The sequence below is a fragment of the Sciurus carolinensis genome, chromosome 7, assembly GCF_902686445.1.
Source record: "Sciurus carolinensis chromosome 7, mSciCar1.2, whole genome shotgun sequence".
Taxonomy (NCBI): domain Eukaryota; kingdom Metazoa; phylum Chordata; class Mammalia; order Rodentia; family Sciuridae; genus Sciurus; species Sciurus carolinensis.
The window spans coordinates 80,513,767-80,585,855 of NC_062219.1; the positions used below are offsets into that span (position 1 = coordinate 80,513,767).

The 72,089-nt window shown below is 34.4% G+C and overlaps 1 pseudogene; it reads left to right on the forward strand.

Annotated features, from left to right (window-relative positions):
* The first annotated feature begins 31,905 nt into the window (after window positions 1–31,905).
* LOC124989255 (TRAF family member-associated NF-kappa-B activator-like) lies at window positions 31,906–40,116 on the forward strand (annotated as a pseudogene).
* The last annotated feature ends 31,973 nt before the right edge of the window (window positions 40,117–72,089 follow it).

The window sequence follows — 72,089 nt, forward strand, 5'->3', positions numbered from 1 at the left end:
GGGCTTCTAATACCTTAGAAGATCTCTGACAGAGAGCACTCCATCCAACTGGAAATCACTCTCCAACAGCACCTTGTACTTATGGGCACATAGAAGGTGCCCAACAAAATATTTGTGTGTGTGTTTATTTATTAATCCTATCTGAAGGTGTTTATTCATCCTATCCAAGGCAGTAGCATATGCTACTCTGCTACGACATCATAATGGTATGCCATACACCTCATTGATAAAATGTGAATGCTTATGCTTCAAACTACCCTTATATCCTTTGAGTCATACAGGCTCAACATGGATTAAAATACCATCATTTTAGTCCTGATAAAGTTTTTACTTCTCTCTATTGTCATCTACTTTAGATCCTTAAGCTGCTCAATACAGAACTTGCATACCAAACATATACAAGTCATGCTCTTAGTTCTTATCTTAAAACTTCCCTTCTGTGTTATCTGCACTTGCAAGAGCCTCTTAAAATTATTAAGAATAATTAAAACCATGATTTGAAATTACAGCTTAAACTAATTTGAAAAGTGATACCAAATGTTAGCATACCATAAGGCTGAGCATAGGAAGACTGTGGAAGGAGGACACTTCACAAAGTTGCAATAAAAATTCCTCAAGATGTTAGGAGATTTTTGTACAATTAAGTCAATAATCTCCAAAAGAATTTTGCCCTTCATCCCCATATGGCATGAGTGGGAAAACATTTGCTTCTCTGAAAAAACTAAAAATATATCCTTTCATTTTCTCATAAAAACAAAATAAAAGAAAACTCAAAATCTCTCAATATTAATTGCTTTCTAAAATTATTATATTTTTACTTGGGTTGAATGAATACTGGGCTCGTTTCTTAAATCTACCTATGTTATCATATAAAAAGAATCCCAGAAGGAATTATGGCATCAACCAGGTTGCCTTGCAATTCATTTCTCAATTATTTAGCATTTAAACAACAGTTACTCTTATTGTGCTCAAATGTAGCATGTCAAAATACCAGCAAGTCAAACTGCTTTTCCGTGAACTTCTGTTGATGTAAGATTCTCCTGAATTTTACTTTTTTGCATATAGAAAAGCCTTGAGGGAGGAAAATAGTCACATTTTCAAAATTGTTTTTCTCACTTAACACTCTGGGAGTAGCAACAAGTCACTAACACTTTCACAAAATGCTACCTGGTGTTCTTTAAAATACGTAGAAGCCATGGACATTCATTTTGGTTAACCATTATAGTTATTCTTTGCATTTTTGTGTATTTTTCCAAAGGGGGAGAAACATGGCCCTATATAAACCCAATGCCAAGAAAAATGTAAGCTACTGCTCATTAAAATGCCCATTCTCTGCCAAAACTAAATTCTGCCTCAGAATTGTGAGGGTAACGCCCATCAAAATGCCTTTGATGCCACAGTAAATTGTTTCAATCATCTTCCTGCTATTTAAAGTATGGAAAAAATACAGACAATCCTCTGGAATGCATTCATTACCTTGAAAGTGCTTGACATGTTGGTCATGCTGAAATGAGTATGATTGTAGCTTTTGTGGTATAAAACACTTATACCTCATTATAGTCTCAAGACAACTTACATTGTAATCCCATTTTCACTTACAATTACTCTCAAAATTCTCCATTGTAAAACTTCCACCCTATAGAAATAGACTTAAATTTACTCCTTATATTAAAAACAATACTTCTTACCCCACCAAAAAAAAAAAAACCCTCAGAGATCAGTCATAGGGTTTGGATATTCCAGACTACTATGATCATTATGATAATTTCAGTTATCATAATCACATCTACAGTCCACAAAAGAGAAAATAAAATGAATTATGAGTTAGTCATTGTTAATAGTTAAGTAGCAACTTGCTTGGTAGAATGAAATTTTAAAGTAACATATAAAGGAAAGATATTTTATTTGCATATGACTAACCCATGCCTTCCTTACACTACATATTTTGCAACAAATAATGAAGTCGATTTTTGTTTGTACTGGGGATTAAACCCAAGGCTACTCTACCACTGAGTTACATCCCTAGCCCTTTTAATTTTTAAATTAAGACAGATTCTCCTAAATTGCCCAGGCTGACCTCAAACTTGCAATCCTCCATTCTCAGCCTCTCAAATAGCTAGAATTACAAACATATACCACTGTGCTTAAGTTGATGTTCTTGCTACAATAAATGTGGTTTCTTAGCAAAGAATAATGTACTTAGAGAATATTAGTAACTCAGAAAACTTAAAAATGATATTTTATAAAATTGTTTAAATGCCATATTTAAATCAATGTTATTCAAAACTGATTGAATGACAACTATGTAATGAATTACGTAAATTTTACTAGTTTCTGTGCTGTAATTATTCTGTCCTCTTCCTCTAGGTAATGAATTTTCCTATATAAGATAACACCTAAATTTCTCATTGTGCTGAAGTGCCCTGCTGTACCTCCCCTGCTCTTGCCTTTGCCCTATTAGCTCCCATCCACTACCCTTCCTCTGCTTTGCACATCCCGACTGCCTGTGAGCACAAACTCTGCTCAAGAATTACCATCTTTTATTAAGGTTTTCCTGGCACTGTATACACCCTTAGGAGGACTCATTATTTCTTCATTTGGGCCATTTAGGTTCATACATATAACATATAAATTTCACATATAAATCTATATTCCATTCATTAGCAAAACTCCTCAATACTACTTCTAAAATGCATCTTAAATTCACTCACCATTCTCTATCTCCTTTACCATCACTCATCTCAGTGCATGCCAACACAATTTCTTGTCTTACAGAGTACAATAATCTCCTAACTTATCTCTCTTCTATCTTGGCTCCTTTCCAACTCATACTTCATTCAGCCCTCAGGATGATATCTTGAAAATATCATCAGACTACATTGGAAATCTATTTTAAGTCCTTTCATATGTTCTTATTGCTTTAACATGAAAATGCAATGTCCCTCAGCCTGCAGGGTTCCATGTGATCTGACTCTACCAGCCTCTCTGCCCTTATCAGATCCTCCTCCTGCCCCTATTGCTCATCATTCTCCAACAACACTGTGATCATTCAGTTCTTCCAACAGTCTCCATCTTCATCAGAGCTTTTCCCCTGCTGGTCCCTGTAATCTCTCTAGCTCCTACATGGCAATCTTCAGGTGTCTGTCAAATGTCCCCACCACAATCACCCTTATCACTCTAAAGTGGCCTCACCCCCAACTACTCTCCATCACACCATCATATTTTTCTACATACACCAAATACTGTGTGTTGATGGTTTACTTGCTCATTCCTTATTTTCTTTCTTAGAGCCTGAGGATTCATGAGATTCTCATGGATGCTGCTCTATCCTCCCATCTGAACTCACTCTCTGATCCATAGTGGATGCTTATTAATTACTCACTATAGGCTAGGGTTTTGCCCTGTTATACAATTCATCATTGAGATTAAGGATCATGACTTATTTAGCTTTGTACTATAGAATCTAGAAAATCTCAGCATAATATAAATTGTCATAAATGACTATGAATGAAATAAATGAAAGAATTTATTTTTAAATGTAGTTAGTACACAAAATGTACAAACCCAGCCCCACAATAGTGGATGATCCATAAAAGGTATGTAATAAATGTGTATTGAATAAATAGAGTATGCATGGAGATAACTTGTTCATCATGCTGTACTTACACTTTTAAAACATTTAAAACAGAGCAGGACTCAAAAATTCAATAACCAAAAAAAAAAAGGAAAAGTATCAAGACTTCAGTTTTTGTTTTGTGCTACCAGTTACAATTTTTCATTCAAAGTTCAATGTCTTTCAGGTGTTCATGTTTACTCTTCTTCCCAATTATAACAAAATCAGAAAACATCTGGAACTTTATTTGAGTACAGTGCATGATCTCTGAAAATATTACTGGTCAAAAAGTTTGGCCTTGAAACAGTTTTTAAAGTAAAACAGATTAATTTGGCAAGCACTGTTGCTGAAAAGTGCATGTTCTTTAATCACCAAAACTTCCAAATCGTTTCATTGTCATTCATAACAATGAAAAGAATCTCTTTGAACCAAGTCGTTGATAACAAACTCAGTCTGAAAGTGAAGTTTGGGGCTTGGAAAGATGTAAGAGAAAGAAGAAGCATTCTGGAATTTCCACTTCTTGGTCTGTTGATCCCAAAGTCTGTTCTTCCCCTCATACTCTTTACCTCCTGATATTTTTCTGCATATCTTCCCCTTTTCCTTCTTAAAGTCAGTTTTTCCTTGTGGGTTTCTTCCCTTAAGATCTATGTTGTCACTCCCAAATCTTCATTGCTACATCCCAGTCTTGTGATCACTCTGCTCTCCCCAGGCCTTTTTCTGACAGGAGATTTCCAACTCCAAGTATGACAGTTAAAAAGCTGCAGAATCTACAATATTCCTCCAAAAAATGACCCAAAATGGAAAAACCCTTCCCATCAAAGTCTGATCTGCCATCACAGATCGAGTCTGGATATTGGCATGGTTGGCTGATCTCCATGGTTATCTTCCTGTGGCCTCAGTAGTCAGCTTTGGCTTGGAATGGCATATTGAAAGCCAGTTTGGGGCTGAGGTGCACAGATATAACACAAACACCGAGGTTTATCTAGATCTTTTGATCTGTCATTGATCATGTTATATAAAACTAACATCAGCTGACTATGAAAATTCTTTAGGCAAAACTGCCTAAATCAAGAGTAATATCAATATTATCTTGGCTTCATAACTGTAAACATTGACCATGATAAATATTAATGGAAGAAAATGCAAAGTTTTAGTTTTATTAGTTCAATACTAAAAGAGTAGGGTAATTTATCAAATTACATATTTGGACATTAAATACAAAAAGATAATAAATTGATGATTGATTAATTACTGATTTCTCCAATTAGCTCTATTACTGTCTGAAGATCATAAAAGTTGATGGAGTACAAATGCAAAATGAGCTGATGATCAAAGAGGATATCTAAGTGATAGATCCCTCATTTGTAAAAATTTTCCAAAAGAAGTAAAATAAGCACAGAAGTCATTTTTTGTGTGTTTTTTGTTTTTACTTTTATTTTTAAGTGTGTCCTCATCAATCGTCCCAGGTTCACAAGGATATACATATTCAAATATTTGACAGTCTATGGCAATGGGTATACATTCTAATCAATATGATCAAATAAAGAAAAGCAATTCTTGATTTACCATGATTGACATCCCACAACTTCCCAGGGAAGAAAAATTATTAATCACAGCAGTCTTCAATCAAGAAATTCTTATTAATTATACCACAATTTATTTTCAAAAAAAGAAAGATGAATGGATGTCCACTACCCTTATAACAGTATTAGAAAGGCAAGGCATGATTCTACCTCCTCATTTTTTGTCCTTACAAAATCTACATGAAAACGCTGGCTAAGAAAGGCACAATGGTGGCATAGTTCTGTATTCCCAGCTACTTGGAAGACTGAGGGAGGAGAATTATTTGAGCCCAGTAGTTCAAGACCAACTTTACCTAGGCAGCATAATAAGACCTCATCTCAAACAAAATAAAAAACACTGGGACCAAAATTTTAAGGTGTAAAATTATAAATGCATAAAGTCAGATTCATCTATAATTTACTTTATGGTAGGAAAGATCTGCTACAGCATAGTTTTGACATCCTCTTTGTCCTTGTGTGATGAAATCTTTTTGAGGCAGAAAAAACACTCCTGGGATTTTACAAATATTTCCACAATACTTCATAACAGCCCTAGATTCTAGATGCCAAGGCTAATCCTGGTCATCAATCCATAAACAATTTCCCATCAACAAATTAATGTCTAAGGCAATTAGTACCAAGAATAATATTGAAGTCTAGTTTTTATATAATCTCTAGGGAAAACAGGAATGGATACATAAAAATAGCTCATTGCCAAAGTGCTGGCAAAACAAAGAGAGTTTTAAAAAGAGCAAATTTTATTCTCAATATGAACCATAGAGCTTGCTAAGGAAATTTCAACTTCCAATTTTTTTAAAAAGGAAATTACTCCACATTTTATTTTCAAATATGTACTACTGCTTAGCACTTGGCAAAGAGATTGATAAATAAAATATGTATCAGAATTTCAGGAGGGGACACATCTACACATAACTTGGCAAAATGTGTTATCAGCTGAAAAAAAATCACCTTAATAAAATACATATAATGTGCTGGGAAACCAAATTTAAGTGTGTGTCATTGACCTTTATTTGTATGACATAATTATCACAATTAAAATAAGTACATCATGAAAAGTGCTTAATAGTTTGATGTTACCCAAAGGACTGACAAATTAAATACTGTTTGTTTGCTTATTTAAATAAGAGAGATCTGTTACCAGATTAATAATTATTTTAAAAATTAGGTTTATTTTTATCTGTGTTCATTTACTTCTTTCTGTTTGGTTGTGGTGTTCTGTGCTTTTAAGGAAGTATTTGTGGCTCCATCCTCCAATGGTCTAAACACTATTTTGACACTGAGACCCTCTAAAATCCACCAAGAAGATAATACAGTAACACTATCAAGTATAGTACTCATACTATCCATTTATAAGCTATTTTGCAAGTTATTAGATGACTGAAGGATGAACTTTAATTTTTTAGATATAATAAAATGGAGAAGTAATTAAGAATTATACTTTATCAATTTTTGCTCCTATAATAATTTATTTCAAAATCTTTTAAGTAATTTATGGATAGAAGGTAAGTGCCATGAACTCAGAGATCACTGTCTTGTTTTTTTCACTGATATATTCAAAACCCTGAGAAAAGTGCCCAACACTATTCAAAATTCTTATCTCAGATATTCTCCTTTTCAATATTTACCAAATCCTGTGAAGAAGTAGGGAAAGTATCACATTCTTTTAATGAATAAAAAAACATTCAGGTAAAATGCTTTGTTGCAAATCACTCGATCATTAAATAAAACTGTTTAAACAAAGCAGCAAGGCTTAAACCTAAAGCCCCAATCAAAGATTGGGTCAGAGGAGGAGAAATGGCCTAAAAGAAGATCAAATGTTTCCATTGTCCTTCAGTTCCTGGGAAGGCCAACATGAATCACTGCTCCAGGTGGGACTGGTCATAGGTGTGAAAGTAGATTCCAGACTTAATGGACACAGATCTGTATTTGCCTCCATGTGCCCCATCTCTACCACCCCTGTCTCACTTCTTTTCCTCTCCTAACAAGATTACATTTCACATGTGTGAGTAGCTCATTTCTGCTGTAACAGCAAAATTTAAGCTCAGTGCAAGAATAGCAGACTATATTTCAGTTATGAACCTGGAATCTGCCAACTGGTTGGCTTCATATGCTGCCAGAGAAAGGAGATTGAAGCCATGTGTCAAGTCATCTCCTCCAGGAGCAGTACAAGCCTTGCTGTTAACAGGAAGACTGGCTCAGAAACACCAAATCAGCACTATCATGTGCAAATATAAAACAACACAACAGTAGATGGTGAGCAATGCACTGAGCAATTTAAGACTCACCTACTCAGGCAAGCATTTGTTTAAAATGAGGTATCAGCATTCCCTAGCAGGCTTCAGAAAGATAACATCACAGGGACATTCACTAAAATTAACAAAAGAAATTTGAGCAATTCCAGTTGTGTCATCACTTGAAGATTTCATTTTTTCAGAAAAGAGTGACCCAAAATGCACCCCTTTTGATGAATTATCTCTTGTCTTCTGACATCTTCTCAGTCACTTGACATCATGACAGAACACAGACCACACACAAAGTTTGCTCTTCCTAGCACCACCCCAGAAAGGCCCAAAGAAATAACTTCAGCATTGTCACAAAGAATTGAACTCAAAATACTTCACCCAAAATAGATGCCTGTTCCTAGTTGTAGAATACTTTTTGGGTGGATATGAGGTTGTGGTTCTCCATAACCTCAAGAAAATTTCTATTTTAAGAATTGTTATAGCTTGTTTTAAGTGCATTTTCATTTGATTTGGTACTGGACTTATGGGAAATCTACTTAGTCTATGTCAATCATATCAAATGGTCAAATTTGCTGTAGATACCTTGCATCAATTACATCAATTCATCTTAGGTCAGCTTAATTTTGAAAGTTATTTTTAAAATGGTCAAAATATGACCTAAATAATTTTTGCAAAGCATATTCACCTTTAAGTTTAAAGTCTGTTTCTACTTCTTTTTTTACAAAAATCATCAAATATTATTTAAAGAACAATTTTTCATGCAAACAACATCTGTTCAGCAACTTAGAGACACTTTAAAAGCATATTCTTAAAAGTTGGAGGTAATTTTTAGTCAAAATTAAATAAATTCAAACTTAGAACAACTCTCTAAATGCAAAAATTTTAGGTGGACTCTAGGCTTAAAGAATTAATCAATTCCAGTTAGTGTACTTTTAATTTTTAAGTGAATAAGCAAGTAGTTTCTATAGGATTCTTTCTCCTCCATCAAATTTAAACTTATGCAATATAATTCTATAATTTAAATGCTTGTTTATTAAATACCATGATTTTGAATTACAAAGGTAATATATAATATTTGAATTTAAAAATAAAAATAGGTGAAAGGGAATGAAAATCACAAGTAAATTTGCTACACAGATAATCTTTATTAACATTTTGCTTTAAATCCTTTCAATTTTTCTATAAATATTTATGCATGTATTATTTTTAGGAAAACTGCAAAAATGCTATGAGCATATTTTATAATATTTTTAGCTGAATAAGTCATTGTGAATAGTCACTAACTATAATGTTAATGTGTAGATAATATTCAATCATATGGAACTATATATTTAATCTATTATAAATAAACATTAGTATGTTTCCAGTATTTATTCTTAATAATACTGCTATGAAGATCTTCATACAAATACTTTTGTATATTTTCTGATCACTTGCAAGTTAGTTGTTTAAATAAAATTTACTGGATTGGTGAATGTAATTATTAATAATTTAATAATTATACTTAATTAATTTTAGCAGAATGTTCTCTATACATATTTTATATATATGTGAAATTATTCCTCTTTCCAAGTCCTTAGTTATATTAAGTAGTAATATGTCATTTTATTGTTATTTTGTTGTTGTTGTAATGTTTTGTTGGTGAGAAAAAGGAATAAAAAATGAATAGTTGTATGGAATGCTATTCTTTTCATGAGTTACCACAGTTGCTCTTCTAATTATGTATATCAATTGAATGATCCTTTCTCTCCAGACCAGCTAGAATCTAATCTAACAATATTTCCTCTTATTGGTGGAACAATTCTTAATGAGTCCCCAAGGAGTGTTTTTAATTTTTTTTAAATAAAATTCCTGGTTGTTGAAAATGCAGAGACACCCTATTTCAAACCCCTGTTTATTTCAGCTGATACGATAAAAGGATGGAGAACTAATGAGTGGAGGTTGAGAAGGAAAGAATGGATCAAACTAAGTTTTGCCACTTGTCTTTCAAGTGTTAAAAAAAAAAAAAAGGGAAGAGACGGCATGTTTTGGTCAGATTTTTTGCTACTGTTACTAAAAGACTAACAAGAATAATTTAGAGGAGGAAAAGTTTACTTGAGTACTCGTGGTTTCAGAGGTCTCAGTTCAGACAGCCAGATCCATTCCTTGGGGTTCAAGGTGAGGCTGAATATCATGGTGGAAGACTGTGGTGGAGGGAAGCAGCTCACATAATGGGATGAGGAAGCAGAGCAAGAGATAGAAAGAAAGAGAGAAAGACAGACAGAGAGAGAGAGAGAGAGAGAGAATCCACTAGTCAGATACAAAATATATACCCCAAAGCCATGCACCCAGGGAACCACCTCCTCCAGCCACACCCTACCCACGTTCAGTTACCACTCAGTAAATCCCATCAGGGGATTAATTCACTGATTGGGTTAAGACTTTTATAAACCAGTCATTCTACCTCTAAACTGTCTTTCATTGTCTCACACATGAGTTTTTAGGGGACACCTAGTATCCAAAAGATAACAGAGTGATTCTTTTTAAAAGTAGCTCCTTTAAAAACTTCAATGATTTCTTACAAAGCAAAATCTTAGAAGTAAGAATAGTATTGAATGAGCTACCCATTAATTATCTCCAACTTGATGTTCTGCTGCTGTTTCAAACTTGTTCTGACTCCCAATTTTCTGTCTTTCTTGATGGTTTAGCCATTTTCTTAAATAATAAGAACTGAAATTTATTTTGAATCATCCCTGAGACCTGTCTCAATTCTATAGCAAGGTACTTCTTACCTTTTTCTTCTTTTCTGTTCCTTTGCACCTCTTTAGTTCAGGAGCTCCCTGTCTTTCAGTTTGACTATGGGCATTTGAACTATACTTGAGGCACTACAAGGAACAAAATGAATTGAACATGATCCAGAGATGGGTCCAGTGACCAGGACATTGAGACTTTTCTCTGCTTTTCAACCTGATGTGATTGGTCAGGTTTTAATAGTGTTGCTGCATTAAACAAATAAAGATAAAAGATAGTAGTCAAATTTGAATTTCACATAGGTAATAAATAATCCTTGGCCAAAGTATGTGTTAAACATTCCATAGGATATACTTAGAAGAAAAATTATCCATTGCTTATTTAAATTCAGATTAAACTGATCTGTCAGCCTTAGGTGTGTGTAGCAGGTAGTAAAGTAGTTGGTAGCACCTAAGTTAAGGATTCAAGGTGTCATGTCTGTGTCTCCTCTATCATATCTAACACAGGGCCAACTTTCACAAGCCAGATTAATTAATTAATTAATTAACTTTAATTAATTAATTTTAATTAATTTAATTTTAATGGATTCTCTCTCTTTCTCTCTCTCTCTGCTTTCGGATTAATTAATTTTCACTGCAAACTAGATTTTAGAGGCCATAATCTATTGGAACTTTCAATTCTAGGCAGTTTACTCCTAGATAAATGTTGATAAATGTATGAAACCAGGCACCAAAACCTGTAAATAATCTAGATAATTCCATCTAGTTAAGTGGAATGGGAAGGAATCAGACTTTATTAGTAAACCAGAATAGACTTACCTCAAAGACAGAATTTTGGTAAACAGAAAATGAATTTCATAATATGAAATTTCTTGAAAGAACAGCATACAAAACTATCTATATAATGTTATATGTATCACTCATGTATAAAGAGAGAATAGATATATTGATATATATATACTTATAAACACAAATATACCCAGTAAAAGACTAGAAAAAAATTGCAAAATGTTAACTCTGTCTATTTCTAGGTGGTGGGATCCATGTCAGAATTTTTTTAGACATTTAGAATTTTTCAGTATTTCTCCAAACTCTCAAATTTCTAATATTGCTCAGTATCAATATGGAACTTTATTCAAACATATAGCATAACGTTTCAAAAATCCTATTTTCCCCCAAATTCTCAAACAACCAACATATTTCCCAGTCTTTCTTTTCAAACCATACTCAAAAATACCCTCAAATTTGACTGTATTTGTCAAAATACTTTCAGTTTCAAGTCTTAGATAACCAACTCAGAATAAATTACACTTAGGAAAAAAGGAAAATAAAAATATATTGGTTTATATAACTGAAAAGACCAAAGATGATTTTGAATTCAGGCATAACTATATTGTCAGATTGAATTTTTGTCACATCCTAGAGGGTGAATTTTGTGAACCAAAACAATTAGTCATCGGGAGCTTTGTTATATTAATATTCCATTGTAAAAAGTTACCATCTGAAACACTTCTTCCTCAAGATTTTAGTTCAATTTATAAATCATATTGTTCTATTTACCAGTTGAGCTTATTTTAATAGTCATTCATAACTAAGATTTTGCAATGTAATTGTGTGTACACATACGCACATAAACAAAGTCATATATCCTTATATATTTAAAACTGTAGTTACAAGTGCAATATACAAATGTGATACACTTTTGAAGTATACCAAATGACTGAAGAAGCCTTCCTATGTACTTCAGTAATTCTCATAAAGCTAAGCTTATGAATATGATGAGCTTTGGGATTTGCTACAAGTTCTAATATCATTTTAAATGCTGTAAGAGCTCAACTAAAAATCACAAGCTTCAACAAATCATTCAACTTATTACTCAGTTACTCGTTTATTACTCTAATAGGATAAAATCTCCCATAAGTTTTTAAATAGCTAAAATGTCAAACTCTGCAAATTATATTTCATCACAAAAATTACTAATACTGTAGGTTTGCTTATTTTATCACTATAATTAATTTTCAGAACTAGAAGGTTAGTTCTTCTCAGAAATAAATCCATGCAGCTCCTAGGAGTTAACAACTTTCTTATCTGTCTGGTCTGAGGTTGCTTGAGGACAAGAGCTTTTCTCTTGCATATGAACTCTGAAATTGAAAACATGTAGGGTAGAAGTCATGACCCAAAAGGCTAAGCTAAATTTATTTTTATGAGGAGCGTGTTATGGGGCTTGCTTGTAAGTCCGCATTCCACATCTTTGGGTTAAATCTTATTCTTATCATCTTCTAACTTTCACCTTATCCCAGAAAATTAAAATTTTTCAGACAAAACCACGATTTTTCTGTTACTAATGTATATATATATATAAATAGATGTAGATATGAATATGAAAATATATATATATATATAGTGTGTGTGTGTGTGTGTGTGTGTGTGTGTTCACACACATTTGTATATTTCAAACTCCTTAAATGTTTCTTTGGTCCCGTGTATTCTTTGACCCTCTAATGGTACTTATGTGTCATCTCCTGATATTCTAAGGTTGAACATATTATTGCCCATGCACAGCTCCAGGCCTCACTGTTCCCACAGAATATGTGAACTGAACCTTCTGAAATTGGAAATCTAGAAGGGACCTCTTTAAAATCAGCAAAAGTATTGCGTGGAGTCTTGATATTCTTTTAATTTCATGAAACTCTATATTACTTCATACTTTCTCCTGCTAGGTTATAACTCTTAACAATACTAAAAACACTTTTGACTAAACTCTCTTATGTGTCTTAAGCCTCAGTTATAGTTTCTAAGGTCATTCCAATGGTAACCCCATTGGAATAAATGGGGTAAAAGAAAAGTTCAGGGGAAGTCTGTTTTCAGACACAACTTGACCTGTATGGTCAGGCCTCATTCCATCTCTGTTCTTACTCCCTCCCCCTTTCCTTCACCTTCTCTTCTCATTTCCCTCTTCCACTCCCTTTCCAACCTAGCTTTATTCTAAGGCAGTCAGGTCAGTAACAGCAGGGAAGGTAGACACCAGGAGCTCTTGGCTAAAGGTGAACTCATTGGAGTTCAATTCAGAGTTGTCATCCCACTCATGAAACTGCTGTGGGGTTTTGGGAAAAATATTTAATCTGTGCCTTAGGTTCCTTAACTGTTAATGAGAACAATGACAGCTTTTCCAATATGTGTTTTTTGGTGAGAACTAACAAGGTTTACATAAAGTTTTTAGCACAATGGCTGATGACACATATTTCCACAACGGAAGGAAATTGGGGGAGTTAGGAATATAGTTCCACCATAGGACAAGTAATCTTAACCTCTCCCCACTTCCCCTCTTACCTTCTAGATTGCTTCCTCTCTTTTTCTTTCTCATGGAGTCTTTGTCTTCCTCTCCTTTTTTTTTTTTTTTTTTTTTTTTTGCTTTTTCATTATCTGTTTTTCTAGTTCACAACAGCCTCTGTGAAACTTCCTAGGCAGTTCGGAGTTCAGAACATGCCAACTTTTATATTCAGAAAATACCAAAGATATACAAATATCTTCTTAGACTTTATAATTCTCTCTATAAGCAGAAATTGGATTGAAAACCAACTAGAGAATAACAAGTATTAGCAAAATGTGTAGTACAATTTCTTGATTTCATTTACATTTAGGAGACTCTCTTTAAATCTTGGGCTTTGCTGGTTTACATTATTCTTGGGTAACTTTAACCTCGTTTCATACAAAATCATTATTTTCTTTAAGGTGCTACAGTAATTCTCTTTTCCAATAGACTACAGAAAAGCTAATTCACGTCAGCTACCATGAGTTTTACTCATCTTTACTTGATATATACCAGCCTGTGATTATCACCTACAAAAAAGTGCAGTAAAAATATAAGTAATATCATTACAAATTCAAAAATGGTCTAGAAACAATAGGACCACTCATTTTAACTCACTGACTAAAATAAAAGAGTTCTTGGAATACAATAGAATGGTGGGGAAATGTACTAAGATGAAATGTGTTAGAATAAAGTATTGCCACTTAGAAAATATCAAGAAAGTATGGAAGTGTATCCAGAAATCAAAATTAGAACAAATATTAGGGTAAAAAATTTATACTCACTATAAAAGAGAATGTCCTAATGCATATTTGCAGATAGATCAGGACATCTTATTGTTCAGCAGTTCATGATATAAACATTCTTTCATTCTCTTTCTACCCAGGTCCCCACCCCACATCTTTCAAACAGCCTAAAGCTAAAAATCACTTATCTTAGATATGACAACATAGTCTAAAAACTTTTTCTATCCAAGATCATCTTTCCTATTGAAAATAGTAGAAATGAGATTAGTCAAATAAAAATACATTTGCATAGCATTTCATAGATTACAAAATTATTTTACAAATGTCATTTTAGTTGATCTTCACTATACACCTTTGAAGTATTCAAAGGAGTTATCCTTATTCTCATTTTTAGACAAGAAATTTGAAATTCAGAGAGAATGTGTTTGCCCAAGAGTATGCAAAGAAAGTTAAAACTAAAAGTGATAATTAAAAAACAAGTTGGTACTAGACACCTAATGTGAGAGTTTCCTAATAATCATGGAGTGAGAATAAATGTTTTCCTGTAAAAATATAGATAAAATTAATTGACAGAAGCACAGGAAAAAGCTTACAAGAAAATAGTATATGTTGCATAGCTCTGAAAATGACTGCCTTTTTACCTTTTAAATGCCCTTTGCTGCTTTCTTATCTATTCATAAAACTTAACTATTGTGTAACTTATAAAAACTGGTAGTTATACACTAGATATCAACCAAAGAAGTGAGGAATGAAATATTAATAGTATTAAAATGTTTTTGAATATTCAATAATAAATGAAGACAAATGAAACCCTACGAATACCTCCATTAAACTAAAGGATATTTTGCTATAGTAATAGCAATGAGCACATAAATAGCTACAGTTGAATTTTAGGGAATTCCGGTGTATAATTTGAGGGCATGGTTTGACTCAGATTGCTGGGTTGCCCTACCACAGGCGTGACCAGACCATAGGAACTGAGAAACACATTTATCAAAACTGAAGTATTCAATGACTCCTTTTACTATGTACACTGTGTACTTATGATCATAAGGTTATGATTGAATGTTCAGTCTCCAGGTTTTGAACATAAATGAAGGTCTTCACTTATGTGCCAGATGATATTTTTCAGGTAAGATGTGAGATTTCCCCAAGGCAAGTAGATTGAGATTATAGAGAAACCCAAGTAAACATCAGATGACTAGTGATAGCAATTCCAAGTGATTTTGGCAGAAAGTCACTTGTAATGAAACTAAAGGGAAGTTTCAAAGTTATTAAGTAGCACACCAGAGATGTGTGGGTCATAACAGAAGTAATCTTCACTTATTATTTACTGTATTTCTTCTCATTTGAAATGTCAAATTCGACTAGAGTCAGTGTGCTGATTCACTTCCTTGCTTTAAAATTAGGTGCTATGGGGGAAGAAAATGTCCTTGCAACATCAGCACTAACTTAATCATTGTCCCCATATCTTTCCCATGTATCATTGAGCATACTTGAATTTTGCATTTTCATGAAGACTTCATTAAATCTATCTTCCCCTCCACCTCCAGATTCAAGGAGGACAGAGACTGTGTCTGTGTGTCATATCATCCCAGACCTAGCAGAGGTGTTGGGAGGGTGGATGGCCAGAAGGACATAAGCTGTTACTCGAGATAGGTCTTCAGTACACTAAGTGCAATCCAGCACATCTGAGATGGTCCATCTACCCTTGCAGAAGGGTAACCACCTCCACAGAGGGAAAAACATGTGGAGGCAACGTCACTGTGCTTTAGCTCTCCTGGTTAAAATTCTGTTCTCTTTGCTTTATTTTTGTTTTAAATATTTTACACTGACAAATAATGTGTGTTCCTAAACGTCTATAATTATTTGTGGGAAAGGTGAGGTTGAGGATACTGGAAACTACCAGAGTGCTCATGGAAGAAGAGTAATTTAGGACTCCATGGGAATAAAGAAATGAATGGGTCAACAGAGTCCTGCGGCTAGAGGAAGAACAGGGTGGAGTTTTGTGAAAGAACTGAAGCACTGTGTGGGGAATAAAAGGAAGCCCAGTATAAACTACCTAAAACTACAGAGGTGGCCTCTGGTCTGTACTCCTCTCTCACAAAACACACAGCACACTGGAGGAAATCTAGCTTCCATATGTTTCAGTCCTCCAGAAAGCTGCACAAGGGCATGTTGTATTCTTTATAGAGAGACAGCCTGCAATCTTAATTCAGCTTATTTCTTGACAATTTTGAAAACCTCAATGTTTCAGACAATGAGTACTCATTCTATGGTGGACTGTTCTACTTATTCTTAATTCACAATGTTTTCAAAAATGTCAAGTTCATGCACAAGAGTTGACAAGGATAGTTGCTCATGTTTATTTTCACAGCTTCCCCAATCCTGTTCCCTTCTTATCCTTCCCTGACTTCACACTTGGAGAAACCTCCAGCTGCCTCAGAACCACAACAGGCTCAGAGATCTGGACTTGCACAAGTTCATGCAGACATTCCTATGTCAGGGCTCAGGGCCTGTTTCCTTTACCCTATACCATATTTCAATTTCTTTCTAGTTTCTGCATTTTCCATTTCTTCAGTTAAACACATGAATTATATTTAAAGAAAACAATAAAAACAAAAATGTAATAGTATTATTATATTAAGACTCTACCTAAAATGCAAGTCTCTGACCAGATTCAGTACCCTTCCTTACCAGCCCTCTCCCACCTAGGCATCCCCTCCAGCTGTACCTCAAAAGCCCTCCTTATCTTGACATGCTAATGCAGCCCTCCTTCTCTTGCTGGGCCCTTGAATAACAACACTCCAAGAAGTCAAAAATTTGAGAATAACTTTTGATTCCCCAAGACTTAGCTACTCATAGTCTGCCATTGACCAGAAGACTTTTCAATAAGATAAATAGTTAAGTAACATAAATTTTGTGTTGCATATGTTATATAAAGTAAAAAATGCACAAGAACCATGAGATTTCACTCAACTGTGACTCACAACCTGGAGAAAAGAGCTGCTCATAGTCCATGAAGAGTGTCACAATGAGTTTTAAGTGGATACCTCTTGCACTTGAGTCCGCCACAACAGCAACAGGAAGTAGATACAGAATTATTATAGTAGTACAGTATGTAGTTATGATCTAATACTACATCTTCACATTTCTTCACTTTGGGGCCATGTGGGGTTCTTATGATATAGTCTTTATGAGTGTAAAAAGGCTACTCAATATTTTTTCAAAGGCACTGCATGATCTCATTTGGTTTAATATTTTCATCATTTTACTTTAATCTTTGGAAATTTTCTGAGAAATTCCAAAGTACATTACACTTGAATAATTTACAAGTCTAGGCATCAGTAATTACCAAATTTATCTAAAAGAGATTAAACAGCAACAACAAAAAAAAATACACTGTGAAATTGAACTGTATTCCTACACAATTTAGAAATTTAAATTTTAAAATCATGATCAAAAGTCACTTAATGCTATTATTAACTTTAGTATGGAAGCTGTATAAATGAGATTATTTCAATGGAAAAAAGTCATATCAGTCACATATGGTTTTATCTCCTTATCTAGTTCATGAATTATTTGAAAAATAAAATGTATTCTAGCCATGTTAGACTACTAATAATTTTAAAAAGTGAATGCTATGAATCTGAATAAGTTGTTACTTACATCTGCAAAATATAAAAGAAAAGCATAACTTTACAAAAAAAATAACTAAAGGTAGACATCTAATATGTTTTCTTTCCCTGATTCTATTTTATTTTATATTCCAGAGGTTTATGATCAGATTTGGAGTATAAAATCTCGTCTAGCATTAATTGCCTCGTGCTAACATATAATTCAAATTTTTTTTAAACTCCAAAATTATAAAATTATAGCTGAATATAGCTATAAAATTATAGCTGAATCAGAAGCACAACATTTAGTGGGAATCCTGGACATGGTAAGAATGGGGAAAGAGGAAGACCCAAAGGGACACGCAACTCACAGCAAGCTACTCAGCAAACAATACAACTGTCTGCCAAATTGCTGGACTCATTTCATCAGATCCAGGCCTTGTGTCAATCAGTGAGGTACTTGGTAAAAATTCAAAATGAAGATAACTTTATCATAAAAATCACTGTTATCAAAGGACCACCCCAAAATCTCTTGAGGGCTGAATTAGCAAATTTCTCTTGGTTATCCAACCCCTAACACGGGGTGTATGGGGGCACATTAACAAGGAGAAAGACTGAGATTGTCATTTAGAAAATGCAAGATATTAGCAGAACTAAACATCTTCCCATTGTTCATTCCTATTGATCTGTCTGAATTGAGAACATGTGTCTGAATGGAGAAAATTCTGAGTGATAAGAAGGGCAGAAGAATATAGTATACTCTCAAATCAAAAGAGCTGAAATAAGGTGTTTTTTAATTCAAAATTATTTTCTGGAAATTTCTACACTAAAAAGAACCTTGCATCACTCTTACAAAATACCGGCAGCATATTCTTATACCAGAGCCCCTGGAAAAGCAGGGCCTGTCGAGAGTCCAACATTGAAATAATTTGTTCATGAATGTTTAGTTTTGAGTTTTCTATTTTTACCAAAATAATATATATATATATTTTTTGGTTCCAGAGATTGATATCAGGGGCACTCAACCACTGAGTCACATCCCCAGCCCTATTTTGTATTTGATTTAGAGACAGGGTCTCACTTAGTTCCTTAGTGCCTCACTGTTGCTGAGGCTGACTTTGAGCTCATGATCCTCCTGCCTCAGCCTCCCAAGCTGCTAGGATTATAGGCCTGTACCACCATACCCAGTCAAAAATAAAAATCTTAACCATATTTCCATAATACAGAATCTGTCAGGTATGCTATATTCTATTTATTATGAAAGAGAATTTGTCAGACACTTCCAAAACGTGTTATTTACCAGATTATATTGCCTTTCATATTTAATGAAACCAAATCACCTAAGACAGAAACCTGGAAGTCATAGTTCTCTTGCCTGTAATTCATCATCTTTTTCACAAAAGTGATAATGCCCTGCCTACTTACTTCCTAAGATCTCTAAAAGCCCTTCTCCGTTCTCCATCAGGAAGGCACCAGAATCACTTTTGGACCATTGCAGAACCTCCTGAGCCTGCATCCTGCCTCCATTCTTACTCTATCTCTTTACCATCTACATTCTCACCCAGTACAATAGCTCTAGAACTTGAATGTGAATACCTTGTTCCTTCAGGTACATTGTTCAGGAGCTGGCTCTGTCTGGCTCAGTTTTCATTCTTGTATTCACCCACTGTATGCACTGCACTCATAATCTGCTAAGATTTCTACCTCACTTTGAGTGCACTCTGTTTTCTCACGCGTTGCTGTTCTTTCTGTGTGTAACGCCTTCTCTCCATTGCTCACCTTTACCTTCCAACTCACCATAGCCTTCAAAACTCTTCCTTGGAAGCTAGACCAAAATAAGGAGAAGGGAGGGAGGAGGGAAGGAAGGAAGGAAGGAAGGAAGGAAGGAAGGAAGGAAGGAAGGAAGGAAGGAAGGAAGGAAGGAAAAGAGAGAAAGTGATGAGGAGGAATTCCATGAAAAATATAAGAGAGATCAGCAGAAAGGAAGAAGAGGATTGAGGGGGAGAGGGAGGAACTGGAAAAGGGAAAAAGTGAAATGAATCTGACCAAACTCTTCTTTGTACATATATGAATATATCACAGTGAATCTCACCTTTATGTATACCCACAAGTCACTCATTAAAAGAAAAAAAATGTAAATAAATAGAAGAAAGATAAGTAGAGGGAAGGGAATTGGGGAGGAAAGAGGAGAAGGGGAATGGAAGTACTGGGGACTGAATTAGAGCATCTTATATTCCATGCTAGTATAATTATGTCAAAATGAACCCTAATATTATGTGTAACTAAAATGAACTAATAAAAAGTGGGAAAAACCCCTCTTCCTCAGAAAAATCCTCCTCTATAGAACTTTGTATGTATTCCTTCTTCTTCTGAACTCATTTCCTTCAAGTTTTCCCCAACCTCTCTGTGTTTCACTGCAGCGTTTGAAGCACTATCCACTGAGAGCAGTGTGAAGGCACAATCTTACTCACCCGGAAATTCCCACAGCCTGTCGCACATGACACACACAGACACACAGTAGATGTTTGCAAAATTGAACTGAATAAACTTAACCGAATATTTTATCAAGATAATTCTTAAGTTGACACCTGCTAAGAAAAGCAAAGTGAAAATGAAGCAGAACAGTAATAAAGCCATTAAACTACAAGCAATTGAAATCTCAGCTTCAGAGTATTTTGAATCCCATGAACTAACTAATCTGAACCATATACAACGACCACCCAGACATGGGTTTATACAGTACAATTATAGCGAATAAGGTGAATCATAGTAAATAAGGAAATAAGGTCCTTTTAATGTAAACATGTCTAATTTGTTGGCTATACTTCTGAAATTACCATTGTTCCTAGGAACATATGAACTGAATCTTAGACCCAAATTTATGCAGTAACAACGAAGTGCCTAAAAGCCTAGGCTGTTTCCTTCAGCTTGTGACAGTGAAGAAGGGAGGAGGCAAAAAAAAAAAAAAAAAATCCTGGAAAAAGCCTCAGATTTCAAGCCCAGGTGCATTATTCCACAGGAAAGTTGGGGGCTAGTCCCTAGTGCCAGCTAATCCTTTTATCCAAGGTTTCCTGAAGTCTTTAAAACTATCCATTCATCCACTAAGGGCTTTCTGACCATTCCTTTAAAACGCTGCCAAGGGAATGCTTTCCAGAACTGCTCCATGATAAATGGTGACAGAAGAATGGACTTCCTTTTTTGCGAATTTGTTGCTCAGAGTCTTGAATGTATTTTTAGTACTTTCCCCTTATAGACTGGGTAACATTGTAAAGTTTTAAACTTCCACATATCTTAACCATTTTGCTCCCTGTGGATCTCTTCTGATTCCCTTTTTCACATGGTAATTAAATCACTGGGGCCTTGCTTTTTTCTTATGTATCAGAAGACAAAACACATCAAAAGTGCCCTTCAGCAATGTATGAGTGTACCATTTCCTCCATATCCTCACTAAATTTATTGTTGCTTATATTCTTGTTGATTATCATTCTGACTGGAGTGAGATGGAATCTTAATGTAGTTTTGATTGCAAATTGGTGCAACCACTATGGAAATCAGTATGGAGATTCCTAAAAAAACTTGGAATGCAACCACCATTTGACCCAGTCACCCACTCCTAGGTTTATACCCAAAGGACTTGAAATCAGTATACTATAGTGACACAGTCACATCAATATGTATAGCAGCTCAATTCACAATAGCTAAGCTATGGAAGCAACCTAGGTGCCTTTCAACAGAAGAATGGATAAAGAAACTATGGTATATATACACAATGGAATATTACTCAGCCTTAAAGATGAGTGAAATTATGGCATTTGCCAGTAATTGATGAATTGGAGAATATTATGCTAAACAAAATAAGCCAATCCCAAAGAACCAAAGGTTGACTGTTTTCTCTGATATGCAAATGCTAATTCACAATAAGGGGAGGGGGGATGAACAGAGGTATCTTGGACTAGACAGAGGGGAGTGAAGGGAGGGGAGGGCATAGGGGTCAGAATGATAGTAGAATGAATTGAACACTATTACCCTATATGCATATATGATTAACATGACCTGTGTAACTCTACATCATGTACAACCAGACAAATGAGGAGTTATACTCCATTTATGTATGATGTGTCAAAATGCATCCTACTGTCATGTATAACTAATTAGAACAAATTAAAAAACAGTTCACAGTTTATGTGCTAAAACATTCTAAGAGGTCCCTTAGAGTCTACATAACTCTAAAATATTGTTAAATTTTGTATCATTCACATTTCATGGAGTTCTTATTTAAATAGCACTTGTAATTATTCATGTTTCTTCATTTAACAAATAAATATTGCTTAAGATCAGTGATTTGTACTCTTTAATATTCACTAGTTTCCTGAGGAATAATAATTTTCCCCAGAAACACACACACACACACACACCACACACACACGCAAAATCTCATGTATAACTTCAAGTGCAAGTGCCACAAGGACCCTCTGGATATTAACCACACTGCACTGCATAAAGCTGTTTTTCTAAGTTTTGACAACCTTAATTCACTTAAGTTTTAGCTGAGCACAATGTCTTGTGCTAAAGAGCATTTCTGAAGTTCTATTTGTTGATAAATGAATAATTATTTCTTGCTTAAATACTGGAAGTTTCACTATCTTAACATGAGCTAGACATGAATTCATTATCCACTCTCCAGTGGTATTTGGTTCTAAAAAATATGGTATTCTCTATTCTGTAACAGTATTTGGATACAGTTCTAAATTATGGCCAATAATATGAGCTTGGTCTACTTTTTAGGTAAGTGAATAAATCTACTAGTCCCTGGGCATATGTCCCTGGAAACTGGGACATTCACAAAAGATGCCCAACAATTATTCTCTGTTTTCCAGCTTCCTAGAGTTAAGTGTAGCCATGTGACTTTTTTGGAACAATAAAATGTGCAAGACATTGAAGCACATCACTTCTAAGTTCAGAAAGTGAAAGCTTACTTGTGAGTAGCCCATCTCCCCCCTTCTTTACTGTAGTGGCTGGGAGATTGTATTTCCTATGAGGCAGCTATAAGATGCTGGAACCTCTATTTCAGGTCTGATTCCTGTATAACACACAGAAATTTGCAACCAAGCACAATCTAATTGTAGAAACCTTCATAGACTTAGCTTTTACAAATTATGATAATTTGAAATACTGAAAATACCATGTGAGTGACCACTGGAAATCCTAGACAAGTTCTGTTAATTTTGGTGTCTCTTTAAAATATTTTATTTTTCCCTTTTTTCCAATTTGTTTTTTGCTTAAAAATTGTACCTCTTTCCATTCAATAGCAGTCATAGTTAATGTCAAAAGCAGAATTATTCCGTATAGATGTTCCTCTACTAATTATGATGGGACTGTGTTCTAAAAAAATAATGATGTAGAAGCTATCATAAGTGAAAAATTCATTTAACACAACTAAATTACCAAACATCTATCAGGTTTCTTCCACATCCAGCTTGGGTAAGGGAAAGGCTTTCTGTCGGGGGATGAGCCTGCTGTAGATAATCACTAAGAAACTTATTTAATAGAATAACTACAGGAGATAATTATCTTTTTTAAATCAAAGAGTGATGAATTGAACCATGCTAAGATCTGGCTCTATCAAAGATGGGGGGAGGCCACCTTCCCTTTATTCATAGTTGTACAGGTAAAAGGGGAACCAGGAGGAGCTTCTTCTGTGAGGAGCAGGATTGGATGGAGTTAAGGAAGTCATTTGCTTTAACAGTAGAACCTGCAAATTTCCAGCGATGAACCACTGCATGGACATCACCCACTTCAGGTGATCTGGAACAATCTCTTCATGATTGCCAGTTCCTGAAAGTCAGATTTCCGTGTCTGACAGCTCACCAAGCCTGGTTTTAATTTCTGGTCATAAATGGGTCCCCACAAACACTGAAGCAAGCAACACAGTACAATATGGAGAATCAGCTGTTTCTTCTTGTGATGGCTAGCTGAGAGCTCTCACTCACTGCAGTTGCCCAGCCTTTGACACAGTATCAAGGCACATGTCACTAGTCAGGAAGAAGATCAAAATTAAAACTCCAAAGCACAGTTTATACAAAATACATATCACTTTTTCAAATCATAAAGTAAAAAAAATCATAGTCAAACCATCATAAGTTGAAGAATGTACTTGCAGCCAATGTCTTTGTATTGAACTTCAAAAAGACAGGCCTAGTGGCCATATTCTGACTAGATTCTTGATGTTCATGATTTCCTTTCTTTTCAATTTTATTTTATTTTATACCACTGAATCAGGATCTGGAAGCAAATTGTTTCCATTGGTGGCTAACCAACGTGTGAACTGGAATTAAGTTTATATAACAGAAACACTATGACTAGAAGTCCACTAAAAATATATGCTTCTTCTCAAATATGCAAGATTTGAGACTAAGAGGAAGATGCCAATCCACACTCTACATTTCCAAGTATTATTAAATTAAGTGTGTCCTTACTACCATTGAGTTCTAGCCACTGGAATGTGAATGAAACTAATTGTGCCATGTAAAGTTCTGACCCATAAAACCCCCTGACCTGGTAGTCCTCTTTCTGCTCCATCTTGTTATTGGCAGTCTATCATGGAAAAGACCCCCAGAGTAACTGTGGAAGACACCTGTTAAGGAGGGCAGAGACACTATCCTCTTTGTCCCTGAAGAACGGAATAAACCAGAATGATCCAATATTTTTCCTAATTCAGTACAACTAGTAAAATGAGAAAATTTTATATAATTTATGATAATACATATTGGGATCTATTTGTGAGATAGGTTAGCCTGTTCTAGTTCGTGCAGATAAAAAACTCTGGTAGTAATAAAAATTTCATTCCTTTCTGAGTATATAAATGATTGTCCAATGAATCTTATACCTTTTAAGCATGTAGTAAACAGCTAAACAGCATAATATATATTTTAAACTATTTAAAAACCTTTCCTATACCATGATTTTTCAATGATGAATTTTAAAAAAATGGACTTTTCCATTCTCTCATATAGGCACAACAACCTCTTCTGAGAATCAATTCATATTTAGCATATTGTCATTCTTAACCAGTCCATATTCCTACTAGAGTTCTGTTGCCCCAAATAATTTTCTAAATTATGGCATTTATGATTATATTATGGTAATTTAACTACATATTGAGTGGTAGGGCTTATCTGCAGTACTGGAAATACAAAGATGAAGAGAATATAGTTTCTGATCTGGACTTACCCACTATCTAGTCCAGATAGTTCTAAAATGTTTTTCCACACTCAGTTTTTTTTGGAAGTGTTGATGATTTTATGTTAACAAAATGATACTATTCAAATAAATGTAAGATACTGTTATGCAAGACTGTGGGGTCAGACACCAGACTCTGTCCCAACAATTCATGACTCTGGAAAAGCTATTTAACCTTTCCATTTTTATTTGTTTGTTTCTTTATTTATAAAATGTTGATAAAACTTACTTTATGTATAAAATTAAACAATAAATTAAAACTGCTTAGTACAGCACTGGATACATAGAAAGGACTTAATATAAATGGGTGTTATTATCTTTCATCTTCATTTAGGAGATTCTCAGTATCCAATAGTGTAATATAATCTTGAAAAAACCCTGCAAAAAAGGAAAAAAATCCTAAAAAGAAGAACAAAAACAACAGCCAAAAACACTTGTCTTGCATGTGTGTATTTATTTGTGTGTGTGTGTGTGTTTCACAAGGGAAAACAAAGTTTACTTTTTTATCATCAAGCTTATTAACATTCACCAAGGGACTTTCCTGTTGGCAAAGTTTGGGTTGCACTAGTCAATTCACACATCAGAAGGTATCTGCCTCCTAGGTTCGAACAAGCGTTCCCTAAAGGACCACAGGTTAAGGTCTTAATGGCCAGTCCATGTTGCTAATGGAAGTTGGTGGAACCTTAGAAGGTGGGACCTCATGAGAAGTGTGTAGATCACTGTGGGTGTGCGTTGGTGGACATTGGGACCCTGGCCGCTCTTCTTTCTCTCTTTTTGATGTCCTGACCATCATGTGGTGACCAGGGTCCTCCTCCTCATGTTCTCCATCACATGGCCTCACCACAGGTTCAAAAGGAATTAGATAACTGACCAAAGACTGAAATCTCCAAACCTATGAGCTAAAATAGAACATTCCTCTTCAACTTGATTATCTGAGGTATTTGTTACAGCAACCTAACAGTGACTAACGCCCCACCCAAAACAGAAATACTCCTTTAGGGAAAAGAATGTCCCAAGCTAACTACATCCTGAAGGATTCCACTCTTCCTTAAAACAATAATTTAATGACAATTTTAAAAAATTAAAAAAAAAAAAAGGTTAGCTTCTGCTTCACATAGATCTTTTCCTTTCAGAACTTAGATCTTTTCTTATGAGAGACCTCAAGATGGATCCAGCCTGAGATTCCCATGGCTGTTTGATTTTGACCCTCAGCTCAGTTTCTCTTGGTCATCTCACTTCCCTTGCTCTAGTGAAAAAGCCCAGAGTGCCTCACTCTTCCAGACCCTTTGTGGCACTTTCTATGACATGTGTCTGTTGTTTTCTTTAGCCTTCTAATTTCCTTTAGCAATTCCCTGCAAAAATGTTAAGAAAAATATTTTCATTAAATAAAGTAGCATATTTAAATCTAACAGAGTACAGATCTAGAATAGACATCAAATAAATAATGGGTTCTTTTCTATTTTTGTCCCACTTCATGCACCACACTAAATGGTCACTGGAAGGTTATTTTATGATTATAGGAAGTCATTATAAAATAGCTTTTGGCTGATTAAGAATTCCAGAGTTCCTGGTAACTCTTTCATGTACGAATATTATTTATTATTCAAACAATTAGAATACATCCATTCATTTTAACCTTATTTAAAACATGTTTGACATTTTGTGTTATGATTATAAACATCAGTTATTATAGAGAAATAGTTGCCAGAACTAATTAAAACACAGATGCCTTTTCCTAAACTAATGATCCTAAAGGACTTTTCTGAGGTTCTATTTGCTACTATTGCTTACTTCTTTGCTGTTGGGTGGTTGAAGGTATTACTCTGGATTTCGGTTTAGGTCTGAATTCTTTGTAGTTCCTCTCACATCCATCATCAGTTTGCTTTCAGTGCACCTGACAATGGCAATTCTTGTCTCAGCTTCTAAAATTATTTCAAATTTTTTGTAACCTTGGAAAGTAAATTGTCAAGTTATTAAACCTAAGGTTAAAATATACATAAGTAAGATATGAGAGCAGGACTGAGGTATTTCTCCTACATGAATTTTGGGTACAGGGAAGTTGAGGCACCTAAGATGGTTACCAAAGGTCTTCTTTGTTAGTGTTTAGAATCTCAATGGAATTCCAATAAATGTAATTGCCAGAGACTTTAATTGTGGATAGGCAGTATTGTACTATATATAATATTAATAGAACAGGAACATTAAAAGTCAGAGTCATGCAAATGTAGCGTAAAGTGGGACTTATATGATAACATTTTTTGCATAATTTGTCTTCCTATTTTGCAGCTAAAAACTGTGTATTAAACTAGAGGTATTTAGACTATACATTTGAAGGTTTCTTTTGTGAAGTATGAAGTAATATTATCATTTATGATCATCCTTCATTTATTAAATTCATACAAACACTGAAAATATGCCCTGAAAAATTTCTAAAAATATTTGCTTCATATTTTAGTGCTTTCTCTTAGGAAGTTTTATCAGCAAACAAAAGCAGTTTTACTCCCTACTGTGCATAAAAGGATTTCCTTTTAACATTATATTTTCCAATTTAAAGCAGTAGGAAATAAAAACATATTACATATTTTTATAGTTATTACCTATTTCAAAATGTTGTTAATGTTGATTACAACTATTTTGATATGTATTACATAAAAATATGAGTCAATAGAATCAAGATATTAAAAAAAGATTTTTAAAGCTTGTTATTATCCTATTTTAATATAATAGAATAGAGTCAACAATTTGAAGTTTAAATCTGAGGTCTAGCTGACTTTAAATTCATTATATTACAAAGTACAAATTTATGAAATAATTTATTTATAAGGTAAATTGTGAAAAAAATCTGGACCCCATATTAAGGAGTTTTCATTATTAATTTAGACTTCTTACTATATTCCTAAGCAGGTATTCTATAATGTATTTTAACAGCAAACAGAAAACAATTAATTGTAAAAGGTAGAAATATGATGTAGATAACTAAAATAGATTATCCTAAGGATGATTCATTTTCCTTTTTAGAAATTTGGGGTATTAAATAACAAATTTGCCATTTGACTATAATTTGAAAAAATAAATTTTAGTCAGCTTTCTTTCAGCACTTGAGATAGTCCATGTAACTTACATGAATATAATCTTAAGTTAACCATTTAATTTGTTGTTATTCTCAAATTTAAGCAAACTATAGCATTGTAGTAAAGGACAACCATTCTGAAACAGATTCACTAATATCAAATAGTGGCTTTCCCATACTAGACATTTATTTCACAAATAATTAAGAAGAACTTGTTATATGCAGACATCACTCTAGAGTTCACAAATGTGCGCATGGGTCTTACAGTCATGGATCATCCATGGCTCAAACAAGTAGAAATGTACAATAGCCCGAGAGTACAGGTTATATGGGGAACGCCTGCCCCAAGTGAGAGAGGTTGGAGCAGGATTTAAGGAGGTGAGATCTGAAGGAGGAGATGGGGTTAGGCCTGCTCCTTTGCTTCTTGGCTTTGGGAAAGTTACTTAGATTAAGTAAGACTTAATTTTCTTGTCTCAAAATGAAAAATGTTAGTGTGAGAATTAAATTATATTATGCTTATGAATGACTTAATACAAAACCTTCCATATAGTCAACAACATTTTTAGGAATATTAGTTCCCCAAACTCTCAGAATTTTTCATTATTGCATTAATAGTCAATGTTTTAAATGAGCTCAAATTACCAAGCCCTGTTTTATAACCACTTTACTGATGTCTGCAAAAATTTGTTGTCAGAAATATTCAAAATAATATTTTGAATAATAATATCTGATTGTTTAGAAAATAGTACAATATTAAGTTGAATTATATAAATTGTATGAAATTGCCATTTTTGTGAGTCAAAAGTTGTTCAAAATTAGCAAATAACATGGTTTAACCTAAATATTAAGCAATAATTACTCTCACTATGAAGACTATTTTATAAATATTTGCACAAACCTTGGGGCAAGGGATAATAAATATATTGGCAAATCTTAGTTTTTATATAATTTTTATATGAGGTCAGATATTTCCTTGTACTAATTTTTCTTTAGATTTTAGAGGCTAGCATTAGGAATTGTTTCACTTCAAAGTATGACCAAACTAACAAATCCCTTGTGACAGGACAATGTTAAGCAGCCTACACTTTTCTTACAAATGTGAATTTCACTGGTAAAGCCATGATTTTTGAAAGAAAATTAGAGACAACCTAAGCATAGAGAAATTGCCTTACAATTTCCCTGTTAGTGAGTATTTAAGAGAAATTATTTCCCCCCTCTCTATTCTAAGCTGAACAAGTTCATCTATCTTTTTGACTCTAGGTATGAAAAAGGAAGTTCCATATAAAAGTCTTCAGGGTTTTACATTCTATCCTTATGAGAATAAGAATGTGGATATATATAAATATATATATATATATGTTTATATATATATTACATATATATATTACATATATATAATGACATGATCAATGCCACATCTCTGCAAATGTAAAAGTTAAGGACCTCATAACCATAAGAAAAAATCACTAATGTCTTTCACATCAGCTGAATGCTTAATTTCATTAGGTTCTGCTCACCATCAGTCTGAAACATATGTAAATCTTTCCTATTATAGTTCACTGAAATATTTCAATGCAAATACAATCTTCCGAATAATAGAGCAATCACTTGAGAGAAAATATTGCACAAAAAGATGCCAGAGTTGTGATTTAGTCCCTCATGCTGCCAGTTTCAGAAGTGTTTCTATCACTTAACTCATATCAACATGTGTCTAGTATATTTACATGTTTGAATCTGCTGATTTCCTTGGAGAAAAGGGTTTTATGAAAGCAAAAGCATGTTGGATTATGCAATAAACATTGAATTTACTTATAGCCTTGATTTTAGAAAAACATAAGCACTATCATTTTTCAATCAAAATAATAAAGATGGGTAATTTAGTTTCCATGTTGTACCTTTATCAAAGTATCACTCTAAAACAAAACCTGTCTCAGATCAGAAGTGCACAAGTCAAACAGAACTAATGACTGAATATAATGTGTAGTGATGTACAGTCCTTCTGTGCACTAATATAAACATTTATCAAATGCTAGCTATCAGATGAGTATAGGCTGGGAGCATACAAAGATAATAAACTTTCAGAGAAGTCTTCATGTAAGCATCAACATGTGTCATGGAATAATCAAATCTCACTATGTGCAGTAGTTCTGTGAAGTTACTGGGAACCCCAAATTAGCAAATACTAAATAACCACTCCTAAGCAGAAAATAAAAACATTCCTGTGAGCCTCTGGTCATAGCATTTTCACCAACCAACTGCATTTTATGTGTATTTCTGTTTGAAGACATCATATTTAATATATGTTTTTTATTCAGTACATTTAACACACAGGCGACAGTACTGTAACTCATATGCGAAGTATCTAACATAAATACATTCTCTATAGGACCTGTTATAGTCTCCAAAACACATCAAGTTCTTTATTGCTTTGGAGTCTCAGAAAACACAACATATTATTTTTCCTTCCAGAAGGAAGTTCTCCAAGTTCTGCTTGGCTGCCTCTCCCTTATCTATGCTTTTACTAACATAGTATCCTTTCAAAGTGTCTTTCTCTGATTACCCAGTGTGATATGACACTATTACTTATATCCCTTTAATTTTAATTCCCTCATAATACTTACTGTATCAAAGGATTCTTATCTACACTGCTTATACCTATAGCACCAAAAACTTAGACATGTGGGAGTCCTTCTTATAAAGACTTCAAACAGGCACACAGTCAAATTAAAAATACTTAAAATATGTTTAAATACATAATGAAAACCTCAACTATATTTTCCATATATGTCAAAAAGTTGTAACAATCATTTTATCTGATATAAGAATCTATAAAGTTTTAAAATATTTAAAAATCAATTTGGGCAAAATTATGAATTTGTAAGTTTGGCAAATTTGTTAATCTGGAAAATTTTTCAGACAATTCCCCAAATTTTGAAATTTTAAACAATAAGAGACAATTCGTCACATACAAGCAATCTTCCTTAAGATCCACAGCTGATTTAATCAGAAACCATGCAAGTCAGAAAGAAATGAGATTGAATATATATTTATAGTGCTACAACCCAAAACAACTATCAAATAAGAAATTTAGACCCAGTAAATCTATCATTCAAAAATGAAAAAGAAATTAAGACATTGCCAGATAAAGAAAAATTGAGAGACTCTATAACTAGCATATCTGACCTACAAGAAATTCTAAAGAAAGTTCTTCAGACTGAAATGAAAGAACATTAGGCAATAACTCATCTTCACATGAAAATTAAAGAACACTGGAAAAGGTAACTGACTATATAGCTAAACATAGAACAGTATAAATATATATTCCTTTTTTAACTCTTTCAATCTGATATAGAAGAAAACTACATGAAGCAGCAATTTTAATAGAGGTAGATGGTCCCACCATATAAAAAGACATAATTTATGGCAATAATAATATAGAGGCGTGGCACACTATATATACAAGCAAAGTTTTTATACACATTGAAATTAATTTGGTTTTAATCTGAGCCATACTGATGTAAATTAAGGTATAAATTATAATCTGCAAAGTAACCACTAAGAAAATAATTTAGAACTACTGTAAAAGAAATGTCAAACAAATTAGAAATAATATTTAATAAAATAAGACTGAAAAAAGAAAATGAGGAACAAAAAAGACATTGAAAACAAAATCTAGCATGTCACCATGGGGGTGAATGACAAAGAGTATTGGAAAAAAAGTAGTATTGGCAGTAAACAGGCCAAGGAATGCACAAATGAGGGTGTTAGATGTTTCCCCCAGTGTTAACACGGCAGAGATGGATCAGAGGCCTCAGGAGGAGGTGAATGTCCAGCAGCTGAAGTCATTGCTGGGTGGCAGAATGGCAGGAGGAGATGACACCTCAAGAAGGAAGGGAGAATATTGTAGCCCCAATGGTGGGATGGACAGGTACCAACGTTCTGGACTGGAGCACTGAAGGGAGGCAAGGAAGACATCCTCTCTGAGTACAGCCTGTGTGCTACGAGAGTGAAATCAGCTTCTGAAACAAGCAACTGGAAAGCAGAGTCCTCCAGGGTGAAGTTGGTGAGGTGAGTTTCAGCTAAAGCTCAAGTCATAGAGATAAATACAAGAAAACCACCTATGGACCTATTTAATTTATCTTTCAGCACTATTCCTCTAATGTTTCCTTTTCCACATGCAGCAGTAACATTGAGTTCTCTAAGTAATAGCCTCTAAGCAGCACATTGTACATAGTTTTACATGAACTTTGAAGAAACACAAACACTGAAATAGTGTGAACTTGACTCATTCGCATAGTATTCCAGGTAAAAAACAAAACAAAACAAAAAACTCTGTTTCTAGACAGATGATGATACTCTGGAGCACGCCTATATTAAGACACTAGTTATTACAGTTAGAACAAAACAGAACTATTTAGCAACAAGTAGATATTCGGTATTTAAAGATAATAGTGCAAAATGTAACTGAAAAAGGGAATCAACAGAAAAAAGGTAGTTTGGTACATTGAGAAATCGTGCAGAGAAAAGTGTGGTTAAATAAACAAAACTGAAGATGCTAACAATTTTATCCTATTATTAACTTTCGAAAGCTAATCTGCTGAAATAAGCTTACAAAGCTAAAATCATGGAAAAAAAAAGTAAGGGTATTCAAATGGAAGGTCTCTGCTGCACCTTTTACTTACTGAGGCATTTAAATGTTGTCTGCTTTAATATTTGTTCTTGGCAATTTCTAACCACAAATAACATCAAATCAGAAATAGTTTTATTTATTCTCCTAAGGAATTATTCAGATTTCAGAATAATCCTACACCCTGGTATGTTTTATTATAATGTTAAAACAATTACCTTCTCTCATTCTGGTGTGATTGCTGCATAATTAAAATCACAGAATAGGGAAATGCCATTTAGTGGGCATGCAAGTTTCCTAGTGTTTTAATTTCCTTGGAACTCAGTTTTCTCATGCATAAAATGCAAAAAAGTAATATTATGGTAAAGGATTATGATAAAGTTTAACTATATAATATATATCAAATATTTTGCAAAGTGCTCAGCACATACCAAAAAATCAAATAAATATAGTTGATCTTATTTTAACAAATGTTTTATTTGTTTATTTTCTATTCTATTGCACATGGCTAAAAACAGCATTCTTTTTTGTCACTTCAACCTATGTGTAGACCAGTACCCCAAAAGCGACACTTGAGACCAAATATCAAAGCACAAAACTTAAAGCAGTTACATACTAATTTGCAGAGTTTTTTTTTTTTTTTTTTCTGATAGAGAGTGCCACTAATTTTGGTGGTAGAAAAGATAACCATAATGGATATAATTTATCATCTTGTAGAACATTAAGCAGTTTTCTATCTGAACCAGCAACTTTATTCTAAGGTTTCTTTCTTAAGTTTATTGGCAATATTTAGTAACTCAAATGCTCATTGAAATGATCATCCTATCTTAATAGTTCCCATTTTAATATATAAGTTGAAAAAAATATTTGACACATCTTAATTGTATACTTATATGAGAGTCATAATTTTGTCGTCTTGAAAAATATGCTTCTAAACATAGCTAGTTTTAATTATTTAAATGTTTCCTCCTGGTTGCCCAATATATGTAAAAAAGTTCTACTTATATATTCACCAGATTTAGATGTTGTCTAAGGACTTCCTGCTGTGATTGATGCTGATTCAATATTTGTAGTCACACAGCTTCTAATACTTCTTTTTTTAAATCTTATTTTATGAAATTTAGTTCCTCTCTGACTGACCCTTCTAATATTTAAGGAATAAAGTGATTTTATTTCTTGTTTGTTCAAACTGAAACTATCATTTCATCATTTTCCAAAATGAAATTAACACCAGACCCTACCTTTCAGATAATCATGTTTTCATTTGTCTTCATATTTTCTCATTATCTTTAATATCCTATAGCTTGAATATGTTCTCTAAGACTTTTTTAATCCCTCTTACTTTGAGTTTTTGAGACCTATAGATCTGTTGTTAAATGCCTTTTTTTATTAGGTGAGAAATTTTCAGCTATTATATCATCACGTATTTCTTCTACTGCATCATGTCCCTGTTCTTATTTCTGAATTCCAATGTGATATATTGTTTGTATCCCACCCTCCATGGACTCTCTGTTCTTTTTTAAAAAGTGTACATTCTCTTTATGTTTAAACATCAGCAATTTCTGTTGAGTAAACTCCAGGTGTATTGATTTTTTTTCTCTCTGCAGTATAGTTTACTAATAAATCTTTCAGCAGAATCTTTCCTCTTTGACATCAATATTATTTTAAAAAATATTTCACATTTATATGTGACACTTTTATAGTTTTCATTTCACTCCTGAAATAGAATATCTGTACATGAGTTGTGTTTACCTTTCCTACTACATTATTTAGTACACTATTTATGGTTATTTTTAATTCCTACTCTGAGAATTCACACATATGGATCATCTCTGTGTCTAGTTGTGTTGATTGTTTATCTCTTAAAAATGTTGACTTTTCATCTTTTGGGTGTGTCAATGTTTCTGAATGCATTTCATTATGTTTAATATAGTAGAGATCAAGATAAATGCAGGGGTATGCCTCTTCTGATTTTGGTCTTCTATGGCATCCCTTGCCAATCTACCCAGAAGTTGAACTAGTATATACTTTTGTTTCTGTGATTTTCACCCATGCTACACAGACTTCACATCTGGAACTCCCAACTATTTTAAACTGTCAAGCTGGCCCACACTCCATTCTTTAAGTTTTTGTTAAAATATTAACTGTATTCTTTTTATTCACTTTCATGAAGACTAGTTCTTCCTTTTTGCTCTTCCAACTGTGAAATAAATTTATATCTCATTTCTGCTGAAGAATTTGTAAGTTTTGAGAATTAATTTACTTAGTTGCCTTATAACCTCAGTTCTCTAACTGGCAAAAAGTAATTGAAGATTTTGTAGGATATGTGACTCTCCTTGTTAAAGTGAAATGCTCTTGTATTTTTCTACATCTCAAGCAGAGAGGAAGTTCTATAGTTTGGTTTTGTGGAGATATTTTAAAGGTAAATAATAATCTTAGTAAGACAGCTATTTTCATTTGGAAAGTAGACAAATATATCAATTATCCCAATTATCTTAAACATTTTTAATTGTTGCTATACATAATATTTCAATTATGATCTACTATCTAACTTTTAAAATATGAATTTACTGAGCCCTACTATTATATTTACAAGTAAAAATTAAGGCTGGGGATGTAGCTCAATGGTGTAGAGTGTTTACCTAGCATGTAAGAAGACCTGAGTTTTATTCTGTGGTACTAAAAATTAGAAAATAAGAATTAAATTGTATAAATATATAATAAAGATAAAATATGGGAAGACCAGGGAATTTATTTTAAGATAAGGAATGAATAATAGTTAGAAATGTTTAGAGATATAGCAAATACTCCTTAGGACATATATTCACAAGAAAATTAATCAGATATTATTTATCCCAAAATCAAATTTAATAGGAATTTCTATATTTTTATTTGACTAAATAAATGAAATACTTTGTTATCCCTTTGTTGATAACTTGCTTTTTAAACATTTCTCTTAAGCCATGGGATGTACAAGGTTATTTGATCAGAGAATAAATATTTTTGCCTCATAATTTGTAGAAACTACAGGACAAGTAGTAAAGATTTAAAGTATTTTAGTGTGTTCATCTGAAAAAGAAATTCAAGGACTGGTGCTGCAGCTCAATGACAGAGTGCTTCCTAGCATATATATGGACCTGGGTTCAATTCCCAGCACTGAAAAAAAAAATCCAATGGGAAAAATATTTAAAAGAGAAAAGTGGAGGGGTTTTGGAGATCATTAATTTTAATTTAAAATATCTCATAACAATTATGGATTAGTCGTATTTCTTTCAAAATTTGACTGAGTTTACTTACTAAATTTTTGAAAAGTCAATCAACTATTTTATACTTAAAATTATAAAACAATGAATTCATAGAAAGTTGGTAACTGGGTTACTATTTGCCTCTTTCATACTCATACTCATTTTCTGTTGATATTTTAAAACTGGAAACTTCAAGAACAGGTTAGACGTTTTACCAGTTTGAGCTGATTTTACTAAGGATACGTTAATTTACTAACAGGGTTACTCAAGTTTATAGGACAATTCAAATACTTCGGTTCAATATACCTTTAGATTTTCTTTTTTGTTCTTCCACATGTTGATGACAAGCCTTGGAATGGACAGTATCAATCAGACTTTCACACTTGAGAAAGAGAGAGAGAGAGAGAGGACTCTTCTTCATTCTCACCATTGTATCCCAAATGTCCAACATCATACCTGTACCATACAGTTTAAATTAATATTTTGAAATTAATAAACTCAATCATTATTCATTCCACAGAACAGGATATCTTACTGGACTTCATGATACATTCTTTCCCATATTTTAACCACATTTTCTTTTTGTCACTCAATGCTTTTCTATTTTAAAATTAATTTAATAGTATTTCTCTTTAAGAAACACCATCAACCTTTTGTTTAGAATAAATAAAAGTATAAGATTATAAATACTAATATTTAGAAATAGAAAACAAAACCCTGTTGAAAAATAGTTCCCCAATTATTTTGTGTTATAAAAAATGAATTCTTAGAAAAGAAAATAGAAGATAAAAATTAAGAAATGTTTCATACTTTTTGTACATTTCTATAGATAACAGTTAAACCTTATTAAAACAAAATATTCCAAGAATTGCCTCTTACTAATATTTTTCCCTCTTTAATCATCAGTATGTTGCCTACAGTGTCAATTGGGATCTATGTAGTCCAGATATTTGCATAACCCCACTGAAGCCAAGACTTAGGAGTTATGTCAGAGCAATGTCATAGTAAATAGAAGAGTCCTGTAATGAAAAATTAATTTCAAAATATTGTAAGTTATAATTTATACCTTCTTGAAAACTCTGAGCATGAGTTCATAATTGTCTTTTATCAGGTTTTTATTTGTTCTAATTGGTTATACATGACAGTAGAATGCATTCTGACACATTGCACACAAGTGGAACATAACTTCTCATTCCTCTGGTTGTACATGATACAGAGTAATATCAGTAGTATAATAATACAGGTATATATGGTAGAATGCCTGTTTCATTCTACCCTCCTTCCCATCCCTACTGCCCCACCCATCCCCTCATTCCCCTCTGCACAATCCAAAGTTCCTTCATTCTTCCGTACCCACCTCAACTATGGAAAAGCATCCAATTCAGAGAAAACATTCTGTCTTTATTTCGTAGGTATTAGCTTATTTCACTTAGCATGATATTCTCTAGTTCCATCCTTTTACCTGCAAATGTCATAATGTCATTCTTCTTTAAGGCTGAGTAATATTCCATTGCATATATATATACCACATTTTTCTTTATCCATTCATCTGCTGAAGGGCATCTAGGTTGATCCTATAGTTTAGGTATTGTGAATTGAGCTGTATAAACATTGAAGCATTGATGTGGTTGCATCAGTGTAGTATGTTGATTTTAAGTCTTTGGGGTATAAACCGAGGAGTGGGATAGCTGGGTCAATGGTGGGTCCATTCCAAGTTTTCTGAGATTCATTCATACTTTGTATTTCCTCCATTTTCTCTTTCCTTCACCTTTGTTCAGGGAAAGTGAACCAACAAAGCTCCAAACTCAAAAAACACAAAAAATTGTACATGAATGTTTATAGCAACTTTATTCATAATCACCCAAACATGGAAAAAGAAAATTCTTGAAAGGGTGAATAAATAAACAAATTGCAGTAAATTGACACAATTCCATTAATCACAATTGAAAATAAAAATACTGCACTGTTGTTACACTCAACCACTTGGACCAATCTCAAGTGAATTTTCTCAAAAGTTTGCATACTGAATGACTCTATTTATACAACATTCTTCAAAATACAAATCTGTAGTGATGAAGAGTTAATAAGCAATTGCCAAGATTTAGGGGTAAAAGAAGTGTATGAATAAAAAGTGACAGCTTGAGGGAATTTGGGGAGTGAAGGGACCTTCTGTATCATGATTTTGATGTCAGTAAGACACATTTGTAAGAGAATTGAAATTTATGCAACTGTACACCAAAACTGATCAATTTACTAATACTAATTAGTTTTGATTCTCATTAAGGAATAAACAAACAGTTTTTTTTCCATTTTGAACTCAAGGTATTACATTGTTCTAGCCTCAGAAATTACCCATCTAATTTTAACCCATTCCAAACAGTTACCACATATCAGATATTTTCTAACACTACTCTCTTTACTAATTAATATTTTCACCAGAAGGACAGTAGTTGTGAGGGACTTTCTATGTTTCCAGAAGTGGCATGCAAAAACATTTGTAAGAAAGGGATCGATTAAATTGAATCATTCTTATTTCTCTGAGCTATGTTCAAACTTATCAGCCGATGCCCATTCACAAGAGTCATGATAAACTATTTCATCTAACATCGATCTATTAAATAATTTCTTCACTAAAACAGACTCACCAGGCATAACCCAGTGTGATGTCCAAAGAGGAGAGGAAAAGTGACTCAGAAGTAGCTGATAGTTTAAACACAGTCAGACAGCTTGCAGTCCCTTTGCCCTCACGGTCTCAGTGATTAATAAACTAAAAATAACCGCACAACAGATGGTAAGGAGCAGGGCAATTTGCAGAAGCACCTGAACTTCTGCAAGGCTTTTCACAAATGCCAGTCAGACACTAATGCAGCGTCAAAGAGGCTGTGTTCCTGAAATTCTCAATATTAAAGAGTAACGTAACAAACATGGATGACTTGTCCCTGGCTACTGCCTCAAACTTTAAATTCCAGGAGCTGAGGAAATCCAGCCAAAGAATGTAGTCTTTTTTCAGAGTCTATGACAGGAACATGCAGCTGCTTCAAATACAGTACACCCCACGTGGCCAATGTGTAGAATCGCATCTTGGCACTACACCATGGTGTGAAACATTACAGCTTTGACATAGCAGCCAAGAAAAACATGGAATTAAATGAAATGTATAAAAACAAGCTTGTGTGAGCATGAGAACGGCTTTTGAAAAAAATCTAGACATATTACATAAACTGCTCGGGCCAAAAAAGAGCATAACCATTGGAAGTTGGTTCCACTATGAGCACAATTTCAATGAAGGACCTAGTCACTAAATTATCCAGTTGTCACCTTCTTGCTCCTGCAATGCCCTGCTCTTATCAGTCAGACCTGTAGACTGTATTTTCTCCCAACCCAAACAGGTAAGAAGATAAGAGGATTCTTCCCCTAAGAAAGAAATTGCGCCAAGTGTTCTCAGTACTCCTTTATTCCATGTAACAAGCAATGAAGAGAAGACTTTCAAGGATCTGAAAGAAGTTCACTGAACATGCATAAAGTAAAAATGCACAAAAAGACTGCATGAGCAAACTTGATATACCAGACTCTGCAACCAAAACACAGTGTTCTGTAAATATACAGTGAACAAATAAAACAGATAACCAAAAAGCACTATTTGAGCCTCAGATCAAAGATCACTATAGAAGTGATCCTTGCATCAAGTTTGTTACACCAAGAGAACTGGGCAAAATAAGGAAGACACTTCTTTTGAATTCCTTTATAAATTCAATGTCAAGTTTCTACCTATGCAAAGTGATTCTGCTAGTCTCTATCTATGGACAGTGATAGTGCTTTCTTGCATAGCATTCCAGAGGGAACCAAAATTCTTTGTCCTACCACATCTGAGCCAATGTGTCCAGAAACACTTAGTATTAGAGATAAGCAAGAAAATTTGTTAAAACAAAAGGAACTTTGTTTGAAATTCAGAAATTGACCCCATAGCTTCAGCTATACTGAACCTTAAAATACCAGACAAAGCAAAATGCTCAAATCTGGTAAACATTTGTGTCAGGACAACTCTGGATAGAGCTTCATATTTGCCAGTAGAGAACATAATGAGTTCTACTTGAAATCAGTCCCCGTCACTATCTGATGCACCTTTTCCCTTACTCTGCTCCCCAGGAGAAGCTATCCAAGACCACAGCAGCGCTGTGGAAGCTCTTTCCTCATCTGCACAGTGGCTTAGTGGTAGTAAGGAACAGACTCAGGACTACATGTACTTCGAGTCTGTGAATTTTGGCAAGCAGTTCTGCTACCATCCATTACATCCAGAAACAATTTCCTCTGACATTTTAATTCACACTTTAATGGGGAGACTTAGGACACATCTGAAAATAGATATATCAAGTTCCATGCAATGATATTGAATTTGTAATACTATAAAAACTTGATTGTAAACTAAATTCAAGATCATATCATTGTGTTAATGGTGATTTGAATTTTTTCTAGATGTATTCATAAATTTCTTTTATCTTTTAAAAGATCATTCTGTACAAATTATAATTGGTTTTACTTGAGTTTATAGTGTTAGTACCATAATTCAAATCATGTATGTGACTTTTGAGTTGCAATCACAAATTACACTAAATTTATTGCTTGGGATTCTAATGTGATATATTGTATTTGGTGATGTCAAAGGCTTATAGGATTTTTCTTCATTCATTTTCATTGAAAAATTTAGATTATGCTATAGATGATGTTCTTATTATGTAAACCTGTAATAGAAAATACTAGACAAAATAAATATCTAAGTAAATGCTAAGTCTTTTGTTGCCCAATGTTAAAATCATAGATAGAAGTTACATGAATTAGGTATTCCTAAGCAGACCTATATAATCCTAATGCTTAGGAGTCTGAGGCAGGAGACTCTCTTGAGTCCCAAAGTTTGAGATCCCATATATATATTAAAAATAAAATAAAATAAAATAAAAAAATCACTGGTAGAATTGTTAAACACTACAGATTGTTTTTAATAACATTTTGTTTTAACTTTTACTTTGTATAAAACTATAACGAATTAAATATTTAACAAAATAAAATTTGGAAAAAGCTGGAGCTGTGCTCAATAACTGAGAAGATACAACATGTTCTTATTTGTGTTCTTTTATTACCACTGGAAACACGTTTTAAGAAAATATCCCCCAAAAAAGATTTTTTTATCTGCTTAACAGAAAATACATTTCTACTATAAATTTGCTTCTGAATAGGATTATAATTCATGGTTTTATGAAAAGAGAAATGCCATATAAAAGTATGGGTTGATTGGTTATTTTTTCTGAAAAAGAACTGATTCCATTAAATAGTCACACATACATTTCTAGAAATGCAAATTAAATAAGGTAATCACAGAGTATTGAGAAAAGATAGAAGACTTCATCCATGAAGATGTAAATCATACCAATGTGAATGATTTTTAACGTGAGGAAATCACAGGGCAAATGCGTCTATATTTTCACATAGATGGAGTACTTTAGAATAACATTTAAATAGCAATTTTGCATCATTGACAGGGAGTTTCCACATTTGTATATATTTTAATATTCAAAGTCAGAATTAGCACACCCCACCTAGTACAATGTCATTTTTGCACTCAAACATGTCTAGAAATAAATTGTAATATTTTTGTACTCACTGGATTCTCTTTCTTTTCTTTTCTATTTTTCTTATCTATCAAGAGTCCTACAGTGTAGCCCAATCAGAACAAATATAAAGGAAATGACCAGAAAGGAAAAGACAATATAAATGAAGTCCTTCATTGAGGAGTAGAAGCAGCTTTCCCCAGGGTCATGCGTAGGTTGTTTCCTCTGCTTAGAGCAATGGTAGTACATGACACCCGCTGCTTGTGCAGGCTTCCAGCACACATTCTCTGTGATGATGCCATCCCTGACTGAAGCCTTCTCTGACATTTCACTGTCAAGAGTTCTCACAGCACTCCTTTTAACCAACTATTAAAGCACTCATCATGAATCCTTGTGGAAAGGGTATCATGTCTACTACACATCTACCATGAAAACTTGCTAGAAATGAATGGAAGAAGGTAGAGAACAAAGGAAAGGGAAAAAAGGGGAGGAAAGAAAAAGGAAGGAAAAAGGCAGAGGGGGGTTCAGTTCTAAAGAGCAAAAGTCACTAAATATAATAATCTCATGAATGCATTTGAAGAATTGTCACGTAAGAAAGAAACCTGGTTCCACCTGATTTAGAAAAGAAATGAGTGACCAGTGGTAAGAAAAGTCAGGCAGTTTCGACTCACTGTATGAATGAACTTTACGAACCATAGTTGTCTAAAATGTAAAAAAAAAAAAAAAAAAAAACACTATGTTCTTAGTCTCTGTGAATACACATATAAAGTTTGGGAAATTAAGGGGATGTCAGTGTGGGGTTGATGTAGTAAGCAATAGTTGGAACAAATTGACATTAACAATGCTCTAGAATATGGATTCTTTTCTTTTGCTGAATTCCAGCATCTTCAGGAGGGGCAATACATTGATTCAGATTCTGTTTTTCTCATTCTTCTGTTCTAACCATCTGGCCCTGCACAGAGTAGTATTTTCAACAAATATTTATTTTACAAATCTGCATTGGTCTTCTGAAAGAACTAAAAACAGTTCATGAAATCCTTATGGTAAGTCATCACATTACACAGATTGACATCTGAAAACAGTTTTAAAAAGTACAAGGCAATGAGACATACCACAAACAAATATTTTTATGCCTACTGTACGTAAGAGAAAAAAATTCAAGATATATGAATCACATTTCTCAGGGAAGTGTCTATGACATGTAAACAAAAGCTAGCACTAGACTACATAAAAATAATTACTATAATTTCTAAATATAGTCATTGCGCATTTAGATCATGTTTTTAGTTTGCTCCATGTTGATATATCTAGATTGTTTTCTGTTGATCAAAAGTTGTATGATTTTTTTTTTGCCAATATTTGGAATTTGGCAAAACTTAAAGTGAATTTTCTCATTATTTATTAGGCCCATATGAATTTCAAGGATTATTTATGAGAATGGTTTGATTCATTTGGAAAGATCCTAGTGATGGATTTGTTTATAAAAGCATGTTAATGCGTAGAAAATGTACTCAATTAAACAAAGGTTGGAGATGAATTTTTCCATCAAAAGGAACACTAATTCTGAACTTATCCTAGAGACTTGAATTCCAATTCCTCTTTGGCCATGTTTTCTTGGAAGAGCAGCTATTTCCTAAGTACCCACTCCATGCCAAGGACTTTATATGTGTACCCAGGAAGCTCTGGCTGAGTTTGTTCCCTAAGAAATTTCTTTTTTGATTGAGAAAAGACTAATAAGCAACTGGACATGGCTTGAGGTAGCCCCATGTGAACCAGACAGCTGATGTCTCACAGATGGTCTTACTTAAAGAGTAAATAACCCAGATTTTAGGAAAATAAACTGATTTTTGGCTACTATGAGAACCGGGCACTGCCTGGGTGATGCCATAGGGCCAAACTGGGAGTTTCCCCAAATGAAAACCATGGTGAAAACCTAGTATTTTCCTATAGGTCTTGAAATTGTACTTGTGATACTAAAAGTGACCTTTTGAAATCACATGCAATATTACTAAAAAATCAAAGATGTGAAGGTATGCAAAACTACTGACACTCATAGGCTCCTGAAAATGAAGGAGCTGTGGATATACGCCCTAATTGTAGTCTAGGGAAAACCTTGTACATAATTTTATGGATAAATGCAAACAAATGTTTTGCAGCTTTAGTAAAAGACATTTGCTTTCCATAAACACCGTGTATTAAACTGATGATTCAACATTCAATAGAAGCCATCTTAAAATTTTTAAATTTAGAAGCTAATTCAACCATTTTACAATCTACCTCCCAAGAAAATCTTTTCAAGCAGGACAGTGGTATTTTATTCACATGGGGAGTCCATGAAAGACCCAGTGTTCTGACTACCATGTGATGAACTCTACTACTCCATGAGCCACAGACTCAGCAGGCTGATGAAGCAACTTCAAACAACATGGACATGATAACATAGTAGTCACCACGTTATGTGATAAAAAACATGGTAGACTGGGATGAGGAAGGCTGAAGATTTAAAACACCAAAAGGTATTCATGGTTTTGAATCTTTCCACTCTGAAGATTGTTTTCCATTTCTTAACCACTAAGTTATTAGCCTCCATTTCTTTTCTCTATTCCTTTCTCTCATGTTTCTCTTTCTCCATTTCCAAGTGTTAGAGGGTTATTCTGAAATACAACTTTTATATTATGAGGAAGATTTTAAGACAAGATCCAGTCCAGTGATCACAGTATTGGACCCATTCTTCCACTCATCATTTGTATTTATAAGGTAGCAACTACTATGTATCAAAACAAAACCTGGGATGGTGAGTAAAACACTTTCCCTTCCTTCCATTTATATACAATATATGGGTATGTTGTAAGTTTACATATGTGTACAAAATGTTTTAAAGGCACGCTCATTCTTATGGTGCCTTTATTTCTACCCCAGTTTGCTGAGGAGCAAGGTTGATGGCAAAGAATGGAACTGAGGAAGCAGTAAATAGTTTATTGTCACTTTCATTTTCCTTGAACAACTTCTCGCATCTTAAGGAGAAGGAAGATATCCGGACCAAGATTTGATTTACTTTTTGATTTACTTCTCCAAACCTCCTCATTTTCTTTGAGTGAACTACTTGAGACTGTTTGCTTTGCTCCTCCTTTCTCTGTTTTCACTATATGATAAACTTCCTGAGGACATAATGGCATCTTCATTTTCTTCTGAATTTCCCCCAGTTGCCCAGCACGATGACTTGTGTAAGTGCTTAGTGAATGCTTATTGAATCATAGTTTGCACTAATGAAAAGGAAAACATAAATTGTTATCAATGGAGTAAAACAAATGGAAAAGGAAGATATTTTCAGGATACTTGATTTTTAACAGTGTCTCTACTAGAAGTCAAATGCTTGTTCTTAATTTCCTATCATGTCATGTGCACAGCAAACCCGCCCAGGACTGACATTCCTACTGGTTAAATGATGCATTAAAACAAATGAGAGAAAGAAGCACTTTAAAGACCTTAATTTTAAGATTTTCCTCAGAAAATCTAAAAGAAAAGTTTATTTTTATTTCAGCAAAGGTGGCAAACACTGTAGGTTGCAGAGCAAATGCCATTTTCCGCTACTGCTGTACCAATTGTGTTCCCCACAATCATCTGAAAATGCTACCTATTCAACTCACCAGCTTCACTTGCCAGTAGAGCAGTCATAAGGGGATTCCACAGAGAGTCTTTGGTAACAATTTTCACTCCCTGATTGGAGAAATAAGACCCACAGGGATATTTCTCTCACTCAGCATGCTCTTCCTGCCTGTCTTTCCATGGGTCCTGTACTTGAGCATTGGCAGTAATTTTGCAACATGGAAAAAACAGGCTAAGGATGAAAGCCAGCACACAGAGTCTGGCAGAGTGAGAACTGAAAGGACCTGGCTTCCAGTTGTGGACTTCTAAAGTCAGACAATTTGAAACTCCATTGATGAAATGACACTTACCTGAATGTCATGTATGTAAGCACTCTGCCAGCCACTGAATATACTGTACATGCATAAACATTGCTTCCTTTTATTCACTTTTTTTGCTTGTTTGGCAGTGCTGGAGATCAAACCCAGGGATTTTCACACACCAGGCAAGAGCTTTACCACTGAGCTACATCCCCACTCCTCTCATTTTATACTTAAAACAACCCCATGTGGAGATATCTGCAGTCATTTTAATGACATGAAACTGGAGTTCAGGAGGCTCAGTTCCACCCCAAAGCCATGTGAAGTAGTGGTCTCAAAATTCAAAACCCCAACTGTGTGAGACAAGAAAGTCTTTAGCCTTTAACATGTTTATTGTCTTAATTCTCATTGTTTCAGTTTGTGAAGGAAAACATTGACAGCAACTAGGTCAATGTTGAATACTTTAAAAAGATAGCATAAGGAAACAATATTGGGGAAGGGTCTTGGGGGATGCATGATAAAGCGTGACTCATCACAGTGAAGAGTTTTCTGACTTCACACACTATAACCTGGTCAGGTAACATAATCCCCCAGGAGACCACCTTCCGCCTCACCTGTAGGACTGTGCATTTCTGGCACTCACCAAGGGTAGTTTCATAGGAAATACTCAGTGAATATCCATGTGTGAATGAGTAAGTGAAAGAGTTGAATTTTGGGATAAATGAGGAAACACACACATGGAGCAGGTCAGATATATTCTCTGAATACCCAGAGGGAGCTCAAGTTGCAAGGAGTATGTCAAGCATTTGTTGTAGAAAGAAAGGAAAGGAGAGATGGAAGAAAAGAGGAGGAAGAAATGAAGGAAAATAATAGAAGACACTGTGATAAATTACTTACAGCCACATCTGGATATTGTAGCACTAGTTTGGATCCCTCATATCACTCTCATTGAGTTTTAGGGTCCCAGCAATCACAGACAAGGACACTTCTTGTACCCACTCCTGGTCTTGTACCCACTCCATCAGTGGGTTTCCTGATCTGGGCTTCTGATGTCCCATGTTGAAGGCATGACCCCTGCATCTGAACCTCTGTTAGATTTCTTGCTCCATATAAGTTTCGAGGGATGGTTGACTTTTCTTTGGTCATTGACCTGACAGATCAGATGCATGTTAATTTTCTAGATATTGGATCTTTATTCTGGTTTTAGGAGAAAATACTCCTACCCTTTGCACCTTTCTTAGATTACTCACTCCTGAGAGTTGCTTAGAGATCTTAATGTCCCTAAGGAGTCTATCCCATTCCCACTTAGGTGTTGCTTGAATTTTAATTAAAGCATAGTATTGCATTGGTTTTTAGTGTGTGGTCCCTGGACCAACAAAATAGGCATCACCTAGAAACTGGATAAAAAGGTACATCCTTAGACTCTGTCCCAGAACTACTGAGTCAACTCAGTGTAACTCAGTAATCTGTGTTTTTTAACAAGCCCTGTTGTTGCTTTTCATGAGTGCTGAAATTTGAGAACCATTACACAAATGACATTAATCAATACATTTTTTTCAAATATTATTTTGAATTCACAAATTTGTCATTATCTTTTAGTTTAAAAACCAATGAGAAGCACTTCTATGAAAAAGGGCAGATAATAAACTAGGTTATTGTCTTAGTTTGAGTTCTCTTGAAAGCAAAACTTGGTAGAAGAACTAAAATGCAAGTCATTTTTGTGGGATGTAATACCAGGAATAATGAGTGAAGAGGCAGGAGGAATAAAGTAACAAAGAAAAAAGGAAAAATGTCATCAGGGTCACTGTCATTAGCAGCAAAAGTTCAATTCAGTCAAAGTCTTTCAGTTAAGTACAGCCCCCAAAATGTTTGAAACAAAGTCTAGGAGGGATGAACACTTATCCACTGATTTCTTTTTTCCATTGTTTGAAAGTTTGCCCAAGTATTGCTAATTCCCTTGCACTGTGGGCTACACCTGCATGAGAGGAAGCCCAGAGGCAGAAAGGTAGAATGGTGAATAACAGGAAGCCACTTGAGGCAGGTGGCTCCCTGTGCAGAAAACTGGGCCCTAAAACTGGGACTCAAGTTACGCTGGCTAAAGTGATGGAACATGGGGCACCAAATGCTTATGTCATAGCTCCTTTAATAAAATCACACTAAAATGTTTTCAGTGTTACAACATAATAGGGCTTAGTGCTAAGAGAGATTGGTAAGTTATTGGGTAGTTCAAACTCACAATAATTTCATTTTTACTTATTTGAAGTGGTTGATGAAAGGAGCACTTAATAAACAGTTACTATTTCCTGCATAAGCCATATTTTGTAATTAACAACAGTTATCTGGCACATGTTTTCCAAATCTTGGCATCCACCAAAACTTAGATGGGAGTCAAGGTTTGAGAATATGACTTGGATAAGTGTGGATAGTTAGAAAACTTGATTAATAAGTCTGCTAATTAAAGTTATTTGTTCACTGCATTAAAAATTCAGTTTATTTATAAACATAGCGTATTAGTCAATTTTCTGGTACTGTGACAAAATGCCTGAGAAAAATAAGCTTTAAAAAAGAAAGATCTATTTTTGTTCATAGTTTTAGAGGTTCCAGTTCATGGTCACTTGGTTCTGTTGCTTCTGGGCTTGTGGTTAGGCAAAACATCATGGAAAAGCACATGTGGTAGAAATTTGGTCACCTTATAGCAGCTGGGAAGCAGGCAAAGGCAGGTAGGGACAAAATATAGTCCCTAAGGTCACATGAATGAAGATCCACTCCCTCCAACTATATCCCTCCTCCCAAGATTCCACTACCTTCCAATATCCCATTAAATTATAAACTCAATATATTAAGCCACTGATGAGGTTAGAGCCCTCACAATCCAATTACCTTCCAAAGTCCCCCACCTCTGAACACTGTTGCACTGAGGACTGTTGAGATTTGGGTGAAATTTTCAAACCCTAACCATGACATACAGAGTTGACATTCTTATACAAACGAAGAAGCAAAAGAATCTTTGGTTTATATGATTTATTTTGATTTCTCTTTGATCATAAGTTTCCCATTTATAAAGGAAAATTTGTATTTCTGATTCATGTCTTCCTTTCTCAAAGAGGAAGCATATATCATTTTCAAAGTAAAATTTCACTTCCCTCTAATAAAAAGTTTATCATTTAATGGCACATTAATCATATCCAATTATATAGTTAGTTAACTCAATTCTCCTGCCTCTTCACACTCCTCAAATTATGCACACTAGCATCAGAGCTTGCTAGTGGTCCCATTGTGTTTCCTTTAACCCCTCTTCCCCAGCAAGAGAACCCTCAAATTTTAGATAAGAAGCTGATGGCAGAACAGAATAAAAAGGACTTATCCCAGCCTCCCTTTCAGCTAGGTGTGATCATGTGACTTAACTTGGCCAATGAAATACAAGTAGAAATATTAGGTGGTAGCTCTGGGAAGGCTTTCTTTAAAATCCAGCCTGCACATGCCCTTTGTCCCCTGTTTCCTTGTCCCCTTCTCTTTCTGCTGCCTGATGTAGCTGAGATGATTTGATTCTGTAGATGATCTCTGGCAGAAGTCATAAAACTACAACTCTTGGGACAAATTCAGTCAACTGACTGTTTTTACACAGCTGACAGGCAAATAATGGGCTTTACATTTTTTAGATGCTGGAAACAAATCAAAAAAGAATAATATTTCATGACACATGAAAATCATATGAAACGCTAATGTCAGTGTCCATAAAAATGTATTGGAATTAAGCCACATTCATTCATTTCCTTACTGTTTATGGCTCCTTTTGTGCTATATTGGCAGAGTTGAGCATTTGCAACAGAGACCATATGGCCCACAAAACCTAAATTATTTGTCATCTGGCCCTTGACAAAAAATGTTTGATTTCTCATCTTGGCAATAGAGACCAAGCTAGGCAGAGTAGTAAGATAGAAAACAGAAGGACCCTGGATCCTTCAAAAGTTCATGGGTAGAGCTGCTGTATAATCCTGGATCAAGTATCTTGGGAACTTCAAATGGAAGTATTAGACTCCTATTCTTTTAAACCACTATTCAATAATGTAATCAACCTTTAATTCCTCATTCTTCCCTGTATCCTACCTACTATGTATCTTTAGAGTTCATCCCACAAAAGGAGGAGCATACTTCCTTATCGCTTGCCTTTAGTTTAAGCAAATTGGATGACAGAATTTCGGCCAGAAGCTTAAAATATGATTATGCACTAAAAGTGTCCTCCTGAGCCACAGGTATTGCCATGAGAAGAACTTGGCTTGGTAACCCACTGATCCCTGAAGGATGGTAGATACATAGATTTAAAGCTCACTTTCCAATCCACAATTGAAGCAAGACTACCCCAGGTGACATATAGTCCTTTAGTCTTAAACTATCCTACTTGACCTGTCTATATAATAAGTACTTGATTGTTGCATGTTTGGGATGATTTAATCTGCTACAAATATTTACCGATACATGTGGTTATTTTATATTTGTTACTTGCAGCAAAACTTAATCCTACTAATTGCTATCTGTGGTAATTCTCATATAATGAATAGAGAAAATTCAAAGCTTTCGCCACCAGTATATTACGGTGAAATCTAGCTGAACTAAGATATAAAAAGAAAAATCAGTCTAACTGTGCCACATGATATTTATTCAGTAATGAGCATTTTGTTTTAACTCTATGCACCTTAGTTTCCTCACCTAAAATATGACATTCTATCCATATCATGTGCTATTTCATAATCTTAAAAGATAATGTAGACAAAACGCAGTAGGCAATAAAATTATAAAACTAACATTTATCAAAGGTTTACTATTACCATTCACCATTCTCAAAGCAATCCTGTGGGAAGCAATCTGATTTTTATTTTTTGTCATTGTTTTTGTTTGTGGGTTTTTTTGTTTGTTTGTTTGGGGGGTTTTGCTTTTTTGTTTTTTTGTTTTTTTGTTTTTTTGTACCAAGGATTGAACCCAGGGGCACTTAATCACTGAACTACATTCCCAACCCCATCCCACCCTGCCCCCCCCCCCACACACTTTTTTGTGATGGGGTCTTGCTAAGTTCTCAGGGTCTTGCTAAATTGATGAGGCTGGCTTTGAATTTACAATCCTCCTGCCTCAGCCTCCTAAGCTGCTGAGATTACAGGTGTGCACCACCATGACTGGGAAACATTCTGTTTTATTCCCTGTTCTGCAAGCAGAAGCTGAGTTATATTGGATCAACTCCCCCAAGGACATACAGTTAGAAAATGACAGATCTGGGTCCCAACACCTAGAATCTTCAATCCAGCATCTGTAATCTTAATTCTAACATTTAACATCTTCAATCCATTTGTATTCTTATGTTCTTTGTACCCCAATTGATATTGACTTTCAGGAGAAAATATTTCTCTTTATTTGTAAGGTAAACACAAATGTTTACTCTGAAAGCAAAGAGTTTATTATCACTTTTTAAAGAGCAGACCTGATAGCACCCAAGCTATCAGTGGTGTCCTGGTGGGTTTTTAGTAACTCACTCCCCCACCCCTAATCACTTACAGCAGCTGCAGATTTCTGGGATGTGAATGTCCAAAGGGCTACAAACCCTAGGGGTCCCTGATCATAGACTGAAGAGAAAAGTATGCAGTGGCCAGCCAGGACTCTGCAGCATGCCACTGCCTCAAACCCACCACACACAGGACTTACTTTAAAACATTTATATACAGATACACATACACACACTGGATTACACACTGGATTAAGTCTTGTGCCAAGTTTTCTGAGACTTGCCCATTTTCTGTGACTCAAAAGTGGAGAAATTAGACTGTGTTTCAGAATTGTGTGGAAAACAATTATTCAGGAACCTTCAAAATAAATTCTGCTCATGTAACTTTTATCATGTCCTGTGAAATGATACTATCTTCTCTGTAACCGAAACAGGCTCTTTAGACACAGAATTCTCTTGATGTCTTCATTCCCTCTTATCCTTAATTAACCCAATATAGCCAGCCAAAATGTCTGCTTTGTATTTTGAGCTACAATTTTTTGTAGATTCTATATTCCATGCAAACACAAAGGTGCCCTGCTTGAAAATGTTAATCTCCAAAGCAGTATTAGTTACTAAGCTACCAACTCTATTTCCATGGTTTTAAAAAATACCTCAGACAGAGATTTGGAATGAAGATCTCCAAAATCTGGGATCAATCAAGAAATCACTCCCTAAAAATCTTGTTAGCTCCATTAAGTGTTTCCATCTAAAAAAATGAGTTTTACTTTAGAACAATTCCAAATACTCTGAATTAATTTTCCATTTTCCTTCTCACTGTTCCAGCTCTTCTTTTCATATATGCCTCTGCTTTTTTCCAGCCTGGCAGATGTTTAAATATTTTAACAAGTAAATTCAAGTTGTTAAATTAATTCATAAGAATAGTATTATAGAAATCTATTTTGGCCTGTAAATTATCACTTTAAATTAAATCACCAAGTAACCATAGTTGATATTCTTATAAAAATCAGGAATATACACCAGAGACTATCTAAACATTTCATAACTTTTTTGGAATGTGCTGTTGCCAGTCTTCATAATCTATGTAAATGTGTGGGGTTGTGCCAAGGAATACAACCTTGGTCAGCTGTCCAAATCTTATCAAAGTCCAACCAAAGGAAAGTAATGTTTGTGGAATATGGCTTCAAGCATATTCAGGACACACATTCTTCTAAATCAGGGACTTCCACATTATGTTCTCAAGTTCTACAGTTGGGTTTTAAGAACAAGGGTAGGTCAAATTGGCAGATTTCAGAGCCTATCACTTCCACCTAAATCAAGGGATTTTACTTGGGATTCTGCAGGAGATTTCATTTGGAAATAAAGAGGGGATTCTGGTGTTTAAAAATATGAAGACTAGTGCTATATAATGCTGAATTTTCTACTTATATTAATTCTGAGCATCAGAAATCATCATGTTTACACCATACCATATTGATTCCAGGTCATACCAATCCCGGTTATTAGTAAGGAGCACACCAAGATACTATACTATGAAACTCTCAATGTGATTGCTCTGAGTAGTAGCTAAGATCTCTCTCCACTACATATCTTGTGCCTCTCACATGTACAAAACTTAAAATTTTTTCTCTTAGAGTTTAGGGATAAACAAAGTTTTGCATGATGATACTGAAGAAATCATATCTAATCTTATTTCCCTATTTACTTCTACTTCCTAGAAACTTGGAACCAAATGTGTGTCTAATAGATCACCACTGTAAACAACTTTATGACTTAAGATTCTGGTTCCTTTTTTCTTCAGATATCAATTGACATTGTCACCAGGCTACTCTCTTTTAAATTATTTTATTCTTTTATTGTATGTTAGAGTATTTAGGAATGTAAGTTTGATTATATGTAACAAAGATCTGAATAGCTAGATGATAGAAATGTATTTTTCTCTCATATAAAATGACTCCATTCCATGAAAATGTCCAGGGACTTACTCCTCCTATCCTGCAGCTTCTTCAGATCTGCTTTCAGATCTCATTTGCAGTGACCATAAGTGTGAACTCCTGATGTTCACATCACATGATGAGCAGCCAGATATAAACAGGATTGGAAAAGTAGTACAGCCTTTCTCCTTAAGATGTCACCAGGAAATTATACATATCACTTCCACACAAATAACATTGAACCTATCGAATCACTCATGCTACCTTTATAACTATGCCTTCAACTATGGGTGCTATTAACATAAAAAGGAAACTGAGAACAAATATGGGAAGAAGAAAAGAACATTCATTTTCTTAATATTATAACCTAAATCAAACATTAGCATACACTGAATTCACCAGTAGTATACTTATTTTAAACACAAATTACTTGGTAAACAATGCTGACTTTTTCAACTAGAATTTCAAGAAAAAAGATCCAGTAAACTGTAAGTGTAATAATCATCCCAGATGATTTTGATAGTCAGGTGAATTTGAGAAGGCACTAGATAATTCTGATGTCATTATGCCTTTGAATTATGTTAAAAGATAAAAGGTGACAGGATAAATAATATCACCTCCAGGCTTTTCCTTACCATCCAACACAGACCTCCTAAAGGCATCTTTTCATCTCCTGTTAATTTCTCTCTTTTTAGTGTATGCCTGCCATTCCCTCCTAAATGGAGACTTTTTCATCACAGTCCTACTTGACTTCACCTCTGTATCCCTAACTGCATCTCCACCATGACTTCAGCATTGCCACTGATGGTACATGGAGCCATGAGAAACTGCCACCTGAGCAAATACTTACACTGTATGACCTTTGCTATGTGAGAAGCATGTGCGAATTGTTCAAGATTATGGATAAAGTGGTTGCATCATAAAAGTATGAAAATGAGCCCCAATATGAAACCTGCTTGGAATAAATGGAAATAAGAAAGGACAAAGAAGCCTGGGCTACATAGACAGGAGAGTCACAAAAGCCAAGGTCGTGCAAAGGTTTTTGTTTTAGCTCTTAAGGCTACCTTAAAACTCTGATCTGAAACCCATAGAGCCATACTATATGTGCTTCTCCTAACTCCTTCTAATACTCACTGCCTGTAGTATTCAAGGTAGATCATGGAGATCTATTCTGAAATTCTCCTCACCAGATTCCCATGATGCTGGCCTGGGCATCATCAAAATGTAACTTCCATGTTTGAGTTCTTAAGCCAGACAGAGCAAGACAAAGAAAAACTCATAGATAGAGCTTCTCCTTTACTCACCAACCCTGTAGGTTATACACAAGTGGTCACCATGGCCTGAATAAGTGGTGCTTCTTCTCAGTGCTCCATTAGCCAATTAGCTGATTTGCTCCAATAAGTTAGTTCTTGATCATACTGATTGTGTTTAAAACTCTTCTGCATTCTAAAATGTGTTTATTTTCAGTGAACAATTATTTCCTATATCTACCTTTACAAAGAAAGCCTGGGAAATCTTAAAATATTGCAGATTTTTCTTTAATATTACACTTTTAGGTTCACATATTCCAGATGGATCTTATGAGCCTTTTATCTTCAGATTAAATTAACATGCACTTTCAAAATTATTTACTAGGAGGTTAATAGTATAGGTAGAGGGACTGAGGTTATGGTTCAGTGTTAGAGGGCACTGGGTTCAATTCTCAGCACCACATGTAAATAAATAAATAAAATAAAGGTCCATCAACAATTAGAAAAATATTTGAGAAAATAGTATAGTTAGAGATAACTGGTTAGAATGGGGTTCAAACTGTATCAAGAAACAAGTGATCTAAGGAAAAGACCACTGTAGCTCAGAATAAGCAGAAAAAATCCATGGAGAAATAGACCTTTATAACCAACATAGATAGAAATAGTAAGGAAGATTTGAGAGTTGGTACCCAGGTACATATATTCAAAATAAGCAGGCCTGACCTTTGGGTATATAAAGATAATTAATGACATTTGATTTGTACCCTTGCTCTATGCACTATTGTCACCCTAAGAGGATGATAGAACACATGGTCTTCGTGGTAATTAAAGCCAACCCCTTTCCATTGTAAATCTGGCATGCAATCTTTTCACTAGATCTATATAATTCATGAATATTTTATAATAATATTTCTGCAATTAAATAAAATGAATTTTGAGTAGTAGAAATCAGGAATCAAATGTCACTTCTTGAGACAATAGAATCCATTTATGCAAAAAATTCCAGACAATCAACTTAAAAACAGACTTCTTAAGAAAGTTCGGTAAGTGACTGTACACCAGAAAATAAAGAACAATGAAGAATTTTCCCATGTATCATTTATCAAGGTCATAGAGATTACTGTTTATAAAATAAATTTGAAGATTAAATAGAAAGAAAATATGGTACAATTATACAAAGTGTCTGGAAAAGCATTAATTTTAAGGAACCTAAAAAACAAAAATCTAATATTTTATTAGAGATTTAAAAAATGGGTATGGAACCAATTAATGGTCATTATTTGGAACATTCATTGTTGTAAAATACTGATTCTCAATACACTGATTTATACCATTATCACAAATAATTCCCCCAAAAGTCAAAACATATGTTTTTGGAATACATTCAGTTGATCCTAATTAGTTATAAAAATAAATAGGGTGAAAATGAAATTTTGTGATGAAAAGGATCGAGAGTATTAATTCTTTCACATGTTAAAATATAGCATAAACTCAAATTTTTTTAATTTTACCAATAATATACGATGAAATAAGATAATGAAAATAGAATTAAATATAAAAATATTTATCCTTAGAAATCAATAAGACTATCGAAGAAATGGTCTAAAATAACTGGTTTGTAATTTAGGGAAAAAATGATCTTCACATTATTTGCCAAAACATTAATAGGTTAATGTGCTAGTTTTAGAGGCAAAATTGAAATTTGTAAAATTTTATAAAATTATAAAAATTTTGGAGTATCATTTATTTAAAAATATAATAAAAATTATAAGAAATATAATAAGCTGGGGACAAAAGATTCATAAATTATACAAAAAGTCTGGTGTTGATTTTCCTCTTTTGTACCTAGATGCAGTCATATGGTCAGTGGTGTTTGGACTTGTTCTGAACCTGCAGATCAGCAGCTGGTCCTTGCCTTACCATCCTTCTGTACCCCCAAGATAAATCATTTCACCCCAATTCAAGGTGTCAGCCATACTCAGAAATTCTCTGCTAACACTGGGGTAGACAAAGGAGACACTGACTCAGTGACCCACTTACCATCAAACTGGAAAGTAAGAAATTGAATCACTGAATTGAAGAAAGAGTGGAACAGTAACATGTAGCTTGGAATCAACTCAAAAGTTCATATTCAATCAATTATGGAGCTATTATAGATAATACCTTTTGTAATATTGCTACTTGTGGTCTCTTCCATGTTAGCTGAAGTTTATGTTGTTGTGTGATAAATTCTAAGAATTCTACTTTCCAAATGACTCCATTTCCCCCGTCCCAGTTCAAAATGTACTTGTTTTATATTTGCCTATGGACCTCACAACTACCTCCTTCTGTTACCCCATCACATCTGAGGATCCCCAAAGTAGGGCTCGAAGACCCCAGGGACTGTGAAGTCAATCTCCTAAAACACTGGAAGAAAAAGTAAGTCTTCTATTTATATTTGTATTTACTCCCAAAATTCAATGAATATCAGATGAAAAATAATTCTTCATGTATATAGTGTTACGTGTATAAGAAAGCTTTTTACATGGAGACTTTATGAGAATTAGTTAATCTAGAACAGTGCTTGGGAAGAAGTGACTTCTAGATGAGAATTGGCTATAATTCTGAATGTGTAAATCAAGCTGGCACCCTCCCTGGGTAGTGTGCCAGTCATTTCCTCTGGCATGGTGATTATCCTAAGAGCAAAGAGTGCTTTCCTCACTTTCTGGTTGGCACTTCTGTTCCTTTCAGCATATTGCCTTACAAAGCAATTAGAGTAGGGCTTTGATATTCCATTGTAATTGAACTGGTCAGCATAGAATTGTGAAAAAAATGATCGTTGCTCCAAAAAATGGAAACTCAAAGAGTAAAATAAAGACAACATTAACAAGAAAGTCACTCACTGATCTATTTAATCAGTCACATTCTAAGGTAGAAACATGACAAAGTAGTCAAATTCAATGTGGTTATGTAATTTTGCCCCACGTTAACACTGTTAAATATGAAAATTCTTATCTACATATTTAAAAACATGGGAATATATTTGACTCACCTATTAAGAATTTTGCCAATAGTATCAGCAGAAATAAAGCTGATTTATTAAAAATTAAAAATCCAGAAACTTCCAATTACTTTGTTACAACTGCCCAACATCAAAGAAGATGGAAATTTCCTAAGTTTCAATACAAAACACTATACAATTAGTGGATATTATTTACCAATTAAATAAATATCCTAAAAACTGAATAAAATCAGAAAAAAATTTAATGTTATATCAACCATGGAAGAAATGAAATTAAATTTTAAAACATGCTGAACTTAAACCAACACATCATATATAGTTCTATTACAAAGGGTTAACTACAAGTTGAGGTTTGGGGTATTTTTTTTGAGAAATATAATCAATCACATCATTCTGATCATAAGTATACAAAAATTATATATAGTAGTAAAACTTTATTCTAATTTTATATAAGATGCAAAAGTATTTATTAATAATAAAATAAAATGTAAAAGAATTAAAAATTAAATATTTTATTTATCTTTTATGTAATTCATAATATATGAAATATAGTACTATATAATTGATACACAATAAATATATGGTGCGTTCACAGGCAAGCAAAATAACTATGGAAATAAGCGCTGCTCTAGTCTTTGATTCTCACAGCTGTTAAAGTTATTCTCTTAATACACACTTGAATCATGCCTTATGCTTCTTTAAAAAAATCTGTTAATGGTTCCCTATGGCCTAATGAACAAAATGCAAACTCCTTAACAAAATATATGAGTGACCCGGTCAAATGTTTTCAGCCTAATTTCTAAGGGACCTTTTCCACTCCCCCTACATGAATAATTCTCATATTTCCATAGCACTTGACCTATAACTCCAACACAGTACTCATTTTACTTTGTCAGTATTATTAGGAGTTTCTGTGCAATGGTGAATAGAACATTAAAGTCGGGAGACTTCTGGCTCACCCAGCTCTACTATGAGACCCTTATTTGTCACTTTGTCAATTCCTCAATTTTAAAATGAAAATATAAGGGAAGATCACTAGTAGTAATATACATAAATAATTTAGACAAGTTGTCTATCTCTAACAGTCACTCAAATATTGAATGAATAAATTTCTCCCAGGAAATGGATGTATATGTGGAATTAGACCAAACATGAATTATACCATATTCTTTCTTAAATGATCTCTTAGGGAATCAGATTTTGACCAATGAAAAATACATGTCAAAAAGGGTACTCTCTGTCATACAAGAAAATTAGTAATTTTCAAGGAAAGTAAATATAATAAAATTAACCACACCCATAGCTACATCTAATATTCTTTAATTTTTTTCCAAGACACATTCAAATTTTGTCACCACTTAATATCTAAAACATTTCATTATTTCCCTGTTTCTGATTATTTTATTTCAGGATTATCAGAAGTTCTCTGTATTTCATTTTCAAAAATATTCACCACTTCTACCATTTACCCAAATAAAGTGGAATTTGAACATTAAATGGCCACAGACATCCCAATCTAGAGTACTATTTCTTTCTAAATCTGTTCAACAAATAGCAGAAATCACTGTGGGTAAAATTTATTTTAGAACCATCCTAGGCAATTTAGTGAGCCAAGCAGTTAAAATAAGTACAATTTAATGTTTTCAAAATATGTGATCACATAGACTGGTGGTTGGTGTTAAGGATATAGGACTTGATTCAGTTCTTCTACAGGTCACAAGAGATCCCACCTGTGGACCAAGTTTAAGTTTTGTGTCAACCACAGGAAGCAATTAAAATGAGTGGGCTCTGAGATCAATGGGCATGACTTTTCTCTCCACTGTATATTCATAAGGGAAAACAATTATTAACCACATAATTCTCCCCAAATTCACACTTACATAGAAAAAAGGAAAAATGCCCAATGAGCATGAGTTATATAAAAGGTTGATAAAACTTCAAACTCCCAACTGGGCTCATGTCAACAACCAAAAGTATAGTTTAAGTCAAATCAAGAGGTTGGGGTGTAGGTTGGTGGTAGAATGCATGCCTAGCATGTGTGAGCTGTGGGTTTCATCCCACCCAAAAACAGACATTTCAGGAAGGTATTTATTTATATACTGAATAAATACAATGTGGTCCATATTTTGAGTGAAATCAAATATAAACATATGTCTATGAATATTCTGCAGGCATGTCTCCAGTTGTGTAACAGGGATGTGTTTCACATAGCTTCAAAGAAATTCATGGGTAGGAGGGGGATCCATACAAAGGCAAAGGCAGTTAGTTACTCAGTCCCTATAGAATATTAAATGGTTTTAATCACCAGGCTTGAATCCCAGTCAGAAATTTACTGAAATTATCTCATTGAGAACATTATTGATGAAATTCTTATTTCTAAAAAATACTGTAAGGCCCTGGAGAGCCTACCACTGCACTCTACTAGCCTGCTTCAGATTTGAGAGCATATACAATTGTTATTCATCCAGCAGAACAAAGAGAAATCCTGTCATGAACCCTGAAACAAAAAAAGAGGGAACTTTACAGTGAAGCTCTAATATCTTTTGTAAATTCTCAACTCTCAACTGTTCTTTCATTGGGTGAAAAGAAGCACAGTTCCTCCAACTTCAAATCTTTCTCTGAATGATCCTCCTGCCTCTCTCTTACAAGGACTCTTGTGATTGCATTGGGTCCATCTGGATAAACCAGGATCACCCCACCATCTCAAAATTACATCTGCCAAGTACCTTTTGCCATATAAGTTAATATATTCTTAGAGTTCAAGGATTAAATTATAAACATCTTTGGGATGGGTGCACTATTCTACATATCGCTGATATATAGATAAATTTCTTTCTAGAGATTCTTTAAAACTACTAATGCTGAATAAATCTGGGAAGAAAGGCTCTAAGACTCATGGTCAAGGAATGAAAAGAGATTTTCCACTTACCATATATCAAGTCACATTTTGAATTTTTCTCATATGTCTGCATTGTTTTAAAATATCATGTTAAAAAGTTCAGCAAAATGGTTGATTGTTTAGAGAATGTTTTTAGAAAGATAAAATTGAACCTCCCAATGAGACTCAAAAGTAAAAATTACCATTTAAAAAAATGACTGTAATATAAAGAGACTTTTGTGGTTGGACATCAATTTTTAATATTCCTTAAATTCTGAATTTTTGATAACCTTTGTTTCCATTCATTTTATGATGACTACAGTCGACTTTAAGCATGAATGTTCATTTAGAAACTCAGGCTATAAATTTTAAAATGGTCTTCATAAAGCTAGGATATTATTTTATCATTAGATTCTTTATGTTTAATTAATTTAAATGAGTTACTTCTTGGAAATGTGAGAAAAGGAAAAGTATGTAACAAAAGAAAGGAGCTTATTATGGTCTATCCCAGATATCATCTTCATTCTCTGAGTCTACAAGATGAAGGGATACAGTAGTACAAGAGAGCAGAAATGTGCTCTCACTTATGGTTAAGAGAACAGAAGTGGCACTAACAGGTACTCTGTTCCATGAAGATGGATGCAACAGATGGAAAAACTCAGGGCAGTCATAGTGAACTCTTTAATAGCCCAGAATTACAGAGAGAAGGGTCTGAGCCAAACCTACCTGGGCCTGGCAATAGTGGATGGACCAGTAGCAATACTGAGGTATGGCATGTGAGCAAGCTCGCCTTGCTGAATCCTAATAGAAAAATGACCAGAAGTCATAAAATCTCTTTCCATTTCTTTAGTGTTCAAGAAATTGCAACAACCAAGTTTTTTTTTCCCCTTTATTTTGCTCCCACATCGCTAGATTCTAAATGTTGTGATGGAAACATCACTTTTAAAGGTTGCTCTATTTCTGGTTTTGATCATTAACATTTTGCACAGCATGCCTCAGGAAGCATAAAATGAGATGTTCAGTTTCTAATTCTTATGGATAAACTAATGAGGGAGCTTAAAAAGGTGGTAGCCTAGATATGAGATTTACGAGTGGACAAGCATGTATCATTGGGAGGTCGACATCTCAGTTGTAATTCTTTCTACTAACTTCGTTCTTAAATCTTACTAAAATATTTCCCAGGTTTTACCAAACGATAAAAGTCCATTCACGGATTACATTTAAGTTTGTATTGATGGTAAATTTGTGTTTTATTCCAAACCTGAGGGTAAGCAATTGTGTCTACATTTTTTAAAATTCTGATATTTTATAATATGGCATATACATAAATCTTAGTAATCAATTGAAAATATTTTATAGTAAAACATTAAATGTTCTATCCTACAAAATATACTACAAAAGACATATGGGGCATTTCTCAATGGCATACATTTATTTTTATTTGCAACATCTTTCCCCACCCCTCATTAGCAAATTAAGGATATGAGGGAGTTAGTCCTAGAGAAGGAAATGGAAAATCACATTTTTAGTTTTCCTGTTTTCCAATACTATATTTTTCTATGAATGCCATTTAATCCTCATGATTAAATGCAAGGATGGTGTCATCCTCAATTTATAGATGAGAAATACAAAGCAGAGGAGTTAAGTAATTTGCTTGAGAGTGCTCAGCTGGTGATTTAAACCCCAATCTAATAAATGTTTTCCAAATTTACACATCGAGTTTGCTACACAACATTATTGTGCCCATGGTTCTTTGATGCAGAGCTAGGGATATGGCTAGGAATTTTAATTTTGTTCATTCAAGATTAAAACACACACACACACACACACACACACACACACACACACACCAGTACAGATATAGGAAGTTGGCAAGAACATTCTGCTTATTAAATGTTTAAATTTGAATCATTTATAAAACCTTTATTAATAAAATGAACAGCAAAATAGTAATAATTATTCAATCCTAATATCACTTCAATCCATTATAACAAATTACATTTAGAACAAGGATTATAATACATGAAAATTTAACCATAGATTAAAATTTGTTGTTTGGCGGCTAAGATTGAAAAGTTCAATAAAGTTCAATAAACTCCTTTTCTTGAAGGATGCCTTGGGTTAAGGGGACAGAAACTGCTGACTCCCACCAGGTTGATCATGTGATGTCTTCAGTCTTACCTGTATAGATACTATTGTGCTTATTCTTGTATAGGTATGGGAGACTCTCAGCCAACCTAGAGCTACACACACCATGCCACTTCCCTTAAGAAGCGAGCAATATCATCATAAGATGATTCACAGCCTACTAAAAAAAAAAAAAAAAAAAAAAAAAAAAAAAAATTTTCAATTAACACTTCATTGCTATTTCCATTTTGTTTCAACTACTAGGTTTCACTGATGCCTTTCCTATTGGTTTCTTATAGCCTTTGAGACTACTTGCACTCAAAGCCTGCTGAGAGAGGCAGTCTGGGAAAACCACAGGCATTTCCCACAACCAATACGCCCAGAGTGCAACGAATTTTACAGCTGAGATCTGAGCTGTAGGGCCTAATGTGTCTGCTGGCAAACAATGTGCAGTATTCTACCCTTTTTTATCCCTTCCCTCCTGGCCCCAGCCACGCTGTGGAATTCCAAAAGTGTCTCATAACACTATTCAATTCTAAATCAGTCTTCATAAATCTTTTTCATAGCTTCATCTACTTTCATCAGCAATTTGTGATTGCCCCTTCAAACCCTTTTGACAAATTTCTTTCTCATAGCAGTCCTTGAAGAGCAATTTTCACTGACAATGAGATGAAGGCTATTGAAATGCTGAATACCAGCACTTCCATCAAGTTCTTGTGTCATTATGGTTACACACTCATCTTCCCATCACACATTCTCTGTGGGCAGGCAAAGGAAGCTAAGATTTCCAAGTGGTATTTATGAGTTGTATGTGAAAGTGATATGCATGCCATTATTTGGGCTAAGATTTCCATAAAAACTATGGTCTGCTTTGTATTTGGAAGAGGTAATGGACATTTAATTAACTATGCTAACCGGTTTGTGATCAATAGGTAAACCAAAGCAGAAACCTGAAAGAACTCACCTTCCAATCATCATCCAGTAATTATATAGGGCTGGTTAGCACAAATTGGCCTTACCTAGTCAGGGTAGAAGCTCTTGTTGAGGGGATCCAAGGAGGGGGAGATAAAGTGAGAGAAGGTTCCTCATTCATCTTCCCACCAGCCTGGCCCCAAAGCTACACTCTCCTCCTTATCAGTCCTCACCAGCTATGTCATTCACTCTGTCCTCACACTGAGCATGAAGTTAAATAGTCCAGGATAACACAATGTTTGTTTGGTTTCTGAGCCTATTTTAAATTATCCCTTGTTTTCCCCCTTCATCCTATCTTGATTTCACTATTACCTTGTTTTATCAAGATGCAGAATACTTTAACCTTTTGGGTGGATATAATGGTAAAAAATGTTAATGTTAAACTTCTCATAAATTTTTTTTCTTATTTATTTCTTCTTTATTTGATCCTCACAATCCAGCTAGAATTTTAGTTGTCATCATTTTATAGATGATGAACCCTAACTTACATAAAGGTAGGTGTCTAAATTAAAGGCCCTCAGCTAATAAGGATGGAGCCAGTTCAAGTCCAAATTGTTATGGGGTTTTTTGTTTTTGTTTTTGTTTTTTTAACTGGGATCACCTCAGGCAGATGTTTTATTCCAAAGTTCTCCTGTTTCTACTCTGTCAGTCTGGATCTTTTTGATAGAAGAAGGTGACCTAGTCAAGGAGACTCTCATTGGCCACAGAATCAGTTTCAATCACAGAATGTGAATCTGTATTTAAAATATGCCTAGGGGCTGGGAGATAGCTCAGTTGGTAGAGTGCTTGCCTTGTAAGCACTAAGGCCCTGGGTTCGATCCCCAGCACCAAAAAAAAAAAAAAAAAAAAAAAAAAAAAAAAACCTTAAAATATGCCTAGTTCAGTAGATCTACAGTAGAGTCTTCTCATTTTGTTCTAATGTAGAAGAGTTCTTCTCAAATTACTTAGACCTATCACCCTTAAATTTTCCCCCCAAACATCTGAAAAACTTCCCAAAGGAACAAAGAAAAAAAATAAATTTGTAACCTAACCATGACACTTTTATAAACTCTTGATGACTAAAAAACATTTTTAAAAAGTTATATTCTAGAACACAAAACAAGGATTCATGACACCACTGTATGAAGTAAGTAAACGTTTATTGAAACACATCTTACATATGGACACAAAAAAATACTACAAATTCTCACAACATGCAGCCCTAATAGATAGGGTTGTCCCAATTTCAAAGGAATTGGAGAACTTGCCAGTGGTCTTAAGTTATTATGGGAAATTCCTACTTGATAGATAGTTCAAAGAGATTAAAAATTTTGTGTTCTTTCACTATGTCCCTTTATCCATTGTGCCAATACAGTTTCTTCAAACATTAAGTGTTGTGCACTCTGCAAGTGAAAATAAATTCTCTCCTCAGATGATTATTAGAGTTTCACTTCCAATAAAATTTATCTTTGTAACACCTTAGCCCATTAAACGTTTTGTCAAGCCAGGGGACAGTTGACTGGAGGATATTTTATGTTACACAACAATTTAAGAGGAAAATTTATTTTCTCCAAACTGAGTTATAACCAGAAATTCTCCTAGAGAAGGAACAGCACTAATTCAGCCTCTTCACAAACACAGGCCTCCCGAGTGCAAAGTTGTGAAAGCAGGACCTGAGTTAGTGGTTTTCTAGAATACCAAAGATGTTACTGGGTCCCTGGCACCATGCAATGTGAACAACTTTTCCAGTTTTTCTGTTTTCTCCCTAGACAAGCAAGATGGAGTTACATACATTTGGGTTTCAAGACTAGCGTTAGCTCTTACCAGCCAGAAGATTGGAAACTGGCACTTTCTCGCCTTCTGTCTGAAATCTGCTTTTGCTTTCTCCCGTAGAATGATGATAAAAGCCATCTTGGGGCTGACAGTTAAGCAAGATTATGTATAGAAATCTTCTAGGACAATACCTGGACACTAAAAGAGGCTCAGAAAATGTCTAACCTTCATATCAGGATTTTAAAATATTCTGACCACCTACTCATAAACTGTGGCATTTTAACCTGTTCGTATGATGCCTAACCAACACATTGCAGGATACTCATCTCAAATAATTAGTTTAACATTAGGAATGTGAAATGATGGGTTTTTTTTCCACCGAACAAAATGATTTCAGCTAGGCTGCAGAAGTGAAAAGTGAAAAAAGACAAAGGTCTGGAAGAGATGTCAATGTAGGACTGAGAACAAGGAAGGGAAATGATGTGATTAATAGTATTGGCAATCAAACTGACTTAGAGAGTTACAGAATCAATAAAGGAAGATTGCCTGCCTGAGTAAATATCATGTAAGTGCAAGATATTTGTGTGTTTGACCATCATATTAAACTGCCATGAATCTCAAAACTGATTGGATAATTGGCCCTTTGACCTAAAACAGAGTAATCATTCAAATTCTATTCTTTTATTGTAAGATTTTATACTATAATGAGAAAAGCCACATTTTACTAAATTATAACTAAAATATGGTACAAAGGACATCTGTGCTTTTTTATCTAAGATTCAGCAAGAATATTTAATGTAATTATTAGCACATGTACATAAGCGTGGATATAACAAATGAAGCATAATTTTCAATGAACTATAAATATTGTTCCTGCAAACATACATTTGTTAGTTTTCTGGTCTCCCATAAAGGAAATAAGTAAAGTAATTAAAGTCTATAGTTTTTTTTTTTTTTTTCCAGGTGAGTTTTATATATATGGGAGGTGGAAAAAAATATCCCTCTTGTGTAACTACCAAATGGATCTACCTATAAATAATGGTACTGATTGTCCAAGACCTGGAAAGTATATTCACAGAAGTGAGAAGAGATAAGAAAAAGTGGAACTCTTTGCATTCACTACTCAAGCCCACAGAAAGGGCTTCAGGAGACTTTCCCTGATGTTCTGGGTCACATGGAAGTCCATGAAAAACCTACAAATGAAAAGGTATCATGAAACCCCACATCATGAATGTGATGAAGTCAATCACAGCTGAATGCTAGAAGCTAAAACAATGTCCTAATAAGTGGCAACATTCTGGTTGTCAGAAACTTTACCCTTCATAATCCAAGAATAGATTAGGTGAACTAACCCAGAGCTCTTTTGGAGATACCCAGATCAGGGGAAGATAAATTAAGCCTTTAATCTAAAAGCTAGGGATCTGCCAGTACCTCTGAAAATTGTACTGTGATTTCCTCCACAACAGAGAGAACACTACTGCCAGAAACATAAGCCAAGACAATGCTGTCAGAGTCTGGTTTAAACTTCAGTTACTTCATTCACCCACCCTTTACAAACTTTCACCTTGGCAAATTTGGGTAAGCAGAGTTGGCATCAAGAGTTAGCTTTAGGCAAATCTGTAAAGCTCAAGAAGTTTGACTGCAAATACTCTCAACTCTCTTTCCGTCATCGTCTCTTACTTCTATTTTCCATAACCCCCTGTAGAGCTTTAATGAGCCTTCTGATTCTATGTACCCAGGAAAAATATGACTCTCCTGGATTTCATTCTGTAGGCAAATGGAGTAAATTGACTTAAACAACAACTTGTTTCTAAGTACCTAATATGTTCCAAGCTCATTAGAAGCAGTAGGAATGCAGTGCTGTTAATACATCACATCTACCCTAAAGGACTTTAACAGTCTAGCTTGGAGGAAAAGGTAGACATATGAAATAATTGCCAAACAACAGTATACAATAAAATGTTAATGTGAGTAATGTCCCATGTGCAAAAGGATTTAGAGACACAAGAAATCAGTATGAGATTGCAAAGTGGAATGATTTTTGAAGGAGGTAAGACCAGAAGTAAACTTGGAAGCAAGAGAATAGTGTGATATGAGAGAAAGCAAAGCCCATGGAAAACAATTAAGTCATCATCAGACCAAAATAGTGGATTTAACACAATCTTACTTTAACAAAAATGCAACTTTTTTTTTTTTTTTTTTAGGTTTTATTCCTTCCACTCAAACAATAGTGACGTATTTTCCAATACTAAATGGCTACTATATTTGGGGAATGAAAGGAGTTTGAAATTTATAAAGCCATGCTTCCTTGTATGTGTCTAACCCTTCTGTACACAGATACAAACCTTAGACGACTTTGAACTCAGTATCCACTTTGAAATACTCGCCTGGACCTCACAGAAGGAAATGTTCCTCTTTATGATCAGACATGCATTTAATCCTATTTGGTTTTTGTTTCTTTACCAGAACAGGGTGCTTTCTCACTTAAGACAAACTAACACACACTTACATGGGAATTTCTTTTTTGGTATGCTTTTCTAAGGATTGTGTCCTAAGTGTTCGGATAGGGGGAATATATCTTTTGAATAACATATTTTCACCTCATATTACTACCCTGCTATGTACTAGCCACATTTATATCATACTAAAATGATGAATTGAAAAGTGAAAATTTGGTTAAAATATGTTTGGGCATCAGGTAGAGAAAAACAATTAAAATCTAGTTGCTTTTCTGAATTTAGAAATAATACAAGAGGTTGGTTAATTTTCAAAATTGATTTGATCAAACCCGTGGGTGTGTGGAAAAACCTTTTTCTATCTGGAACTACTTTGCAGAACTAAAGAGAAAGCTTATCATGGGGAACTCAGTAAAGTGCAGATTCCAGTTCAGTGGGTCTGGGGGTACTTATAAGAGTCCACATTTTTCATAAGCTCCCAGAAGGTGTAGTTGCTGCTGATGTGTGGTCATCCTTGGAGTAGCAAAGTAGGAGGATGGAGCATGCATGGGCTTAAATCTTCCAGAGCCACATTCTTCTCACTTGCTACTGTGTTCCCTGTATGTCAAAATAGATAGATGATAGATAGATAGATAGATAGATAGATAGATAGATAGATAGATATAGATACACACACACACATATAATTCAATAAAATAGATCTACTTAATATGAAATTGTGCAGTGGTACAAAAGAAAAACTGCAACTGCTTCATAATAAGTACTAACATTTTAAAGAATTGTTTTTATGTCATTTGTTCAAGATGAGCACAGGATGTTTTAAAAACTCTGTCATTCCATTTAATATCTTTCTCCTTGCTTATCCTCCCATAAGGAGGAGCAGAAATGAAAAAAGAGAGGGGTTCCTGCTTGGACTGTGGTAAACAGTCTCTTTTCCTTTCTGATATCTTGCAAAGGACTGACTCCCCCTTTCCTTCTTCACTGCCACTTGCAGACTGATAGGAAAGCACAGGTGCTTCCCTCACTTGGTGCTGGCTCACTCAGCTCAATCAGGATTATTCTCCTGAGATTTTCTATCAGGAATGAAAGGAAGATAGCTCAATTCTAGGGTAAAAGATAAAAGGTATGAAACTCAAGAGCTAGAGACTTGTCATGTTCTTCATCCTGGAAGGAAGCCAGTCTTCAGTGAGAGAAGGTAAAATTGGCACAGGAAGAAAGGAACTTTGATAGATTGCATCAGTAACCCTATTTTCTACCCACCCCTGTTTCTGTACTAACTTTAAACTTGTGAGTTTTCAGTTTTCACAAAAGAAACTGGATCTACTTAACCCTTGAATCTGAACTGACTATGTCACCAACAGCAGACAGTCCACAGAATAAAGGAGTTGTATTGTGTAAGTACTCAAACCTTGAGTTTTCTTTTAAATTTCTTTATTAGTGCATTATAGTTATACATAATATTGAGGTTTATTTGGATACAACTGTACATATATGGAATATAATTTTCTCCAATTCATTATCCAGTACTTCTCCTTTCCCTCCCCTTTTCCCTTTATTCTACCAGTCTTTCTTCTATTTATTTATAGTTTTTAATTAGCACATTATAAATATGCATAAAGGTGAAATTCACTGTAAAATTCACATATACATAAATATATGCACGTAGTATAATTTGGTCAGCTTCATTCTACTGTTCTTCACTTTTCCTGTTCCTCCTCCTTCCTCAATTCCCTTCCTCTACTTCACTGATATCTCTTCTATTTTCATGGGATTTCTGCTCCCCTTTCCCCCCTGATTTTAGTCTAGCTTCCACAAATGAGAGCAAACATTCAATCCTTGATAGGCATCTAGGCTGGTCCATAACTTAACAATTGTGAATTGCATTGCTGTAAGAATTGGAACGTAGGTATCACTATAGTATATGCTGATTTCAGCTCTTTGGAATAAATAACAAGGAGTAGAATAGTTGGATAAAATGATGGTTCCATTCCTAATCTTTTGAGGAATCTCCATACTGCTTTCCAAAGTGGATGAACTAATTTTCCATCCCGTCAACAATGTATAAATGTTCCTTTCTCCCCACATCTTCTTCAGCATTTATTGTTTGCCATTTTATCTGGGGTGATATGAAATCTCAGTGTAGTTTTGACTTCCAGTTCCATGACCGTTAAGGATGTTGAATTCTTTAAATGTATTTGTTAGCCTTTTGCTTTTCTTCTTTTAATAAATGTCTATTGAAATGCACATACTTTTAAAGTCAATAGTCATATTTCTAAGGTTTACTCTCTTGATACACTCCCTATCTTCACCAACATTTGTGTAAGAATGTTCATCGTATGGGTTCAACACATAGAGCTAAATTCAAACATTCAAACATTATTTTTAATGTTAAAATTCAAACATTATTTTCAGGCCTACAGAAGGCCCACATTTGTGGGCCTGAAAGTAATGGTTGAATCCATCTTCCACATTACTTAAATCATGAACTGTAAAGTGGCAAGAAAAAAGTTAAATGGAGAGTTAAATTAAGTGAAGTTTAAAAATAATATTTAAATAGCAACTTTTACATGCACAACTGTTCTTTGATAAAATTTAGGCCTATAATGATTCTTAACCAAAAAACAGCTTTGGACTATATAAATGATCCACATTTTAAGGACCAAATGTTGCCATGGTCCTTAATCTGTTTCAAGTTTATGACAGAATCAACTTCCAGAAATACAAACATGTCACAAATAGGCAGCCCCTTTCCATTTAAAGAGGAAGTTAGGTAAGAAAACAGAGTGTTTTGTAAAGAGAGCTGTGGTTCCTACTTTGTTCTTCTTCCTCTGAGTATCTAGTTACAACCTCTAGGAGGTTTCATAATAATAAAAGACCTACAAATCTTTATACTATTACATAACTTTTTACTACTGCCCTGAAATTGATATGTTACTTTACAACCATAAGAGTAGGAGGTTCCTTTCCATGAATTTGACTGATCATTTTAAGTATTTTCTGAAGAAAATGGAGACTAACAAAACCCTCAGGGGAAAAGGGAGCTCAGGAATCTGATTGTCAAAATCTCCCTTATCTGCCAAAATACCCCTGCCCTCCACAAGTAACTGACCAACTCCTCCCATGACCTGGCCATGCTAAACCCTATAAAAACTCAGACCCTCCTTGTAGCCTGCCGCCATTTTCCCTCTTGAAAATGTATGTGCCCCTCCGATGCTTAATAAAGCATCACTAATCCATTGAGATTGTCTCCCTTTCTTTTTCTTTTTGTATTCTCTTTCATTTGCTTTCATTTTCCATTTAGATTTACTTGTTTTGTTTTGGTTTGGGTAGGAACTACAGTCCTTACTTTTAGAACTTTTAATAGTATAATGTTAGTAGTTACATTTCTTTAAATGTAATGCCCTCCGAGAAATTAATGGAAGGTGATGTCCATTAAATTCAAATACTTATTTTTCGTGAATGTTTCCTGACCTTTTCAGTCAAATTTTTTTGTCTCACTTCTCAGTACAATAGCAGTGCTTTCCTTGACCAACTGGTTTGTTTTCACTCTAGGGTCACTGCATCAATAATTCTTTATCTTATTTACCTTAAAACTCAAAGCCAAATCTATAGCCCTCCTCTAGTTGCCACAAGGAAGATTCAATCTTTCAAACTGTAAAATAGTTTCATCTCATGTTTATTATTTTTCCTTATTTATTTTCTCTTTTGCTTAATTTGCTCACTTACTGTATTGTGTATTGTATATTCTTTCATAGAGTGACTGAAACAATTTGCGGGACCAAGCAGAATATAAATAAATAAATTTGACTCTAACATTGAAATAGTTCCCACTGGACCAAAAGTTTTCCCTCATGATATTCACCTCCTACTGGTTGACAAGTCATTCTTAAAAATAAGAGCATCCCTTAGTGAATATTTAGCCATACATCCAGGTATCAGCCTCATTTGTTCAGTTACATAAGCTCAAAATTACCAATTGTTCCCTTGAGTGTCCCGTGCATACAAAAGTACATCGCCTCCTTCCCAGGGGCTGATCAGAAATCTTTCCTTCTTCCATCTGCTGTTTACCGAATATTCGAGGTTATGAAGCATTCCTAGGAAAGCCCTAAAGTCACAAATTTCTCCTTTCTCCCACTTGCAACATCAGCCATTTAGGCACAAAACAAAGTAGCAGCAGAATCTGATAGACCAAAGCTCCTGGAGGGGCAGCACTTAACTGTCTCCCTACCTGCAGCCCCTCTAGGCATGTTTATTCATAGTATTTCCACAGAAAGGGCAAGCACTTTCCCTGATCCTGTTTATTTGATTTTCTGTTCTCTATGAAACAATGTATCTTAAAAGGACACTCTTAGCTTAATAGTATCCATTTAAGAGCATTTCAACCTGGATGCAAATCCCAAACAAGTGAGATTTCACCAGTACAAATCAGTGCATCCTTTTCAGGGGGCTCCACCAGATCAGCAGCTCTCTCAGCAGTGTGCAATTGTGTGACCGTGACTGTTACCCTGGCTGCTAAGGAACAAGTGTCTTTGCAGTGACGCAGGAAGCCGGGCAGGAAGTGCCCGCTAAGTGTATTTATGTGACTCATATCCATTTGCTCTCCAGCTCACTGGCAGCTTGCTCATTAGCATCAGTGCTGGGGGCTAATGGATACTCAGTAGGAAGTCATTTTTCTTTGTAAATGTCCAGTGGAAAAAA